The 54403-nt window shown below is 44.9% G+C and overlaps 1 protein-coding gene across 1 annotated transcript; it reads left to right on the top strand.

Moving 5' to 3' along the window:
- Positions 1 to 902: 902 nt before the first annotated feature.
- Positions 903 to 31671, top strand: LOC119378336 (uncharacterized; the record flags this gene model as incomplete). The annotated part of the gene is made up of 3 exons (XM_037647503.1): positions 903 to 1187; positions 30339 to 30583; positions 31247 to 31671. Coding segments are annotated over 3 exons (955 nt in total), but the record flags the coding sequence as incomplete, so codon positions are not given.
- Positions 31672 to 54403: the final 22732 nt, after the last annotated feature.

Below are 54403 nucleotides of genomic sequence, written 5' to 3' on the forward strand. Positions count from 1 at the left end.
GCGCCTCATTCTCTCCTGCGCAACGCCACGATGAGCGCTAGCGCATGCTCGTCCCCTCCCCCTCTCTCTCCTCTTCCACGCTCCCCCTCTCGCGCGCCTGTTGACCGCTTCCCTGCTCGCCCTGTGGAAATTAATGGCCAGGCTAGAGGGAAGACACGACGCGCGTAGCGTTCCTCCGCGTTCCACTACGCGAGGTCGAAAGCATGCCCGAGGTCGGTATCAGCTCAACGAACGCCGACGGAACGCGATCGTGTAAGCGCTCCAGCTTCGCACCGCCTCATGGTCCCCTTTGCGGAGATTGTGTAATTTTTCACTGTATCCTCATATTGCTATAATGCTCAAAGGGCCTATTCGCCCACATCTTGCTGTGTTAGAGCAAAATGTATTTCGTAGCAAAACTATGCTTTTTAGCAAAAGCAAGAATTTACTTTTTTGCATACCTACCCAGCCCTATCGCCATTTAATCTCTTTTTTGTATCTTAGCTGTGTTTTATTTCTTTGTTCGCACTAGCAATATACCCACACCTGATGAATCGCTTCGTTCAACAGTTAGGTGGACATATTTCATTTTAATCTCTTTGTACAATCTTCGCCCTGTTCCTTCATTTTTTGTACTAACATAGATACACACCCCTTATAGTCTGGAATTCGAGGCAGCAGTGTTTGTAAATAATAATAAAAATAGTTCTATATTTTTACCCATTTTTGACTAATTCCCCAGGGTCGTCTTCAGCCAACAATACCAGATGCGTCTACATCACCGGTAGCTTCGTTGGAAAGTGTAAGATGAAATACAACGCCATCAACCTTCTAGTTAGGCTTGCTAGATCGTGTGTAAATTGCTGTGATCAGTCGTCTGGCGACTGTGTTAGTCGTGTGGTGGGGTTGCGGGTGCACAACAGGCCCGACGGAGGACGGCTCTTCACCTGCGACATGGTCTATTGCCACAGCCGAGGTCAGACGAGCAAGGAAAGGAATGTCTGCGTTGTCAAGCTGTTCGTGGCCAACCAGGATACGTCGCTGTTAGTCGGCATCGCCTTGCTCAACGGTGCATCCGGAATGGTTTTTTCTCACGATGAGACCATGGCGATCGTACTAGACGGAGGCGCACACCTTTTCCGCAAGCACAACGTACTTTACACAGAGCCAGTAATCACCATGATCAGCCTGACTGCGCTCACCGCAGGGCAAAAGCCTCTTCCAAGTACCGCCAATTATACTGCTCGTGCGCTTGCTGCGGCCACGCTATCATCGTAAACTTCTCAATCTGATGTAGCCTCCTTACTTTCTTCCTGTTCGTCGCTCACTTGGCTTGTATTGAAATATATTCTGTTACATTCATTGAGCAGTGGGTATATTTCTCTGCCCATGCTCCTTTCTTCTCTTGCTTTCGACTACGATATCCTTAACGCAATCTTGTTCCCTGACCCAATCTGCGATCTTGTCGTTTTAGGTTACACCTACGATTCGCCTTCTCATGGATGGCTCGCTGCGCCATACTCAATTTATGTTGCACACTTTTCGGAAGCCTCCATTGTTCTGCCGCTTGGGTAAATACCGGTGAGCTGCAGCCGTTATGTACCTTTCTCTTTAGCCGTACTGACAAACAACCATGCATATTCTGAGAATGCGTACTAAGAGGGCTCCACCCCATTCTTATTGTTCTAATTAGTTCCGAAGGTAACCACCTGCCTCAAGAAGACGAATCCCTTTTCAACTTTCACTGATTCGCTACTGCATCATACCATTGTCCTATCAATTTCGAGACTGTTTAACATCACCTTAGCGTCTGCATATCCTGGAATGGCTTCGTTTTGCCCGCAGAATAGTGGGCATAAACACCCGCACGGAAGTTCCTTGGAAAGGGAAGTTCTCTATGGGATGAGTAAGCGCATACTTTTACGGTATGTTGTTTTCCACCCTACAACGTTGTCTTCGGGCAGCATCGGCACGGCGTCTTCATCACCTTTCAGCGCTCGTCAGCGTCTCGAACTACCGAAAAGCCTCTTTCGCATGAGATTTTTGAAAAGGTTGAATTTTCCTGTTGTGCCCACTTCTGCATGTCGGTATTTCATCTTGTCCTGCAGAGGAATTTTATTCCACTACCACGAAATCAACGCAGCCGTCTAATAGAAAGCGTTATCTTTGCAAATATGTTTCTCACCGAGGGTACAACACATCCATAGGTTTCAGATATATTCACTTCCAGCAAGCATGGGTGTATACCCGGGGGGTTAAAACACTCGCCTTCGGCGCGTGGAGGTTTGGGCTGAATCCAGCACCGTAAAAAAAAATTACTTTGTTTTGTCATTCGTAAATTTCATGGCAATTATCGTCTTGCAAGACAAAGAGGCAAAGACAGAGTGACGGATATTATTCTCGTTGAGTTGGCGTAGAAGTGATGGCGCATTTAAAACTCATCCATGAATTGACGTCAACGCAGGAAGCTTTGGAAGTCCTATATCACCTTCTGAATCAATCACATGTGCAGACGTTGACGTCTAGAACTCGGAACTGCTGTTTTCATGCATGATTATGTTAAAATGCATTCGCCAAGTACGATGTGTCATAGCTTTCCACGCAGAAAACTTCAGGCGTTTGTAATTTTCACGACCCTATAGAAACTGACACACGTGTGCAGTCCGTGCCCTAATAGAGGTTGCTTGATAAGGAATCAAAAATCGAATTATTTGAAAATCTCGAAACATTGATGCTTGAAGTGACTAACAGCTATTTCTTGGCAATGGTACAGAATATACGCTCTCACATACTATAGTACATAGTACGGTAAGTTATCCACAGTTTATTCGCCATACTGGACTGCATGGCTCTATAAATCATTATTTTGCCGTAAACGCAACCGTTTAAAGGACAGCGTACGGCTTCCTATACTTGAGCACTCAATACATGTTTGGTGGACACAAAGACTTAGGAGCAGCTGCACACGTCTCCTGGATTCATCGACAGAACCGCCAAAAAAGACTATCGCAGAAATTGAAACGAAAAGTGGCTTTCGTAGTGCGGGAAACGCATGCAGCAAACGCCACATACGTGTCTCCTTGCTACTGCGCAATCATGACGCACGGGAGTATTTTTTCGGCAAAGATGAGCACAGAACAAGGGTTACACCCACTGAGCAGATGGGAAGGTGCGTTTGAACGATATTGCCACACGCACTCATACCTTTCTGTGTTTTGCGTACCGCTTCCTTACACGTGTTACTACTGCCCTGCGCAAGCCGCACTAGAATGTCTGGGAACGTTCCAGATTGTAGTAGATCATTCTGTTATGGTTGCGCATATGACGCGAAGAGTCTAGATTACTCCAGAGCTCGCGCGACCACTAGTGATAAGACTGGAAAGTTCGATGCGTGATGTACAAAGGCGGCGCGTGCCAGTCATGGGCAGTTTACCGACGGCCGACGCTATGTTCGCCGCTATCAGGACACAGTGTGTATTGCTGTAGTTTGACTTTTCGTTTCCCGGCCACAAGTTCGGCCAAATGAAACGTTCCATCTTGGACACGCTGACTGCTACTTTCGTTGACGCCCCGACCACGTGACAGTATGTGCAGATAGGGTTCGACGCATGCACTTCCCGGTGAAGAATTACGATTGGATGACCTGTAGTTTTTGGGAAGTGGCAACTCCAGCAAGGAAAAAACGGAGTGACATCAGTACACTTTGTTATGGTAAATACGCACCTGCCCATCAAGCGATTTAATTTTTATTTTTATAGCGCTTTGGGAAGGCCACACATAGGCGCAGTAGTCCGAAATATCAGCCTGAAAACTATTGCGCACGATATTGCATTACTTTGTTGTCAATGCTTTGATGTATTGCGTTGCTAATTACTTCAAGGCTGCCTCACGTAACCTAAGATCGGACAAGGCGACACCACAGCTTTTCTGACCCACCGCCAGCACAGCGAGAAGTGGAGCCTTTGTTTTATTCGCAAGAAGTGGATAACATTGGGAAGCTCAAGGGCGCGAATAAACATTACGTCTTTCGTGAAATGAAATCCACTTGCCCATGGAGATTCAAATGAGGCTCACAAGAGCACTCCCAGAATTAGTATTCGGTACCGAAGTCATGCTGGTATCTATCCAAGCGTGCCTCCGCTAAATATTCCATAGTGCAGCCTTCTTGTATGTTCGTTTTTGAATGGAATATTTTTATGAGGTTTCAAACAAAAAAAAAACAATACAGCGTGATTCGTGCGTTAAATTTTTTTTGTGGTATAAAGTTTCGCGTGTTTTCACGTACAGAGCCGTTAACAGCAAAGGCTCATGCCTAGTAGTTTTGAAAAGGAAAACAAATATGCCAATGCAGCCTGTCACCAAGACGTTCTTTCTTAACCTGCACAAAAGTATGTTAGGAACTTTTATGGAAGTATAAGGTTTCCACATCACATGGGAAACTCGCTACCTAATTGACTGCTTTGCCAGAACTTCTAATTGCGATTGATGTCGCACGTTCGCGTAATACCTTGTCTTGAACAACGCTATTGTCTCTTGTGTTCACCAGCAGTTTCGTCGCCCGTATTCTGCTGTTCGTAAGTGAGCTGAGCTGCCTAGCGATCAGTGATTTCGTTGTCATCGATGACATTCAAAAAACGCGAATGAGCAGCCCCGTGCATAACCATTGCACATTTATAAATAAGAATTCAGCAACGACTGCTCAATATCGAAAGTACCAAGAACTCTGAATCACATCTTGCCGATGAAGTTTCGACAATAGGTCGGGTCATGGAGTACCTATCCTTAATTCATTAAAACTAGCTGTTTTTGTTGCGGTCGTTTTCTTCCCAACACGTCGGAACGTACATCACTCGTTGTTTTAGGTGGTCTCGGGGGCTCACTTTTCCAATGCTACTATAGGGTGACTTGGCACTACTTCGTAATGCACCACAACGGCAAGCCTTGATGTACATCAAATAATATTAGCAGGAACATTTTTATCTTCTTCGTCATGCGAAATCCGAGCATAAGATTCATGGACCATGGAAATTCATAGGCGGAGCCCGGATCTCCTATATTCGAGGAGATCAGTTCCATCAACGCGGGCCTCACTCAGCGATATAATAATGATAAGCTTCTCGCACTCGAGCGCCTTTGTATAATGGTAACGGTAAGGGGTGTTCGATTAGGAGCGCCATTACACCGGGCACTCTGTGGTTCTCGCCTCGTTTCTAAACGTGTAACTTATCTATTCATAGAAGCGACTATTAAACACAGACGTGTTGTCACTAAACGAACATCGTTGACAAATCTGCATGTCGGAAAATGCAGGACGACCTAATGCGAGATTTTATGCATACTATAGCTCAATCAATGAACAAATACATGTCTAGTTATTAATTACAGCAGAGCGTGTCCCAATATTCTGTAATATTTTCTGTCGTACCGCTTTCTACTTTTCACGACGATGGTTTTCTTCTAACGGGAGAAATTGTCTCAGAGGCACGAAAGTACGCTATAGGTGACCGCATTAATGCAACCATTATTGAGCCAAAGCAAATCGTGCGTGTTATCTATGATGGCGCTGCGCTGCGATAAACGCAGAAGAAAATATAAGAAAGTTTGAATGGACGCAAAACGACTTGTGAGAACGCGCTCATAATGGTGGTGGTCCGTGCAATTCATTACCAAATAATATAGAATATACGTAATTTTATATTTATACGTAATAATCACGAGTTGGGAAAAATCAGACGAAAAAAAATGTCCGCAGCTACGATCGGCACCCGCAATGCCTGCTTAATGTTAGTCTACCTGAATTTAACGCACTTGGATAACGGCTCGCATGCATTCTCAGCTCACGATTATATTTTGAGAGGGCGAAAGAGAGAAAAGCTGCCGGTGGCCGAAAAGCTTTAATGTGGACCTCGGGAGTTTCCCGAAAGCAAAACAGAACCACAGATAAACACTGAACACGTTAAGTCAAATGAACGCGAGCAAAATCAACGAGGTGGAATGGATGTTTTCTAAATGCTGCTGAAAACCACTATTACGTGATGTGTAATGGCGGCGCGAACCCACAAGAACGCCAGACATTGCAAAAGCCAGGCATCATGATACACGGTCAGAAAGCCATCAGCGAGCAGCGGCGCGAGAAGAGCATTGGTGATGCGATTAGCCGGAGGTGCTTCGTTTTACTCGCAAGCGCAATGTATTTTCCAGCGCACATGTATACACTCTTACCACAGTAACGTATAAATATACCGATAAAAGTGAGTAACGGATAAAATACAAGTTACATCGTTCGTATTTTTGATGTTTTCATTATTTCGTCTCGTTTTATGCACCTAATGTGGTTTTGGACTGCCTCGAGGACGGGATACATTGCAAGCTTTCTGCACATTCCCTGGTTCTGCACCGCCTCCATGATCGGCTCACTTTTTACTAAGCGATGACGTAATGACGTCATCACGTACCGTGATGTTGTGTGACGTGGTGAGGACGTTATAGTGACGCAAGGGATGTTCATTGGCATCCCTGCCGAACGTGGTCTCCATCCTACAAGGACGCTTCGAAGGGAACGTGTGCCTCGCAGCCCAAACAACGCAACCCTATTCACTTCGATCGCATCGCAGTTTTCATTGACGTCACTTTGTTAGCCATCTTGGAGTGCAACCTGGTTGAGATGCCGTGTAAAACGCATGGTGTGAGAAACCGTGACATTACATTAATGCCGGAGCCCTCTAGCGTTCATTTGTGTTTCCCTTGACGGAGCTGGCGAACAGAAGAAAGAGGGAGAGCACAAAATAACACAGGGGCAGAACGACTGTGCGTCGTCCCCTACACTGATAGTCTCTAATGAGATAAAAGTCATGGTGGTAGCCATCTAGAGGTACATAGCGCAGAGAACCTATATGTGGCGTCACATGAAAACTATGTATAGGATTTCCACACCGCCTCACCCCCAAGCAAGCCCGGAACCGGTTGTTCGGCCCACTCAAATCGAGTAACTGTATATACAGTAACTCTGTACTCAAAATGCTTCTATTACACTCAAGCGGGGCTGAGCGTAAGCGACACTCGGCTAAAAAATATCTATTATTTGAACAAACTCGGATAAGGCGCGAGCAAGCGTCTGAACAAACTGGAATGACATAAAATGTACAGAAAAAAACATCTGCAATGCGTTATTCGTTGCTATATTGTATATTGACACGGGTGGCCCAACGCGCCAATTCTCGCCAGCGCGGTCTTGGTACACCGAAAAGCCACATACTGCCGGTACATTGCCGAGGAGACTTGTGGATTGATGAAATAGACAGTGGTCTGAAGCAACAATGATCTCTTTCGCCACGCTTCAATAAAAAATGATAGTTTTCAATGCAGCAAAACCCCTGCTAAGAGCGAACTCTGGTCACAAACTTTCGTTTATTTTACTCACAATGGACGTGGTCTTGTTTAAGTGCGAGTAACCGGATCCGAAAGTTTGAATCATGCTTCGGGGCAGAAGCAGCGGCCACGTTTCTATGGCATCTCTACATGTATTCTTGTTGCAGCGCTGCGTGTCGGGAAGCGGTTACAGATGGCGTCGTGATCGGTGCATGGTATTGGCCGTGAGTGTTACCTCGCGTCGCCGGCTTCACGCCAAATTTATACCATTATTCGCGTTGGACGCGCTTTCGAACATGTCAGCGTTGAACGTGGACTTAATTGGAATAGCGCGCGGAATAACGCTACACTGTGCTCGCTTCAGCTAACGTACAGTGTGACTACTGTGATCATTGGCCCGGATCGCATGGAAGATTAGACGAACTTGGTAAGTGTTTTTTTTTTTTCATTGTACTGTTTTCTCTGTTTTCGGTACAGATAAATGTTTTTGTGCGAAATTGTTCTCACCCGCACCTGTCGAGATTTAGCGGCTGTCAGGAAAGAAAAAGAGGCTTCAGCTGTGCTCAATGGGGGAATTCGTCGCGAACGATGTCTGGCCAGGCTTTCGCCGGCTCTTTGGCGCTTTATGAGTTTGCTTTGGCCACTCCGGCTTTGTGTTTGTCGTCAGCTTCGGCAGTGCCCTTGTCATGGCGTTTGTTGAGATTATAACCGCGCTTGGCATTGTTTGCAGGTATTCTCAATGCGTTCTGTTTTTCGAGCTTTTATGACGGCAACAGTGTAATAGCGTCAGCAACACGGGCTCCTTTGCAAGCACTTAGAGATGCCTACGGTGCACTGTTTGTCTATGACGTTTGTCTTCAACACTGTTTGTTCGTATGTTTGTTTGTTTGACTGTTTGTCTTCAACGGCGACGGCGGGCTGCCGGCCTAAGGAGCTTCGCTACCAATAATTTGAGTTTTTTACAGGGTCTATAGTAGCACCTGCGGCTGGAAATGCTGTCTCTAATGTGCTGGAGAACTCCGGACAGGCCGCTACCTTTAGTAATCGTGAATACGTAAAGCCAGCATTGTTTAAAATAAGTACCGCGGGTACTTATTTTTTGTCTTTTGGTGTATTATATTAAGAACTTAGAGTATCCATTTGCGTATTCCCAGATGCTTGCTCTTGTGCAGACAATTGCATTGCCAGGAGATAGGCCACGAAAAAGCGTGGTTTGTGGACGCCTGAAATGTTTTTTGGCCTTTCTAAAGCAGAAAAATGTAATTTAGGCTGCAGCACTTTTCTCTGCTGTGTTTATGTAGTAATGCAGCTGCATTACTTTATGTAGCTGTATTTGTGACATCTTTCGTGTCTTTCATAGCTGTAGGGATCTGACACTACTCGACGTGTCACCCTGTTTTAGATATTACATCTCGCAAAGAAGAGATGTTTAAATAAAGAATTTCGTACCTGACAGTGCTTTTTTGAGAAAATTAAAAAAATGTGTAAAGGAATACCTTGTTTGAAAAGTTCAGACAGAGTTAGGAAGTTCACTGATGGAATTGCCTTCAAGATCATTTGAAATGCCATTGATATTCGAGACACTGTTCGGAGAGCTTTGCAATGTGATTGAACTCACCTGTTCTAATACCAGCCAGCCTAAAATAAATACAAAATATAGCTGCCACAACCGCTTCTAGTCACTGCGTGTAGCCGTGCATGTTTGTGAATGTATGCGTACACGCAAAATTGCAAACTTTTGAGGTTTAGAACCACCAACGCTCCTCCCTCTACCAGCTACGCCAATGTCGAAGGAATACCCGAGTGAGCGGCAGTATATATGTGTGAAAAAACTGCAGCTGGTTTATGTGGGTGGGGAAGCCCAAACAGTATTCAAAAAAGTGTGTTGATTTTTCAGGATACTTTAGCTACTTATATGGACATTTTTTTGGTTTTGATAGCACTCTGTTTTACAGCCACTTTTCAACATTTAGACGATGCCTCACGTCAAGAAATCTTGCCCACAAATTTGGTTAGTAGTTTGATTTGTCGACTTGTCGTTTCTCATGAGAGAATCTGTGCAGAAGATTGAGTAATGGGACTGAAAGTGAACCCGTATACGGGTAAAGCAGCAGTGCGAGAAAACGTCATCCACTCTTCAATGACTTGTTCAAATGCATCGAAATATAGGCGAAGTGATTTTATCAGATTCCCAATTTTGGCATCACAATCTTCTGTGGGAAAAATTGCCAGACGTGACAGTACCATTGTAAACCTCATTACAGCGAACCTAAGGTTGGCTATACCGGGTGTTTCAAGAAATGTGCCGAAAATTCTCAAAAATCGCGAAAATGCGATATTTGCTGGCTGCCTTGAGAATTGCTTGCGCTGTAGTGGCAGGCGTCTTAAGGTTGTTAAGGACCATTTGGTGCTGCAATTAAAAAGTTAAATTAACGTTTTAATTAGTGAAGTCAGGTGATTCTGTCAAAGGGGTGAATTGAAGTTCTTTATGCAAAGAACCCATCCCAGCTTTGAAGTATAGAAAAATCTGCCTTTTCTTTTGTCGTAGTGACATTCAACCAAATTGCACGCCTTTCAAAGGTGACATCCACTGAATTTGGTTGAATTTCACTACTACACAATAATTACGACAGGCTGCTTTTTCTATATATCAAAGCCATGACATGGGTTGTTCGCATGTAAAACCTCATTTCACCCCTTTGATACAACCACCTAGCTTCACCAGTTAAAGAGTTAATTAGTATAATTTTTAATTACATTCCTAAGTGGGGTCTTAAACAATCTTAAGATGACTGCCGCTACAGCACAAGCAATTCGCAAGGCAGCCAGCAAATGTCGCATTTTCGCGATTTTTGAGAATTTTCAGCAGATTTCTTTAAACACCCGGTGTAAATAGAGTGTAATCAAAACTAAAAGATATCAATAGCTCACGTAACCCTTAAAAACACCTTTTTATAAGTTACATTCAATTTTAAAAAATACAAGGCTACAGCGTAACCAATATAATATCAACAATTATAAGGGTTACAATGTAACTGATATCTGTAACCGTTACAATGTACTTTATATATGTATGAGTTACAATGTATCTTGCTAAGTTATCCGTTACAAAGTATGAGATGAACATAATTTTGTGCACGGATAGTAAGAGTTACAAGTTAAGAGTGTAGAGAGGGACCTACATATATATAACTCGCGAAAAAACGGGAGTTAGTTCGACGTATTCGTTAAGTCGATATAGAACATTTCATGAAATTGTTGTACTTGCGGTGCGAATTTTTGTGCGAAAGCTCAATTCACTGCACTGCATCAGTGTCATAAATAATGCCCCTTCACGGCAATGCACATTTTTTTTTTAATTTGTATTCTTTCGCGGCTTGCATTTGGTGATTAGGGGTTATATGCAGGGGCTGGTTATACGCAATAAAATACGTTATTTTTGCAAATATCGTCGCAAAATTTATATATGCAGCTATGCGAACTCGTAGGGAACCTGAAGCGTCTAGTCCACCCTAATGCAGGCCTTTTAAACGCGTTACTAAGCATGCTTGTTGGCGTGCTGTACGTAGCAATGACGTAAGCTTCTTTTCCTTGACTTCAACTTAATTCAATATCGCCAACATTGCGGTGAGTAGCAGGTTCTTCCATTTTACGGCATCTACCGCGCTATAACCAACGAGTGGTGAAGCGAACTGTGACCCTAAACGACGAGTCGGTGTTGCAACCAGGTCTGGGCAGAGTTACTCGGGAAAGTGTTCCGGAATACAGATATCAAACTACGTTGACTGGAAGCCGGAAATACAGATTCTAAGATACATTTGCTGTTAACATAGCGGGATATTTCGCAGATACTTTTGCAATAAGACGAAAAATGTATTCCAGGATACGGATACAGCGATACAGGTACTGGAATAATTTTTTATTTATTTCAAGGATGCTCATACTCTGCAAAGACAATTATAAGGGCAGCATAATGTGGTAATCGTTGTTGCAGCGCATTGAAACTTTCAGTTCATTTATTTCTTTAGTACAGTACCCTCAGCGCCATTAAGACACAACAGAGGGGGGATGTTACAAAGTACACACTTAGTATTATTTACATAATTACACATATCAATTGCAGAAAAAAGTGCACTATTTCACAGGAAAATTACAAGCATTGGACACATAAATCGACATAATTGGTGACAACAAAACGAGCTATGCTAGAAATAGCATAGTTTAAGCGAATCACTCGAATAACCAATGAACGCCAGTGAATTGAGAAAAAAATATATATTTATTTTTCACATAAGATCAGCTTTGCTGAGAAGGTTGCTGTGTCAGCTTCCCAAATAGGCTCTTCTTGACAGCGTCGGTTTGTCCTCAGCCCAAGACTCGCGAAAGAAAAAAAAATTGGCCGCGTATCAGCGTGCTTCGCTGCAAATGTCGTCTAAAGACGTTAGAAGAGGCGCTGCGTGAGAAATGGAAGCCATCTGGCAATACGTCGGGAAACATGAGTGCTGTGTTGCGGGCTGGTAGTCCCGGCGCAGCGGCAGGCGAAGACCGGCGGTGACCAACGCGACCGATGGGGACGCCGGCCAGCCCGAACACGCCGTTTGGCGCGATGCGCCGAAGGAGAATAAACTTGCGCACTCAACGAGTACTCTCCACAAACTCTCTTATTTACACGTCGCCTGGGTAAAACAGGAATGCCCAGAGCGGCTTCCCTGTCATTCGTACAATGCAATACTGAACCGAAACCGAAACACAACATAAACTTGTGCAGAGGGCACGGAGGAAGACAAGTTTCAGCGCAGTCGTATTTTCAGCGCAGCTTAAGAAACTAGGGTCTTTGAAATTGCGTATCTATGTATTTTCTATTAAAGGAACACACCACCTATTACTTACCTAATGATGTTGCGCCTCAGATATACGTAATATTTACTTTTTGATCGACAGCGTTCACAAGTATGAACACCCGTACCAGTTCAAGATGGGTGGGCGGTAAGCAAGTGGTTCAACTTTGGCCGGGTGGCTGAATAGGGTGACGTGCCGACAAACAGAAAGACAGACCAAAATTTCTGCGTTTAAGTTCCCCAAGCAAGACTATCGTCTTTAAAAAGAGGTCTCCACCGCGAAGACGACGACAAATTCGTGTTATAGTACATAAATACCGCCTTCATAGCCGGATAGCCCAGCAGCGTGGCGATATCTCTTCTCGGGTCATATAGATACCGAAACACTTACGCCCTCACGTGGGTTCTTCTCACCGTAAGAAGCCGAAGTCGGTGCCCATATTCGGAATCTTGAGCCGTCGGGCCCGGTCGGCGCCGGGTCATATGGCTGAGGATCCCGCTGCCCATATAGGCCGGCCATAATTACCTAGGCGCAATGGAGCCCAACATGTCAAAACTGCACAGTTCAAACTTTGGCTTTCTAAAATCGCGTTCTCTGGGGTTGAGAGGGTTTAAGCCCTCACAAGTCGCTCCTGCCAGCTCTCTAAACAGACGTGGAAACAGGGACAGCTGCTCAGATCGCCCCATCAGAAACTACAGCAAGCACTGGTCGCCTGGGCCGAAAGGGTCACTCTTCAATGAAGCTGTCACCACCACCGACGCTACCAGGACCCATCTCACCAAGCCGCCACAGACAAAGTCGGCTCCGGTGGTGGGGGAGCCTGGCACCACAAAAGGCGGTTTCATGCTTGTAAATCAATTAGGAACACACCCTGACACGCTCAGCAAGTGGCTGAAAGCGCGAAAAACACAGTCAACTTATAGTCACTTCCGCCGCGACTAGGGAAACTGCTTTTGGAAGTGCCGCCACTTTCAGAACTGAATGCACGCGAAGCATTTCAAGGCCTCTGATCCAACGCGGTATCCGCGCAGTACGTCACGAAGTAATCGCCTTCCAGCCGAAAAAAATTAGGCGTGCTGCACTGGAATTGAGAGGCAGCGACTTTCGTCGGCAGAGGCTGACAACACTGGCTCTGCGGCGTCGCGCGCTTTACCACATGGGGCATTCTGTGCTTGAGTGGAAATCATCGCCGCCCTATCTGTCGGCGACCGGCGGCGCGCCTTTGCTTGTCTTGGCAGAAAAAAAAGAACGTCATTCATCCGTTGGAAAAACGCCTCAACTCATTTCCGACGAAAAAAAATGTAACGAGATACCAGTTTCCTTCATATTATCGCGATACAAACAATACATCGTAGAAGTATTTCACTACTGAGATACAAATAGATTTTTCAAATGTATCTCGATAAAAAAATACATATGCTCAAGTATCTCTGAATTACTATCACGATACTGCCCATCCCTGAACGACGCCGTCTCATGGAGGCTCATGGCACGTGATGGCAAGAGGTAGTTTCTAACAGTGTTGCGGAGTTACCACTCGGGAAATGGAATGACTCCGGAATCATTCCACATTTTGCGACTGCGGAATGGAATGGGGACAACGCTTGGAGGAATGGAATGGGAATGGAATTAAGCGCCTTTTGTATGGAATGAAATTACGTCGTTTTCCGAAAATAGAGCACGTTTTCGTCTACGCGCTGTTTTTCAAACTTCAAACATTAGTATGTCACAGCCTCCAGTTTAACAATAAAGCAGTATTTTTAAAATGGCTTGGCTGATTACAAGCACGGTACATTTATAAGCGAAGTGCCTACTGCAATTCTGTCCTCATATAGACTGTGTTGCTCAGAAGTTTGTCTATATTCTTCGGGTAACCGCGGCTCTATGTCGTTGGTATCAGTCGTGAGGAACTACGGTGGCGGCACATACCCGTGTTCGCTTAGCCAAGCAAGTAGGGCATTGGGGAGGAACGCACTTTGCTGCATTTTTAATTGCTACTACCGTAATATCATGCTCAAATGAGTCATGCAGGCCTGAGTACATGTTTTTTCGAAGTCGAAGTCCACAACGCACTGTTAGCTATGGCCAAGGCTAGGCGTGGTGTGAAAATGTGCACTATCTGCCAATTTGTAAACGAGAAGTGTGCAAACAAAGTTAGTGTGCAATAAGTTAGTGTGCAAATAAGTTAGTGTGCAAACAAATGCATTATCCCAGCGGATACTGAAGGGAAAGACAAACTATCCATGCGCGTTGGTTCCCATTGACACCCCCCCAAGAAAGTGGCGAATACTCTATGCCCAGCCTGATCTTTATCTCACGAGCAGTTTAGTACCTGACACACGTAAATAACCTTTGTGACAAGGAAGACATTGCATACCTACGCACAGGCGAACACAGAAAGTTCTCCTCACCCCATCCATGCTTGCGAGGCACGATTGACAAGCGTGAGTGCTGACGAGCAGTGCAGCCCAGTGTTCCCTATTAGTCTACAGGGCTGGGCAAAGATACTTTGAAATTGTACCGCGATACGATACAAGATACTCAGGCAAGAAGTATTGGAGATACAGATACAAGATACTACCGCAATAATTGTATCAGATACGGTACTTGCCAATGGTATCTTAAGATACTTCGATATATTCGCAAATTTATTTTAGACCCCATAATGTAGCAGCGAACGCCTGTGCACGAAAAAGTTTGCTTGAAAATTCCTTAAATGTGACAAATGTTGTTTCATTTCAATGAAATGTCTGTCAGTATCTCAAAAGTTTCGTCCTTCTTGCTCAAAGCGCATTAGTTTACTTCCGATAGAACTTACTGGGCTTTGTTTTGGCTGCTTAACAGGACAGCTCTTCACTGACAGCGGCTCTTGATTGTCATTTTTGTAATTGATAGGAGTCGCTGCTCAGGTTGCCTGCCAGCTAGCGGGTCGTCATGTAATCACAAGAACTTCAATAAGAAGCCTTCGCACGATGCCGCAAATACCGGTGTGGAGTTTTACCTTCTCCGTAAAACACCGTTTACGCAATACCGAAGCACCGGTGTACAGCAGCAACAACGTTGCTAGCGACATTTTTCGTGACGCATTGTGTATACGTAGAGCTGATATAACTGCAATTACTTTTCATGTTCTACTTATCAGCTGGCGTAAAGCATTCGCTATCAATATACGCAGTAACGTGCAATCTTTCAACAATTTTTCTTCAACGAGAGAACAGGTGCACCCCAGAAATGCCTACTACCTATTGTATTATCACGTGGTGGTGACGATGAAGAAGGCGGCAGTCACTCTAGTAGAGACGAAACCGCTCATTGGGCAAACTTGTGCCCAGAAAACTAAGTAACTCAAAGTACAAGCGAAGCACGCTGTACATTGCTTCCGCGTCTGTTGTTGCTGTGCGCGCGATCTACCTTCGTGTTCTTCCTGACCCCGTTAAGCTTCGCGCGGTCGCAGAGTTCCCAAAGCCCACTACTCTTAAGGCACTCCGCAGCTTCATAGAGCTCTGCTCTTATTTTCGGCGTTTTGTGCGCAATTTTGCAAGCATTATCGCGCCACAGACCACTTTGCTTACCGCAAGCCACGGCATCTCCGCGTGGTCAACCTCGTGTGACAAACCCTTCGAGCAACTACGTCGCCTACTAATTTCACCACCGATACTTCGTCATTACGACCCACAGCGCCTACAGAAACACATGCGGACGCCAGCGGCATCGGACTTGGTGCAATCCTAGCGCAACGGAAAGACGGTTACGACGAGTACGTTGTGGCATATGCTAGTCGCACTTTAACGAAGGCAGAAAGAAACTACTCCGTCACAGAGAAGGAATGTTTAGCCATAATTTGGGCTCTCGTCAAATTCCATCCATACCTCTATGGTCGCCCTTTCGATGTTGTTACCGACCACCACGCCCTTTGCTGGCTGTTCTCGTTAAAAGATCCGTCAGGACGGCTTGGGCGTTGGGCGCTTTGCTTACAAGAACATGACATCCGCGCTTTCTACCGATCGTGCAGGAAGCACTCTGACGCCGATGCGCTTTCCCGATCGCCGATGCCTGCCGATGTGGCCTCCGCATCAATGTCCTTTGCATCCGTGTCTCCCATCAACGTCGCTAACATGCCGGCCGAGCAGCGAAAGGATCCATCCCTTTCAGCTAAAATACACTTCCTCGACGACCCAAACACCACACTCTCTTCTCGAACGCTTCGTCGCCAAGCCGCTCACTTTGCTGTGCATCACAGCATCCTTTACCGGCAAAACTATTTACCCGACGGTCGCAAGTGGCTACTCGTGATTCCCCGGCACATTCGTTCTGAAATATGCGAATATTTTCATGCTGCTCCTCATAACGGTCACGCCGGTGAGCTGAAGACGTATACTCGGCTACGACAACGTTTCTACTGGGCCGGAATGTATCGCTTCGTCCGCCAGTACGTTCGAGCTTGTACAGCACGTCAACGACGAAAAGTTCACCAGCGGCCTACTGGCGAGTTACAACCGCTGCCCTGTCCGGCTCGTCCCTTTGATCGCGTCGGCATGGACCTATATGGTCCTCTGCCCTTCAGCTCCTCGGGTAACCGATGGATAATTGTAGGAGTCGATCACCTCACGCGCTACACCGAGACCGCAGCACTTCCAACCGCTACTTCGCCCGAAGTCGCATTCTTCATTTTGCGGAACATCGTCCTTCGACGTGGAGCACCACGCAAACTGCTCAGTGACAGAGGGCGTGTGTTCCTTTCCGAAGTAATACAAGCTCTTCTTGCGGCATGCAACATCGTCCACCACAAGTCTACAGCCCACCATCCGCAAACGAACTGCTTGACGGAGAGGTTCAACCGTACTCTCGGCGACATGTTGACTATGTACGTCGCCTCGGATCATAGCAACTGGGCACAGTTTTGCCGTTCTTAACATATGCTGATAACACTGCTACACAAGCTACCACTGGCTTTTCTCCATTCTTTCTACTATATGGACGAGAGCCCTCTTGCACAATGGACACAATGCTTGCGTACCGACCCGACACTTCCGAGTTCACAACAGTGTGTGAAGCGGCCAAATACGCAGAGGACTGCAGGCAGCTTCCGCGTACACTTACGACCGCCGCTCAAGGTCGCGAAAAGCTGCGGCATGACAACGAATTGTCTACACAACAATTTGCGACTGGTTCACTCGTTTGGATGTCGGTCCCACCTCACAGCCCTGGACTTTCAATGAAGTTTCTTGCCCGTTATGATGGCCCTTACCGTGTAAGTGACCGCACATCATCTGTCAACTACGTCGTTGAACATGTGACGCCATCCCACGACCTCAGACACGCTGTCGTGACACGGTGCATATCAGCCGACTCAAGCCATATTACGACCCTTTGATACTACCTGCGCCTTAGTCACCAGGATGGCTCCTTTTCACTCCCGAGGCCATTGTATTGAGGAAGAAAAAGAGCTTCCGCGTCTGTTGTTGCTGTGCGCGCGATCTCCCTTCGTGTTCTGCCGGTGCTACCTCGGCTTTTTAAGACGTCGCTCTCTGATAATAAATCGTCGTACGACAGCGGCAACAAATGGCGTTGGCCTTCGGTATTCTGATCATCGGCGGAACGCGTGGTCACATCAGCGATCGAACCTTCCAGCGTTACCGCTGGTGCACGCGTATGTACTCGACTGCTCCACATCTTTGAGTTTCGTTTTATTCCTTTTTTGTGTATTCTGTCATGCGAGTGTTCGTTAGCCGCTTGAAGGGGCCTCCTGCTTGTTTATGGGCTGCTGAGATCGGCGAGCTTCTCGTCGCCACGGGACGCCGGAGCAGAATAAAGTAGGCAGCCCCACTTTACTGCGCTCTGCTGTTTCGAATGCAAGAGGATGAGCACGGCTTTGAATTGCTCGAGAAAACACCAGTGCCGCTGGCGCAGGAGCTGAAACACGACACTTTGCGCCTTTGTGCCCGATTCGGCGTTCGACACCAAGTTTCCCCGAATGCGTGGAATTGGGTCCTCGCCGGCTGCCCAGACCATCCGACATCTTGGAACTATTTGTCTGCGTGTGTGTGCGTGTATGCGTGTTTGTGTCACCGGGCGCGTTTGTGTGCTCGGACCAGTGGCCAGGAAACGAGAACAAAAGCGCGGGAAGGACGAGACAGATGGAGAAGCGCGAGTGACGAGAAGAGGACTGCGAAGTGCGAGCGATTTCAGCGGTTGTGCGTTTGAGTGGTGCGATTTGAGCGAATGTGCGTGTGATACTTTGTGACGTGAGTTTTGCGTTGTAAATAGGTTTTGGATAATTAAATGTAAACTTATTTTTCCCTTTTAACTGTGCGTCGTGCGTTCCGTTTTCTATTGCATTTAAGTTTACGGCTTTACGGCCATCTTTGACGCTAACACGTAAGCTCCCGAATGAACTACATAGTTCGCATCCTGCGCATAATTTTAATAATAATTGTTGCAGTTTTACATTCCAAAACCGCGATATAATTATGATGGACGCTGTAGTGGAGGGCTCCGAAAATTTCGACCACCTGGGGTTCTTTAACGTGCACCTAAATCTAAGTAAACGAGCCTCGAACATTTTGCCGCCATCGAAATGGGGCCGCCGCGGCTGGGATTCGCGCGTAATCTTAACAGAGCAATCTGAAACAATTGCGAAGATTCCGAGACATCGCGGCGCGGCTGAGCCGAGCGCTGCTAATAATTTTTTTTTGCGGTTTTAACGAGATCACCCCAAAATAAAGAAATTAGAGCGCGTGGCAGTATGGTCGCACAAATCGAAGCAGCACACAGCTGCTATTCACGCTATTGCCACCTACAGCTCCGATTACCTGGCGATTAGTAATAGTAGGAGGCCTAAAAAAGGAAAACAAATATATGTAAATAAAATAAAAAGCCGTTCTGTATCAAAATTTATCGGGATAAGTATTGAAACAAGATACAGGCGGCACCCCTAATAGCTATGACAATTAAGCATGAATTATCGTTAACTTACCTGTTAATGTAAGACAATAAAAATATTTAGTGCCTATGAAAAATTGACTGAAGCGGCTCGTTGGGACGCTCATGAGAAAAACGGATCATTTAGTGTAGCAATGTTTCTCGTATCCCGTTCCTAACAACATTAAGATGGCTCCCAAATATTTCCTAATTAAAATGCAAATAAAATAAAAAAGCTGTTCTGTATCAAAAATTAATCGTGGATAAGTATTGAAACACGATACAGGCGGCACCCCTAATAGCTATGACAATTAAGCATGAATTATCGTTAACTTACCTGTTAATCTAAGACAATAAAAATATTTAGTGCCTATGAAAAATTGACTGAACCGGCTCGTTGGGACGCTCATGAGAGAAACGGATCATTTAGTGTAGCAATGTTTCTCGTATCCCGTTCCTAACAACATTAAGATGGCTCCTAAATATTTCCTCATTATAATGCAAACTCAATTTCGCTGTTTTACTAAGCAGTAAGCAGGATATTTGGTACTGTATACTAAGTAGGTGCCCACATATTTACATATTTGTTTCAAAAACGCCTTCGCAGAACAGGAAGCCAAAGCGAAATATAAATGTGTAAATATAAACAGTAGCAGAAATAAAGCAGACAGTTCAAACTAAGAATAAAGCAGAGAGCTTATTTTGGCAGCACGTTACAAGAGACATTGCTGTGACGAGACCGGAAAAAAACAGTTCAGAGCCCTAATGATGTACGGGATTCAAAAGGACAACTAAGAAAGCACTTGTGCTAACAATCAAGCTATGATTTCAAAAACTCTTTGAATAAAGATAGCAGGAATACAATATTAACGCAATAATTGTTAGGGTTTAACGTCCCAAAACTACGATGCGATTATGAGAGACACCGCAGTGGAGGGCTCCGGAAATTTCGACGACTTGGAGTTCTTTAACGGGCACCTAATGGAAGTACACGGGACTCAAGTATTATCGCCTCCGTCGAAAATGTGACCGCCGCGGCCGCGATTTGATCGAAAGCAGGAAGAAAAAGATACGGTACACGAGCATATCTCCTGTTAGATAAGTGCTTCATCTATTAAATCTAGCATCGGTACTAGTGGTGCTATAGTTAGGGTCTTATTTGCACATAAGCCAATCACATGAAAGTCGAACTAACATCCACAAGATCCTTCAAATCACTTATGTGTTAAAGCCACGAGACGCAAAGCAACCCTATACTTCAGATTCGTAACGAAGCACTACGCAGGAAAGCGGAATCGGAATTTGCGCGATAATCGCCGCACGCATTGTGGTACGCGGCGCTGGACAGTGCATAAGGGTAAGTGTTATGGCACTGGCACAAGTAAAAAGAAAAACAAAAGCGAGGAAAACGAAAGGCATGTGAGCTAAGCATAGACGTTCGCGCGCTAATTCTGTCCAGACTACGCGAGCACTGTCATGTTCCTCTGCTCCACCAAAACGGACGGGCACACCTCATCGCCTGCCCTCACTGGTGGACTGGCGGAAAAATAAAATTGTCGCTGCGCTTAGTTTTTATTCACGCGGTTTAGTGGCAACAGTACCAGCTGAGAAGCGGAGTTGAGCCAGCGATTATTCTTTCCTGTAGAAGTATCTTGTATCTTAAGATACTCGATACATTATTGAATGTATCGGAAATAACATACAGATGCTCGTCTTCCGAGACCGTAACGCGATACAGATACAAGATACCCAAAGAGTATTTGAGTATCTAAGATACATGTATCTTCGACACTGCCACGCACTGGATTAGATGCAGATGCCCAAGGTGCCCGAGCAGTACACTGTTCCAACTAATACCAGCTGACCTAGGGGGTGTTTTGTTCCACATTAACTAAATCTTGATTTTCTCCATATTCACGACCACTCCAGAGGCGTGGCAAAACTGCTTAGTCTTCTTGAATACTACTTTTGTAAGCATAAAAATATGCTATATCATCATTTTAGCATTAACACAATTATGCTTACGCAATTAAAACATCACTATTCCTTCAAACATGCTGACCATGCAAATACTATAGGTAGCAGGAGAACTGCGCTATGGAATTAGTACGGTGGTTTTACTGCACGGGAATATGTCACCATGCTACTATCTCTCGATCTTGGTAACGTAATTTGCATACTTTTGCAGTTCTTAATGCATCTGATGACATCAGCTTTACGGAGCGTTCATTCTGAATTCGATAAAACTATTTCCTACGTTCAGGAATTACACGAATGGAATTGAACTGCCCTGCCATTCCCAGAGTGGGAATGGGCTAGTTTTTTCATTGCGAGGAATGGAAAGGAATGGAAATGTGGCAAGTTCTAATTCCCTGGAATGGAACTGGAATGGAATGGAGCCGCCCATTCAGCAACACTGGTTTGCACTCCATCCGCGCGGCGTCCTTTTATTCACACCACTCGGTCTCCCAAATGCATGCGGGAAGTCGCCCATCAGTGAGGAAACCAAAGCGAAATAAAGCCAACTTTATCGGGTCTTTCCCGCCGTTCCATAAATCACAGTGTATCGGCTGTTCTGTTCGATGTACCGTAGGTCTTCCTATGCATTGACGTTCAAGCACTGTCGGATGTGAAGTAGTTCTTCGTAATAGGATAAATAATTTATGCCACTTCGATATAGTAGGCTTTGGCAGTATGACCGTAGCCTGGATTTGTTCGTCGCCTCGATGGGACAGTCGACATAAAATGATTGGACTAATTGCATACGCATTGATTATTTTAGGGACGAAGCTCCTTAAGGCGGCACCCGTTCGTCCCTCGTAGTCGTCGTAGTCGTAGTAGTCCGTAACCAGTCTTACGCTTTGACCTCCAAGGTGGTGCGGTGGGAGATTTCTCCTGTGCGTTGTTGAACAATAAAAAATTCGCAGCGTGCGCGTTAACTAAAAGCCGAATTCTTCTGTCTCTCATTCCCCATTAGCAGCCATTGGCATGTTCCAGTAGGAAACGTTAGTAGAAGTAGAAGGTAAGTGTTAGCTAAAAGCCGACTTCTTCTGTCTCATTCCCATTAGCAGCCATTGTTTACCTCCAAGGTAGTGCCCGGTGAGATTTCTCCTGTGCGTGATTAAACAATAAAAAATTTTGTTCAAAACGCCCGTTTATTGATGAAATAAACCAACGAAAGACGCCAGATGTTTTGTAAAAGCAGAACGAAAGAACGCCAGATGTTTCTAAAGCAAACGAAAACACGCCAGCTGCTTAACGAAAGACGCCAGATTTTTCTAAAGCAATGGTTTTCTAAACAATGAAAATCACAGCGTACATGTAAAATTAAAGTGAGCTGCAAGTCGTCATAAGTCATCGAACCTTTAGTATAAACGCGCCCGATCTCACGTCGGTGATGATGTAGTGGGCAGAATTCACGGAAGATTCACGGTTTACGATGAACTCCGCAGCTTCGCCCACTCATCATCATTCACTCCGTGGCTATGCTGTGATTTTTTATCTCTCTATGCATTGATGGCAATGCAGTAAAGTGGACGTTTCGAATCATCTGTCTAATCGCGGACTCTTACAAACGGTCGTCCATAAACTTCTGATTAATTTTTCCATAACCCTTTTAAAAGACTGATCCAGGTGCAATGTAAAACTACATCCTAACCAAAATTCTCAGCTCTATATGATTGAACCTACGTAAACAAAATGAACCGCGCATGAACTAGCACTCTTTTGGAGGCCCGTGCGTTAGGGGATAGGTGGTATAAGGTTACACTGATGGCTCCATCGGAAGTCCTGGACACGAACCGTTCATCGACGACCACTATGTGCGCTCGCTAGGAAAGAGACCATGTGACCGCTTTTCAGACATTGTGGTTAGCCCACTGAGGATGAAGCATTAGAACTGCCCAACTCCGCTACTTGAGGCGTAACGTCACATAGCCGGAGAGCCACTTCATGCTGACGGCGTCTAGCTGCACGCAAGGGAAATGACGCTGTTTCGATTCGTTGGTTTCTTGCTCAACATTTTCCCTGCAAGACTTACGCCGGCTTTGAAGGTTTCAACAAAATACCTGCGTCCCAACTCAGGCTAGCAAATACCGAAGAAAAGCAGCAGCGTTATTACAGCCACGGTCGCTACATAAAAAAATCACAGCATATCCACGGAGTTAATGATGATGAGTGGGCGAAGCTGCGGAGGTTCATCGGTAAACCGTGAATCTTCCGTGAATTCTGCCCAATACATCATCACCGACGTGAGTTCGGGCGCGTTTATACTAAAGGTTCGATGAGAGTTATGACGACTTGCAGCTCACTTTAATTTTGCATGTACGCTGTGAATTTTCATTGTTTAGAAAACCATTGCTTTAGAAAACATCTGGCGTCTTTCGTTAAGCAGCTGACGTCTTTTCGTTTTGCTTTAGAACATCTGGCGTCTTTTCGTTTTGCTTTTAGAAAACATCTGGCGTCTTTCGTTGGTTTATTTCATCATCACGGCGTCTTGAACAAACTTTTATTGTTTAATCACGCACAGGAGAAATCTCACCAGGCACTACCTTGAAGGTAAACAATGGCTGCTAATGGGAATGAGAGACAGAAGAAGTCGGCTTTTAGCTAACGCTTACACTTCTACTTCTACTAACGTTTCCTACTGGAACATACCAATGGCTGCTAATGCGGAATGAGAGACAGAAGAATTCGGCTTTTAGTTAACGCGCACGCTGCGAATTTTTTATTGTTCAACAACGCACAGGAGAAATCTCCCACCGGCATCACCTTGGAGGTCAAGATCTGGTACTAGCGTTAAGACTGGTTACGCACTACGACGGGGACGAACGGGTGCCGCTTTAAGGAGCTTCGCTCCTAAAAAGAAAGGTTACTGAGAAGGCAATGCACAAAGAAAATGTGCGTGCCAGCTGAAGCAAACACCGCTGTCGTCTGCTCACGAACGCTGCTAAAGAGAACGCGCTCGGGCGTGCTCACCCGGCCAGTAGCGCTTCTTTTTTCTTTTTTGGCGGTTGCGGCTTCGCGCCGCAAGGTGCCGCCAATTGAAGTGCCTCCGTCGGCGCATGTTATTTGTGTATTTTTTGTGACGTTATCAAGACGCCCACCGACGCCCGTTCTAATAGGAGTTTCGCCTGCTAGATATTTCTTCCTACGTGGTTTAGCCGCGCTTGCGCTACGGCGGTGCAAGACAAATTACGTGAAGTGCGCTTGTTTACGAGAATCATGTGAACGCATTTGATGGCAGCTTCGGCTGAGCCGCACTGACACCATGGCGGTGGAAGAGAAACTACGTCGTACTAAGAGTTTTAGATTGTTTCACCGTTAGGCTTATTCCGCCAAGTGCCGCATAAGTTTTGTCAAATTCAGTGAGCGTAGGCTTCCTTTGTTGGTCCGTGCTACAAACAGACAGGTGACAGTATTTCTCTTGCATGAACCTTCGCCCATTTGTACAGCTACCGATGACTCCGTATGCCACCTACAGCGTCCCTAAGATTTAAGTTGTGGATTACTTCACCCTGGCGCCTTGACCTGCTCACCTACCGGTTATCATGATATGTTTAGAGCGACGGCCACGGAAAGCCGTTGGTGCTGGGTTTGAGTCGCCGACGGAACTTGATATATCTTAATTCACATGCGAAGATATCTGTCTTGAAAAACCGAAGTGTGTTCGTCGTAGTGCAGCATAGTGGCACTAACGGGGGGGGGGGGGCGAAGTTTTGCTATCAAGATGCCTAATCACGTTATTGGTGTATCTGCGATAAGTGTAAGCAACTTATGGCAAACCATTGTCAGTTGCAAGCAGATATGCTACCAAAATTGGTGTTGCTGTCGTTGTTTGTTCTTCGAGCTCGAATATTGAGTTTAGTGATTCTTATCAAAGTTGAACGCCTTTCACCTGCTTAGTGTGCAGCATCATGACGACCTCTGACTGCATCGGCTGGCGCATAAGAAAGTACAGTATGGTCCACTGTTCAAGGGAACACTCCAATGAGCACATTTATTTTGCAGGCCCTCTAACAGCAAGCGCACAGGGAAACATTGCGTATGCGCTGCACTAGTCTCTCAAGAAGAGGCAGAACTGTCAACCACCTGTAGTCTTATGCAAATCTAAGCCACGATGTATTTGCAAGAGAGCGAAATCCAAACATTCCCTGCACGCAAATGTTCCCTTTAACAGTGGACTCGTCTGTACATTCAGTAGGGCCTGTTAAATACACGTTAATAATGCAGCTTTGCACTGTATACAGAAGTGTCAGTCAAGGTTTGTATAATTCGCGAAAGACAGCGCAATCATGAACGCGAGGGCTACGAAGTAAGGGTCTTAAGAACCCGAGAAGGGGTCACTCTTTACTTTAGTCATCGTTAGGAGCTAGCACTGGTCGTTGCAATCGTGATTTTCCACCAACCCACCCAAATATCGTACTCTCACTGTGCTCAGTGTCTTCCGAATAATGCATAGACAGAGAGGCACGCATTAAAATGCATAATTTCCTAGGGAAATGAAGGGATAAAAAGAGCCGACAGCAAATCTTTTTGTTCTTCCCAAGTTCTCGTACTGTAGTTCGACTAAAAATGTAAATATACAATTCTGAGGAGTTCACACACGTCTGTATTCCTCCGCAATGAGGAGACGCTGCCCCTCAATAGTCAACTGGGCAAAACACCAGATTCACTGCCAGCGATGTCATACTTGCTCAGAGAAAGAAAACTTTTAAGAGCTCGTTTTTCTTTGTTCGACACAATATTAATGAGAACTAACAGACAATAATGCCAAGAAAAATATGGGGAATTTTATTTGTAGTAATTGTGATATAAATGTGAAGAAAGTAAACTGGACGAAAATATATCTTGCCGCCGGCAGGGACCGGACCTGTGACCTTCAAATAACGCGTCCAATGAGCCACCACTGAAATACGGCGGCGGTCATCCTCCCGTCCACTCTATGGGGTATGTATGTGCATTTAAACCTAGGAGTGTTAATCAGCGCTGACTTTTATATCCTAATTACTACAAATAACATCCTCTATACTTTTCATGGCGTTATTGTCTGTAGAAGTGCTTTTATGCATCGTTCTACAGGCCCGTAGGACTTCCCCGAGGACGTGCGAAATGAAGGCTTTGCCCCGGTCACTCAGATGAACGCGAGGAGCTCCATGGCGCAAGACGATGGACTGCAAGAAAAAGTCGGCGACTTCTGTAGCAGTACCGGACCGAAGAGACGCAGTCTCGGCGTATCTTGTCAAATGATCGACTGCAGTGACGATCCAACGGTGACCGTTAGACGTCAACGGCAAGGGACCATACAAGTCAATTCCGACAAATTCAAAAGGTGTTGTCGGGCAGGGAAGAGGCTGCAGGAGACCGGCTTGTGGGGACGTGGACCGCTTACGGTGCTGACATGACGCGCACGAGCCCACGTATTTGGCTACCGACGTGGACAAGCCGGGCCAGAAACAGCGGGTCCTGATGCGGTCGTAGGTCTTGCGAAAACCTAGATGACCAGCAGCAATGTCATCGTGAAATGCTTCTAAAACGGGAAGACGAAGGCAGCGGGGAAGGACCGGCACCCACTTGTTACCCGTGGGATGATAAATATTGGCCTCGAGGCCCACCACTGGAAACGCCGGCGCCACCGTCGGCGTGACGTGCTTGGCAGGATCACGTGGTCACCGCGGCCGCGTCGGCTGCTTGTGGCGCACTGCCGCGTGCTTTGAAGACGAGTTTCAAGTGCCACATGCGCTGCGGTCTGTTCAAATTCGGAAGTTTTCTCTCATTTTCTACTCAATTAAAACCATTGTAATAGAGTGACTGCCTCCGAAGGCGACGAACATGGGGCTCTACCGCTCGGTGCCGCAGCGCCGCGCTTACGCAAAGGAGCCCAGTGTCAGCCTGCACTGGTAACCGCGGGATAACAAACAGCGTGAAGCATGGGTTGTAACGCTAAGAACCGGCAAGTTGCCATCCGCTACGAGTCTTGTGTGCAACAAGCACTTCTGCGACGAAGACTTTTGTTACTGCGTCGGGCCTGCGATGTTCGGTGAGTAGCAGACAGCGCGCACTGAGACGATGGCTCGCGCGCGATTCCCGCCGGCGAATGATGCTTATCTGCCACAGGATGGTAAAAGCGCTACATTTTGCCACGTGCGATGCCATCTCAGAACCCTCCAATGCGACCTCTTGATCGTCGGCCCGTGCTCAGCGTCCACAAAATCGGCTGCAGATGCGCAAGTCATTGTTTAGATACGTTGAATTAAAAAACGCACAGGATTCCTTATGCATTCGTTGAAGATGACTAGAAGGCGAAAGCCATCTTCTTGTCAATCGATGTACTGATTCTCCCGCGTTACTGTATTTTCTTTCTTTTCCTATAGGCGTCGCATGCTACTACATGCTCGGTCTCGTAGACTGATTCTCCTTCCACCAGCAATCTCGAAGTGGTGAAGCTTTGGTCTATGAATTTGTTGATGACAGAGAGCGGCAAGTTCACTGGAATGCAAACGGAACGATAATTAAGGAGCATTAAAAAAAAGGCGTCGCATTTGCTCATGTTTTGTGTGAGCACCAAACGAAACGAATGCGATGAATTAAGAGATAGAAGCAGCGGCATTTGCCCGCTGAGAAGACCGATCAATACGCAGTGCGAGACAACTTGTCAAATGACATTGAAACGTACCCGAATTTAGACCGAAAAAGAAAAAAAAACACTGAATCGTCGGGACGGCAGATCACAAAGTTGTCATGCGCACCGAAGCCGCAGTTGTAAGGAAATTGTTTTTGAACTGCTCTGATAGCGTCCGCGCAACAGTAGTTGTTTGTTTACTCAGAAATTCTCTTGTTTTGCGGCCTAAAGTTCACGGCGCGGTGCCAAAACGCGCTCGTAGCAAAAGCGAAACCATCAGTACGAACATACATGCAGACGCTCATACATGTAGAGACACCGTCAGTTGTCGCTAACCCGTGCGATCGCTGGCTTGAGGCTTCTTTCTGTTATGCTCCGTTTGGTTATACAGGCAGTCTACTCTAACGAGATATTTCACATAGTTTGCACTCAGCAAGTCACTACCTTTCACGCAAGAAGGCGGTTCAGGGGTCTCCAACGCGGTGACTGCGTGAAGCGGGTGCTCGGTTTTCTGCCAAGAGACAGCGACTGTAGACTATTTTGTGCTTTCAGTTCGTCGAAAATGATTATTTTGACATTAAAGAACACAGTTCATTTCGAAAGTACTTACACAAATGCCCTGGAGGGCTTCCGCGAGGTGTTTTTGTAGAGCGCCGACAGCAAAACCTATGGGGAGCGCGCCGGCGGCATCCTGCCTAGCACGCAATCGAGGCGCGTCCGATAGAGGGCGACTCCGTAACTCCTCGAGGCCAATAACGTTCGAGCACACCGTCGTCGAGGCGGAATTGTCTAAGCTTGCGTCCCAAGCGGCTGTTAGGTGGTTTAGTGATGCCGCGAAGGTAGTCAAGGAAAGTTCGACAGTAGGAGTCGGCCCGCTGAAGTGAACGGAAACCGGCTTGCGAAGAAGGTTGAATTTGCAGCAGTGAGGTGATAGACAGGTGTCGTGAGGCAAGCGGGATGTCGGAGCACTCAGGAGGCGATGCGGAGGACGTATGTGAAGAGAGAGCGAAAGTGGGCATCGTGACAGCGCGTCGGCATCATGATGACATTTGCCAGACTTATATGTGATGGTAAAGTCATACTCTTGCAAGCGCAGGACCCAGCGCCCTAGACGTCCTGACATAATGCCACGCCCACTTCTTGTCTTGTTTTGATGTATTCGGGTTTGACCGGCAGGGACGGTTATCAACGCTCGACGCTTTCCGCGAAGTAGTGTTCTAGAAGCGTCGCGATTGTAGTAGATCGGTTTGTTAAGATTGCGCCCCGCACGCGAATGTTCCAGCTTTGTCTAGAGATTACGCCGCCACCAGCGATATTGCTGGAAAGTTCGATAGGGCCTGTATAAAAGCCAAAGCGTGTGACCGCTTGTCAGTTGATCGACGGTCGACGCTCTGTTCGACGCTATCAGTGAATTGCTGTAGTTTGACCTTCAGTTTCCCGGCCACAAGTTCGGCCGGGAAACTGAAGTTTCATCTCGGACGTGCTGACTGCTGTCTTCGTCGACGTCACGACCACGTGACATCTGGTGGAGGTGCTATTCCTTCATGATCCGGAAGCCCCCGTCAAGCCGTGAGCCGAGCCCACACCGTCAAGAAGACACCGACCAGCGGGCCAGCCGCAGGCAGCAAGGTCTCCCACCGGAGTACGGGCCTTTACCCGACAAGACCAGGAAGACCCCGACCATGCCCACCACATCAGCGACGGCGACAGCACCCATGGTGCCTGCACCTGTGCTGCTACATCAGCCGAGGGAGCCACCTACTTTCCGTGGGTCACCGCTCGAAGACCCGGAAAGTTGGCTTGAAAGGTATGACCGCGTCGCCCTTTACAACAACTGGACTGATAACGACAAGCTACGGAGCGTGTACTTCGCCTTGGAAGACACCGCTCGAACATGGTTCGAGAACCGAGAGGCCACGCTCACAACCTGGGACCTTTTTCGCGCCGCTTTCCTGGACACGTTCACAAGCGTCGTCCGGAAGGAAAGAGCCGAAACTCTGCTAGAGACTCGTGTACAGCTGCCAAACGAGAACATCGGCATGTACATTGAAGAAATGGTCCGCGTTTTTCGCCATGCTGACCCCGCTATGTCCGAGGAGAAGAAGATCCGCTCTTAACCCATTAGGTACCAGCGTTACCATATGGTCACGCATATACCCACGAAGCGTTTCAATTTACGCGGGTTTGAAAAACCGCGCCAGAATCAACGCAACGTGTCTTTCGTGAGCTTAAGGTACCCCTTACCGACACCAGGTGGCAGAAGTTGTTGATGTTTATTTGAGAGCTGCCAAAAGGCGCGAAACAGTGGTTCTGCATTTCGGCGCGTCGACATGCAACGCTCCCGCGGGTAAGTGGATTTCTTTATAATATTCTTTTCTGATATAACATGATATACATGTCCATGTAGAGTACTTGTAGTAAGGGGCCTACGGTGACAATTTGAGAGAGATAAATTGATGTGTTCATTGTGAAAAAGAGTGTTATTTTACGCGTTGCCATATGGTCACGCTGGGCCTTCAGGTTCCGTATTTTGCTTAATTTCGTTACTTCGTTTTACGCTCCTTGTAGGGTAATTCCGCGGCACTAATGCGTCAATCTATTGTCTGCCCAGGTTGACTTTAGAAGAAATAACCAGAATACTCGAAGAGGACGATCAAGATGTGTCGGCTATCTACATTGAGCCACCGGAGGCTACCATCTACTCAGACGAAGATTCCGCTGATGAAGATTCTGGTGGCCTCATAGACAACCTCAGTAGTAGGCATCTTAGAGCAGGTGCTGAAACCGTCCTCGCAGACGGCCGTCGTATTGGTGGATGCGATTCTGATGAAGATGAAGGAGAGGATGAACAACAAGGTGATAAACCACCAAATATTTCTTCAGGAGCAGGAGACAAAAGCGCTGGCGCGAATTTGGCTTCAAGTATCAAGTGGAAGAATGGTGACCTTGTGAAAAGTTCCGCAATATTTCCAGACCCAAATTTCGCCGCTTACAGGAACCTTTCGCCTGTAGAATTGTTTGAGCTCTTTTTTGATGATAGTGTCATAGATCTTTTGGTAGAACAAACAAGAAGCTATGCTTTATTTTTGAATATGCCGGACCCTGAGGTCACAAAAGAGGAGATCAAGTGTTTTCTTGGCCTGCTGGTTCTTTCCGGTTACAACCGCTTGCCGGGAAAGAAGTGCTACTGGGATAGTGGAACCGACATGCGTAATCAAATGGTATACAACGCCAGGCGAAGAAACCGTTTCGTGCAAATTATGCGGTTTCTCCACTGTGCCGACAATACGAGCCTCACCCTGAGCGACAGACTGACAAAGTTGCGCCCCCTGATGAAACTTCTGAAGGCAAAGTTCCTGCAGCACTTTCAGCCTGTGCGTCAATTGAGTTATGACGAAAGCATGATAGAATATTATGGTCGTCATGGCTGCAAGCAATTCATACGCGGAAAACCAATTCGCTTCGGTTACAAAGTGTGGTGCCTGAATGCAAAAAATGGCTACCTTGCAAACTTTGAAGTATATCAAGGAAAGCAGAAAGACACCGCAACAAGCACGCAGTATGAAAAGGTCGTCGGAAAAGCAGCAGCACCTCTCCTTGAAATGGCGGATGAACTTCCGGTCGATGTTCGTCATCTGCCATTTCACTTTTATTTCGACAATCTCTTCACCAGCCTGCACCTACTCAGGCACCTGAAAGAAAAGAACTATGAAGCCACGGGCACAGTGAGGCAAAACCGTGTGCCGAAGGAATGCCCCATCGCTCGGCCTGATTTCATCAAACGCAAGACCCGTGGGTACGAAGAGCACGCGCTTTCGGATGACGGGATAATCATCCTGCGCTGGATGGATAACTCTGTTGTAACAATCGCAAGCACCGTGCACGGCGTAGAGCCCATGTCATCTGCAGACAGGTATTCCCGTGCACAGAAGAAGAGGATCAAGGTACCTCGCCCTAATGCCGTTACCCAATATAACTGCTTTATGGAGGCACTGACCAAATGGACGCGAACGTAGGTGCCTACCGAATTGCAATTCGCGGCAAGAAATGGTGGTGGCCGATATTCACTTGGCTTTGCGACGTAGCCATAAGCAATGGTTGGGCACTTATTCGCAGCACAGGATCCAACATTACTCAACTTGAATTCAGGAGACAAATCGCTCAAAGCTACCTCACACGATGGGAAAACAAGCCAAAAGGACCTGGCCGCAGAAGAACGTCGACGCTTGGTGACAGTGCGCTTTGTGGCCCACGATATGACAAAACAGCCCACTTCGTTGGAACCGTGCCTAACGGCAAAAGGCGCAGGTGCGCTGGAGACAGCTGCAACAGTTCGCTGCGCACACAGTGCACAAAATGTGATGTCGGCATGTGCATTCCGTGTTTCATACCATATCACAATAATTGAGTGACTGACAAATCACTAATTACATTTTTCGCAATGTATCATGGCCTGAAATAAAATTTCTCACTTTGTGATTTTTGCTGCAGCCTAAGGGCCCAGCGTGACCATATGGTCACGGGCCGTATTTTGTAAACTGCGAGCCCGTTCGCAATGAAACTTTCAGTGTGACTTATTTAGATGCTTATACGATAAAAAATGACATCTGTTTTGACAAATCTCATAAAAAAAGAAACCGGTCCCTAATGGGTTAAAACTATTTTGTAACAACAAATACAGGAATTTCAATCTGTGCACTTTCGCTCGGTTAAACAAAGTAGCGAGGCCAGCCAGCCGAAGAAGTTCTGTTGGGGAATCACTACGCCTGTAACGATTGAAAATAAAGCGGACAGCTTTCTTTTGTACCCGCTCAAGCGCAGCGATGTTGTGTTTAGTATGCGGAAACCACGCAATACTGGCGTATTCCAATGTCGGCCGGATGAGACTGGTGTAGGCAAGAAAACGTGTTTCAAAGGTAGATCCGGCAAGCGATCGTTTGAGGAAGAACAATTTATTCATTGCTTTTTTAGAAATTTGCTGCACATGCGCATTCCAGCTTAGGTCACTGCTTATCGTTACACCCAGATATTTGTACTGTGAAACGTTTCGTAGTGGGGTACCGTTGATACTGTAAGGAAAGGTAAGTGTTGATTTCTTGTTTGTAATGTTCATGTAGACCGTCTTTTCTGCATTTAACACCATTTGCCAGTCTGAACACCACTGAGCCACTTCGTACAAAGAATTGCTAAGTTTTGTTTGGTCATCTTCAGTTTTGATTGTGTGGTACAGTACGCAGTCATCTGCAAATAGCCTAATGTTTGATCGAAACGGTTTGAAAACACCGCAGGCTGCCGGGTTCTTAGCTGAGTCCCTGCACAGAAACAGTCAGACAACTTAAACTAAATGTCTAACCCCCGCAGTTGGCAACTGTTCGTAATCTGAGGTGAAGCATCACGGCTTTCACAGGGGCAAATGACTGATAAGTCGTGACATCAATAACATGACATGCTCAATAGTTGCGTCACGACTAACGATGCGGGTATACGGCTATGAGCCAGAGATGTGCGGGTTTGAGCGAGTAGAAGAAAGACGCAAAGGAAAACGTAAACGAAATCTGAAAAACGAACACGAATAAAAAATTATAAAGTAACAGAACAAGTAAAACAGCATTTAAGAAATAAAAAAGATGAAGACAAAGGAATATTAAAGATATTTAAGTGTCTTTTGCAACTCGACCTGCACAGGACACTTAAGTCAAACATGTGGGTCGCTTCTAAGTTTTCACATATTTCTTTCCTCGTTTGCTTCTCCCATGCTTTGCAACAGCGAACTCCGATTTCACGCATCAAACGTCTATCTTGTTTTTGTTCACCTTTAACTGTGTCTCACACCCACTCTGGGGGATTGGCCAAGTATCTCAATCTCCAATGGCCCCCTCCTGCATTTCTTTTCCTTCCTCCTCTATGTGCACGTGCTTCCTCTGCTTCTCCTCTACTTTTGATATTGGTGGACTCAGCAGACCATATATTCCAACGACTCTGTAGCAACTTTTCATTACTTTAGTTAGGTAATCGTAGAATGATGGTCGCAGTTATACGAATTTAATCGGACTGCTTTATTCCAACATGCTTTCAACATGCGGACTCTCGTCGTTTTTGGGTGACCACGTGGATGAAGCGAGTTCGTGTTGCTGAAGGACATATAGCCGAGATGCTAATTTTATCACAACAGAAAGTGCTGCAAACGAATACTTTATGTATATATATATATATATATATAGCTCTAGATGAACATTTTTTTGTGTTGCACCTGTTGTGTTGTACTCGAGGCACGTTTTATTGTGTTGCACCAATGTACCTGTTGATCTGGATACACATCTTTGCACCTGTTGCTCTCGGTGAACGTTTTTTTTGTGTTGCACCTGTTGTGTTGCACTCGATACACGTTTTAGTGTTGCACATGTTTCTTTCGATGCACGTTTTTGATTGTGTTGCACCTGTTGCTCTTGTGTTGCACCTAAGCACGTTTGATTGTGCTACACACTTATAAATAGTGTCTGTCACAGGCAATACACTCATTCTGACGAAGGCTGGCCCACCAGCCGAAACGTTAATAACACTACATTTCGTACCTGAGTCCTTCTTACTCATCTATCGCACCGGACCTATCGATCTTCATACCCAAAGTATAATATATATATATATATATATATATATATATATATATATATATATATATATATATATATGTAGATATATATCAAGTATGCGTTTGCAGCACTTTCTGTTGTGATCAAATTAGCATCTCGGCTATATGTGGCGGTTATATATGTGTGCGTAACTGCCACAATACTCGAATCCGGTTTTAAATCGCGCTACGAAAGGAGGTTCGTGAACCTTTTTTGATTCATAAATTTAATGCCATAGCATCTGGGATCAACGAGAATCCGGGCAAGTTAACATATTTGCCAGTAAAACAGATAAATTAATCATCGTGGACCACGTACATGGTTGCTTGCTGCCGTGATCGAATTTTCGGTGACATCAGCCCAATCAATCAGGTGACCAGAATGCGCATGTAAACTTGCTATCATAATGTGACGTCGATGCTGATACTTTGCTCGTGTACACTTCGTTGCACACAAATGTGGCTTATCAACATTGTATAGATTTTATTTTTTATCTTCATCTTTTTCATTGTGTCACAAGTGCAGTGATACTTCAACCGCCCTACATACTATCTCTATTTTATGTTTGATTTTACTTCGCTTCGCTTTGTCACATTTTCAATATGTACTGCTGCACCGCTATCTATGCTTTCACCATACAAAATACTGCCCATGTCTGAATATCTGTCTGTTAGCAGTGAATGCCTGTATGTAAAAGTCTGTTTGCAGTGAATATGCACAATGCCCCCCACTGCCCCCCTGCCATGTCTTTATTTAAGACGTACGCGTTACAGTCATATGCATGTGTGCCCTGACGAAGGCCGGTCCCCGGCCGCAACATTTGCAATGAAGCATCGTTGTTCGTGCGTTCGTCCACTTCACTTGAGCATCTATATATATATATATATATATGTGTGTGTGTGTGTGTGTGTGTGTGTGTGTGTGTGTGTGTGTATATAGATATACTCTGTCAGCAACTATGCCGTAATATATACACGACGTCTGTCGTTTCTGCAGCATTGTGCCAACGAGGATGTGACATAAATTTCACGTCTACACGCTGTCCAAAACAGGAGACGCCTTTCAGCAAAGATGTTCCCGCCTTGTGTACAACGTAAGTCGTCCCTTTATTAATGAATCCATATGTTGTCACCTATTCAGGGAGCTCACGCGGCCTCGCCGCTCTTCTGCGGCTTCTGGAGTTTGTTCGCCCAATGTCTGAGCCTTCACTGGTGACAAAACGGCACTGTAGAATACGCTCATAATGAAGATAAATTCGCGGACACCATTGCCAATAAACTTTCGCTAAATACTGCTGCTCAAACTCGAGTGATTTTGCCGTGTTCGGTTGGGCGAAGAATAAAAAGGCTGGAGGACGCTTGAGCTTCGCCTTCAAGAGTAGAACGCCATAGGTTAATCTGGCCCCTTCCCCTTCGGGCCCCCTGCCGAAACGTGCACTCACTTAGCTGCTGGAAGTACACTTTCAAAAAGGTTATTCTATAGACGTATGGCACGTGGAAGCGCCGACGCGGTAAAGAAGTCAGTATATCACCCTAAATGAGCGTGAAGCTTAAGTTATTGTGTAATCTGATGCCGTGTGCAGTTACGTTTCTATGTATTTGCTACTAGCTGGCGGCTCTCCGGGCCATATATGAAACCAAATAACTGATATCCCTTTCAGCGGCTTTGTTTAAAATTTTGCACATCAAATTTCGAGGCACGTCACGCACCGCGTGTTCCTTAAAATGGCTTGAAACGCAGTGTGGATATTTGTGCAGGCTTCCTGAGTGGTCAACTAGCGGTCATTTAACTTCACTGTGCTGCGCATTGCTGCAGAGGATCACTTTGCTGGACACAATATGTTGTTCGACGATCGTTTGACGTGCCGCATTGCAGACAACGTCGAGAGTATTTTTACTTTCTTCGAAATAATAGGATACAACCAAAAATTACACCATTTCCCGCTAAAGGGGACCATGAGGCGATGCGAAGCCGGAGCACTTGCACGATCGCGTTCCGTTGGCGTTCTTTCGGCATGCTACCGACCTCGCGTCGTGGAACGCGAAGAGGAACGCTACGCGCGTCTTGTCTTCCCTCTAGCCTGGCCGTTAATTCTCACAGGGCGAGCGGGAACGCAGTCGGCAGGCGTGCGAGAGGGGGGCAGCGTAGGAGTGGAGAGATAGGAGGAGGGGACGCGCAAGCGCTGGTGTTCATCGCGGCGTTGCGCAGGAGAGAATTTCGGCATGTCTAGCCCGCCTTTCAGAGGAAGAGTGGAGGGGAGGAGGGGTGAGGGAAAGTGGTGAGGGGGAAAGGGGAGAGGGGAAGTGGAGAAGGGGTGGGAGATGAGAAGTGGAGAGGGGATGTGGAGAGGGGGAGGGGAGAGGGGGAGTGGAAAGGGTATGCGCATGCGCAGTAAGGGTGGTCATGCCGCACACCACCACCACCACCACCACCGGATTGAACTCCGCCATAAGATACTTCGCATCTAAAAACAAACTGTGCACGCATTTTCGGCCTAATATGGTGATTTATAGCTAGGGCTCCGTGTTCCGGAGTTCATTTCTTTTGAAATTCGGAGGGTATTTTTCGGAGTTTATTTCTTCGGTAGAAATTCGGTGTTTATCCGAGGTTATTTTTCGTAAAGCTCAAATTCTCCGAAATTCGGAGTATAATTTTGCACTCTCCTCAATACTCCACCATGTTACATCAAATGATATCAGAACAAGAAAACATCAAAACACACGAAGCGTATTTTAGATGTCTGGACGGTTTCAACGCACAAACAGATATACACAAAAACATAAATTCTTTAATACAAAAGATCTACGTTTGCGCGTATTACAACCTCAAAACTTATCCGTAATAGACGTAAGCATACTTTACGGGGTCCGTGTATTTGATGTCGTCTAGCGCGCCCTGGCCACTGCCACCAGTGCACCGCATATCAAGATGTCTCGCGCTGCCAGGGGCCTTACGCACGTTGACATCTCTCGCGCAGTGCGCGACAAGCCATTTGTTAAATGGGCGATAGATCCGGTCTACGAGATAACGTTGACGTGAAGTAAAGTTAATATCGGCCAAACCGGCCGATATATCAATGGCCGCTTAGAATATGGCCTTTCGATAAGGAACGGAACAGGGTTGCAAATTGGTTCTGTGGAATCCCAAAAGGTGGCGAAGGATTAGGAAAGGAAAATTGACAACCACCCATTTGAAGCACAAAGCTATAGGCAAATCCTTGCGATTTAAACGGTCATATTGGGCGTTAAAATAGGAGTTTATTGGGAAAATCCGAATTGTCAATCATTTTACGGGTGAGTGTTTATCGGATTTCTTTGAATTTACCCGAAAACAAGGGGCCCTATATATAACGTAGTGGGTACCTCGCAAATGTACTTGTATTAGATGCCAAGGAGGCCCATAAGGCCCCCATGAGCGATTTCCCAAAGGCCTCAAGAAATTTCTTTGTCCCCCCCCCCCCCGTCCTCTCTTTCTCGGGTTAACATATGTAATATAGCGTGGTAGGATAGTAAAATAACAACCGGGCGTCACACAATGCGAATTGAGTAACTACTGGGTCGTTTAGAGCATCCAACCTACTTCAAAGAGATCAGCCATAATTTTTCATTGTCATCAGCCACCGCATCAAGGAATTGCACATAATATCTTACAGATCTGTAAATAGTACCTCGCTTCTCCGCAGAATGAAGAGTAACGGCGTAGTGGGTGCTTCCCAACTTCACAAAAATGATAATTTATGGCGTAGTGGGTACCTTGCAAGTATACATGTATTAGAAGTCCCAAGAGAGTTTACAATGGGCCACTAGAAATGGCAGTCTTCCAGCTTTCGCTCCGAGTCTGTTGTGCTTTCCGCGCCGGCCTGGCGCTTTTTGTATCGTGACACTGAATATTTCAGCCCCGTGATGGTTTTCTGCGCAATAGGCTATGATGTCGTACAATATTTAAAAAAAAAAGTAGAAAAAAATAACTGTCGCAACACAGCATTCGTGTGAATTCTCAGTCGATCACGTCAGCTCATTATTGTTAGCTCACTTTCTTGACGTCATGTACGTTAACGTGATTGGCATCACTTGACCTCTAATACTCTAATACATCATAGCTGATTCAACCATGCGATACACGTTTGTGTCAATCGTATAAGGTCACATCTCGAACCACCTTTTAAACTTTGTCAGAGATTCTGGCATCATTACTTAGCCAAACAGAAATATATTCTACAGACACGACAAGTGTACATTTGCCGGTATACCTAGTATTAAGGTCAATAGAGAGACAATACTTGCGCCTTCAAACCAAAAGCCAGACGGCAATGATTAGTAGTGCAGCTGAAGGGCCGGTGCGATGCTGTTCTGTCAGTGGAGCTTGTTTCAGAAATGGCGCTTTGGTGGGAAACACGGAGAAAGCCGCATCAGCTGCTTATAGTAAGAAGAGTGACTTTCCACGTGAGGAGCAAGCTATGCGGTGGCTCTTAGTTGCAAATCAAATTACGCGAATTAAGTCAAATTCTTTATGTTTGTCCTTGCAAAAGTAGACACAGGCAGAGGCGCAGAAGTTTGATGGACATAGCTTCACAGAGCGGCGGCTTCATCTTGCTTGGCACCGGCTTCAAAAGGTATTGCACAGTGTAAGAAATAATGTACACTTATGAACAACTAGAAAATGAAAAATGACTAATACAAGATTTATCTAATATTCACATTGAATACACAGAAATAGTTCTAAAAAAGTACGAAGTGGGAAAAAACAGAACTTGCATGTCGACATACGTAAGATACATCGCACAAACTGAAGAGGTGGAATTATTATATACATACGCATTTAAAAAACAAGGAAGAGTGAAACGCAGGCGCTATCTACTTGAATTTCTTCGAGGGGTCGGCACTTCTCGAGTTGGCGCGTACCTTGGCATTTATGTTGCTTCTCGAGCATGGAATTCAGTAAGACAACGCCTGCTATTTACTTTTATGCATGTTTCAACTTTGAACGGGACACTCAGGTGATATTTTAGGGACTTGGGGATACTTAGCACACGACCCTGCACAAAGAGATCCGGCGGCGGTGAACACCAGGGAACCTTGTGAACATGGCGAGGGAACTTGTGTAGACTATTGAGAGGCTGAACCCAGCTAACTGTGGCAGTGTCGAGCATTAAGTGGCAACTGTTTAAAGGGGAGTAGAATGGGATGTAGTTATACAGGAGTAATTTTACCGGCCTTGGAAGAACATATCGTAGACGACGTACGAGCACAATTTCGGTTATTCAAGCAATTTTGTTGTTATAGCCAATTTCGTTGCGATTTGGCCCTTGCGGTGTTCCCAAGACACACGGGATAAAAATGTTAGTCCAAGGTATAAATTGCTCAGCTGCATCAATACGTCGTGAGTTTGTTCATTCTTAAAGTTCTGAGGAATTGGCTTATTTTTGGGGTGGAATATGACAGCTTGTGTTTTCTTCTCATTTATATGCATGCACATAGTTTCTTGCCATTTTCAACTCGCTTATTGTGTCATTGCAATTGTGAATACGGAGATCACATTTTTTTGCGAGTAAGAATGAGTCTGGTGTCATCAGCGTAGCTCATAAATTTCGATGTGAAGTTAATGTTGCTATTATCATAAGGGTATATGTAAAAAAAAACGAATGTCCCCAATATACTACCCTGTAAAACGCAAGAAGAACCAGATATTAGTTCATAATTCATATTGCCAGAACAAACAGCCTGTTTCCTGTGCGACTGATATGCCTCAGGAACCTTTGGAAACTAGTCGACGAAAATATAGCACTCCAAGTTTTAGACCGACATTAGCGCAAATGATATTTGAAACTGGGCAAGCACTCGCACGTAATTTCTTACGTAAAAGCGTGATAAGAAAAGTCGCTAATGAAGGTAATGCAGAATTGGTTTCGCCGTATTCGTATTGTCTATAAATGGCTCCTTTAAAACTTGACCCATAGCTTGCAGTCAGCACCAAATGGGTAGCACCCGCAGCAGTGCTGTTGAAGCCTAAAAAAAAAATGTATGTTCTCTTTTATTATGACACAGGTCATTTTTTCTATTGCTGGTGTTGGTTGCTGGCGCGGCCACGGTATACGACTACGCACGACGGTTACAGAAAAAGGCGGAGCTTCGGCGTACTTCAGTTGACAAGACGCATCTAAACGGCGAAGAAGGTTCGTACTGTGGATATTTTTGCTATGACGGTAGTTCTTCTGTGAAAAGGAAAGTGTTGTCCCCTGGAAAGTGACATAGCATATTCAGCAGATTATATTGAAATTGTGCTAACCTATAACGGGAGAATTATTGTGGCCATAGCGATCAGCTCTAGCCGCGATAGTTTATATTTATTTGCTGAAAGGTGTAGAGATACTGGTTTGACTAATAGGTAAAGCCATGTTTTTCTGTAGCTAGGTGACCGCCATAATGTTTCTCTCATATGTTCATTTTGTAGACGGCTTTCAAAGACTTGCAAAAAAGGTTTAGGGTGGATAACGGCTGCTTCACACATGCATTGTGATGGATTCCCTATAACTGATTGAAATTGACATTATTTGTTGTTAATATTTTTGTTACTCTATTTAAAACGAGTGGAAATGTTAGAATATATTAACCAGTATTGTACAGCAGTTATTAGAATCAAAACATAATTAGTAATCTAAATATTGCACAAAAAGTCATCCCAAATTTCGCCATAAAACTATTTGCACCACCAACTCAATTTACGTGCCGTAGTTATCGGTTGACGAGAAGGATTCCTAGAAACACAAAAAAATTACATTTAGCCGCAAGGGCGAATCAATGAATTGGAATGGTATACTACTTAAAACTAGCAGCCAACTACTTTAAAGAGACCCTAAACTGCTCCGAGTTTAAAGAAGAGAGGTGGCTACTTTCTCACCTTCACTACGCTTTCTACAGGCGCTATCTCCTCCTCGCCACTTCATAAAATACGCGGACAATGTCGCCACTTTGCGTTCAGCCTATCAGGATTACGCGCTTTCCAGCAATACACTGTTATCTCTTCTTGCGCAGTTGAAAACGCATAAAACAAAGTGAAATCAGTTGATCGCGCTCATTATAAGAATAATTTATGTTGTCTTCCATCTAATCGTACCCTTGTAGTTAATTTGCAATGAAGGGTTTTCGTCAATTTTGTGGTATTGCGTGACGAACAAGCGCGTTGGACATAGCTCAGAAAATGTCGTTCAAACGTCGAGAGCTACTCACGAATACGCAATAGTTCTCCTTTATTGTGCCCATATTGCATATGTTTTAATTGGCAGCAAGCAGTGCGTCATCGCTCGCTTTTCGAATGTATTTTTATATAACGTAATCTAGCTTGGCTGTGTGATTCGGCATAAACAGACAGAACAAAATGGCTACGCGTCCACGTAGAGGTACAGCAATAAAACTTGCACTGTTTGAGACTCGCTTGGCGACGGCGGTTGTACTCGAAAAACACAACAATCCCTCTTATGAAAGGTGTGTTGTGTACTCCCTCTATATGGCCGCCGCAGAGCGGCGTGGTCAAACTACGAAAAAATTCGGCAGATGCCACGCCCTGTGAGAATCGGTTGCATGCCAAGCAGTCAGCAAGTAGTTCTATGCTGCATTTTTTGCTCTGAGCCAAACGTTACGAGGCGGAAACGGGTTTTTGTAGATGGAGGAGTTGTGTGCACATATTGGACTTACCAGGCACGCCGACTATGCTGACGCTTTAAGGGTAACATATGACATCACGTAGTATCAGTACTCACGCTAGTGTGCAGAAGTCTGCATTATCGAAATAAATTGCACGCTACGATGCGATGATGCAAATATCAAAATCAACTTTCGTTCCCTGTTCCTCCGGGCTCAAGCAACACTTCAATATAGAGTGCTGAATCGTACGAATGAAAATGTAATGCTCATTAAACTGCTATACAAGCGGAGCCAACACTGGAGCCAGAATTTGGCGTTAACCCGACATTAGGCCAGTATCATAGGAGTACTTAAGAAGTTTTTATGGCTTTCATATAAAATTAGATAGCCAGCACCACAACGGCAATTGACGTTCCACCCAGAGAACGCCAGCATAGGGTATTTTTCCAAAGCAGTTTCTAGGCCTGGCTGGCTCTGTGGTAGAATAGCTGTCTGCCATGCAGAGTGTTTGGGTTCGGTTCCTGCTGGGATCCTGGTTTCTATCCTTTGCATTCTTCGGGTCTACACAGCCGGTGTCGGTTTTAGGGGCGAAGCACTTTAGTGTCTGGGCTTGTCCGTTGTGTGGTGTCCGTGCTCTCGACACAGCACCGTGTAAAATCCCTCAAAAAGGTTCAACAATAGACTAATATCAATTATAATTGCGATAGAACAATATAAACAACTAGAAGCACAAACCTTTTATACTTGTCAGCCACTTCAACGTGCACATTATGGGGCTTAGGACCGAGCTTTGTGGTCGACTCTTTATGTAACTTTGTCAGTCGATTTAAATCATATCAGGCAACGTTCGGGTAAGGTATTTGAGACACAAAAAAGGTTGAACAGTACACTAATATGAGTCATATTTGTGACAGAACAATATAAAACTCCTACAAGCACGAACCCTTCATACTAGTCGGCGGCTACAACGTAGATATTATGGACCTTAGGACCCTAGCTTCTCCCACTCGTCATCATTCACTTCCTGGAGATGCGTTCTATTTTAAATGTGAAGCATTTCTTAGCGAACCTTTGACACTTTGAACGTTTCTATCTATCTATCTATCTATCTATCTATCTATCTATCTATCTATCTATCTATCTATCTATCTATCTATCTATCTATCTATCTATCTATCTATCTATCTATCTATCTATCTATCTATCTATCTATCTATCTATCTATCTATCTATCTATCTATCTATCTATCTATCTATCTAGCCGTCTACGTCCGGGTGCTGTCATGAGCGCCTCCTTAACTCTGTGTAGACCAAAGTTGGCATGGGAGGGTAAGAGGATTTGACGAATATGACTGTCGGGTCAGGACATGAATAACGTGAAAATCATGTCACGTACGTCGTCAAATCTTTTCCTCCAGACACGTGTGGCACATACCTGTTTACGAAGTTATCGAAGTGTCAAATCAATCATTCAAAACATTGCTCATTTCACACAATATTGAGTTTGTCTGACAAAGCTGCTGTGTGTATTATCCATTTACTAATCTAAATTGCAAATTGTAGTTTTTGACTGGGGCAAAAAGGACCTATCAGTGTATTATGTAGATTTTTTGTTTTATTTTCTTCTCGCGACTCTAGTATTTTCTACTTTTTTTGAAGACATGTCGTCTTCATTTCGTGACTATTCAGTTGAATCTGTATGTAGTACAGTACATTTTGTATTGACTTGTGTGCTACTCACGGCCTGCGTGCCGAACTGTCGTAGGAGCAGAAGCCTTTCTCGGGCCACATGGCCTTTAGCTTCTGCTTCCTTTCTGTTGTAAACAGAAGAAATAAAGTCAATTCAGTTACCACGGGCCGCGGTGTACGGGTATGCGCCACAGGTGATTGACAGTTTATCGAGAACCGACACTGGTAGTTAAATTGAGAGAGCGTTAAGAAAAACCGACATCGGCAGCGTTGACCCGACGAATGGAAAGAATAAGAATTAGGATTCCAGCAGGAATCGAACCCAAGCGTTCTGCGTGGCAATCAGGTATTCTACCACAGAGCCACGCATGGTTCCTAAACTGGTTGGAAAAAGTCTATGCAGGCGTAATCACGGTGCAACGTCATGTGTGTTTGTGGTGCTGGCTATTTATTTTACAAGAAAGCAGTAAACACCACATATGTACATCTACGATACAGACGTCATATCAGATTAACGTCTATGGTTTCACTGTTGGCTACGCTTTTATAGCAGTCTAATAAACATTACATTTGTATTCGTATGATTCAGCAAGCTATGTTGAAGCATTGCTCGATCCATGTAGAATACATTAACGAAAGTTACGTGTGATATTCACATGATTGCACCATAAAGTGCACTTAGTTTCGATAATACTGACGTATATACTTTAACGTGAGGGCTGACGTTACGTAGCACCACAAGTTACCCTAAACACCAGTGCTGTAGACGTATCTGGTAAGCCCACGATGTGCGCACAACTACTACTCTTAAAAACACGTCGATACACATCGTAACGCTTGTTCAACGCCATAAATAACAGCATAGAAGTACTCGATGACTACTTCGCATGAAAGTGATTCCCACACGCGTGGGATCTGCCGATTTTTTTTCTTAACGCTCTCGCATTAAAATAACGAATGACTGTTCTCGCCGTTCCTGGGTAGATATAAACTGTCAATCGCGTGTGGGGCATACCCGTATACACGGCCTGTAATATTCTGGTATGTGCCACAGGTGTCTGGATTAAAGGGTTTGACGACGAACGCGACAGGATTTCACGCTATTCATTTCATGACCAGACAGTCAGATTCGTCAAACTTTCTTACTTGCCCGTGGCAATTTTGGTCTACACCATGTTAAAGAGACGATTACGAGAGCACCCAGACATAGGCGGATAGATAGATAGATAGATAGATAGATAGATAGATAGATAGATAGATAGATAGATAGATAGATAGATAGATAGATAGATAGATAGATAGATAGATAGATAGATAGATAGATAGATAGATAGATAGAAACGCTCAAAGTGCCTTGGGTTCGCTAAGATACGCTTCGCATTTAAAAGGATTGGCCCCCATAGACCCTCAGACAATTCCATCACCTCTGATTCGCCGGCGTCGATATTGTAATTAGTACTTTTCACACAAAGAAAATGTGCTAGTCATTTCACATAAAAAAGCACGCCAATGTTCGCGTTTGCATAGGCTGCGCTGCAAGCATGACGGAAACCGTTCGTGACGCAGTGCACATGAAATAGACTTCTGCCCAAAACCCTGTGGCTTCTAGGGGCCAGACAGTAGCCGGTTTTGTTCAATAATATGTACAATTTATGCATTCCTCTATTACAGGAGCAGCTCTTTTGACAGGAGAAGAAGGTGTAGTTGATATTCGTGTAACCAGCGTCGTCGATGCACAGGAGCCGACCGACAAGATGATCTGCCGGTCCTGTTTTCGCCCTGCCTATCGGTCGTACTGACAGTGGCTCCGACAGAGCCGTGGCCGACTTTGGAAGCCTTTCAGCCAACAGAGCATCTAGGAACCTGAAGGTCGATGCACTGTTGCAACACGTCTCGAGTAGGGGCCTGGCTGCCACGGTAGCTAGAGCTGGTAGCCCAAAGAGCAGAGTCGAAACAGGAAGTGAAAATATGCTTGAAAGAACAAAACAAAGTTGGCTGAGGTTCAACTCTTGCACACCTAGTTACCACGACCGAAATGTGTTTGGCTTGGTTTTGCGAAGCCACTGCACACACGCGGCGGCTGCTGTAGCTTCATTCTTCGCACGCTTCCGGGCTTGGTAAGCTTCCCTAGAACTTTCTAATCAGGCCTCCATTTGCTCCAGTGTTTCGGCAGGTAATCTCGCTTTATATTTTCGCAGCCGGGCGTGTAGCTATAACTACTAGATTAATGAATTACGCCTTCCACTTGCGCTGAAGCGCACGCACAATAGGAACACACAAAAGGGTTTTGCACATCCTGCGTGATCGGGCCATCTCTGGCTAAGCAACGATATCGTGTGATGACGCCATCATGTGACGTCCCGTTCTGAGACGCCATGAACTTCGGCGGTCCGCGGCGTCATGATGACGTCTTATGGTGACGTCATCGCGTAATGATTTTTTTGCATCACTCGCGTTGACGACGAGGGTGCCGATGCCGACGGTCAACTTTCGCATTTGATGGGGCATCTAAAGTGTTTGCCTTAAGGAAACCCAAATCGAATTGAAAGGTGCGAAGCAGAAGAAGAAAAGAGCGGCAGTCCTGTTCCAATAATTCGACACATGCAGCTCTTCTATTGCGGCATTATTGTAAAAAAATTTTGCAGCTGCATGATTGTTGCACATAGCTGTCAGACAGTGATGATATATCATATAATTTCTACATAGCATTTGCCTTAAAGCACCTTTAAGGAAAAATATGAATGCTATTCGTTAAAATATAGCGTTCATGGAAATTAAATATATGTCACATAAACATCGCCTTACACATGTTACACTTAGCCGAAGAAATAATTGATACAAATAAGTAGTGAAGAGAAGCCGGAATTAATAAAGTGTAATCGGCGGAAAAAAATTGTCCGACGCGCCGATGCATACTTTTGCATCGTAACACAAAAGCAAATGAAAATTATTGTTCAATTGTTTCTTTGGGAGAATATACACATGCACAGATATATAGAATCTGCATGACGCTGTGGCACCAAAATAGCATCTATTCGCGCATAAAACCAGAAGCATTTCGAATGAATGAAAACAAAAGTGAATTCAACTTCGCAGTAGCGGTACCAAGCCTGAAAAAGTGTGATCTGGGCAACCTTCTTTGTTTCGTTTTATTTTTCTCTTTCTTCCTTAACCTCTTTCTCTTTGCTGCCTCCTCTATACTTTTTCTGTCTTCTTTCTGTTTATTTCCATTTCTCTCGTTGTCTCTCTATTTCTTTGTATTTCTTGCTCTTTCAACATTTCTTTCTCACTCTCTCTGTTTCTCGCTTCCTCTTTCTTTCTATCTTTTCTCTCTCTATTGTTTTCTCTATTTGATTCTTTCTCTTTCTTTCTCTTAATAGAATCTTTTGCTTTGCTGGGCGAATTGGTGAATTTTCTTAGTTGGTGCATTGTTTCGTTTTTACCACTCTAGCCGCGATAGTTTATATTTATTTGCTTAAAGGTGTAGAGATACTGGGTGGACTAATAGGTAACGCCATGTTTTTCTGTAGCTAGGTGACCGCCATAATGTTTCTCTCATATTTTCATTTTGTAGACGGCTTTCAAAGACTTGCAAAAAAGGTTTAGGGTGGATAACGGCTGCTTCACACATGCATTGTGATGGATTCCCTATAACTGATTAAAATTGACATTATTTGTTGCTAATATTTTCGTTACTCTATTTAAAACGAGTGGAAATGTTAGAATATATTAACCAGTATTGTACAGCAGTTATTTGAATCGAAACATAATTAGTAATCTAAATATTGCACAAAAAGTCATCCCAAATTTCGCCATAAATCTATTTGCACCACCTACTCAATTTAAGTGCAGTAGTTATCGGTTGACGAGAAGGATTCCTAGAAACACAAAAAAATCACGTTTAGCCGCAAGGGCGGAGCAATGAATTGGAATCGTATACTACTTAAAACTAGCAGCTAACTACTTTACAGATACCCCAAACTGCTCCGAGTTTAAAGAAGAGAGGTGGCTACTTTCTCACCTTCACTACGCTTTCTACAGGCGCTATCTCCTCCTCGCCACTTCATAAAATACGCGGACAATATCGCCACTAAGCGTTAAGCCTATCAGGATTACGCGCTTTCCAGCAATACACTGTTATCTCCTTTTGCGCAGTTGAAAACGCATGAAACAAAGTGAAATCAGTTGATCGCGCGCATTATAAGAATAATTTATGTTGTCTTCCATCTAATCGTACCCTTGTAGTTAATTTGCAATGAAGGGTTTTCGTCAATTTTGTGGTATCGCGTGACGAACAAGCGCGTTGGACATAGATCAGAAAATGTCGTTCAAACGTCGAGAGCTACTCACGAATACGCAATAGTTCTCCTTTATAGTGCCCATATTGCATACGTTTTAAATGGCAACATGCAGTGCGTCATCGCTCGCTTTTCGAATGTATTTTTATATAACGTAATCTAGCTTGGCTGTGTGATTCGGCATAAACAGACAGAACAAAATGGCTACGCGTCCACGTAGAGGTACAGCAGTAAAACTTGCACTGTTTGAGACTCGCTTGGCGACGGCGGCTGTACTCGTAAAAGACAACAATCCCTCTTATGAAAGGTGTGTTGTGTACTCCCTCTATATGGCCGCCGCAGAGCGGCGTGATCAAACTACGAAAAAATTCGGCAGATGCCACGCCCTGTGAGAATCGGTTGCATGCCAAGTAGTCAGCAAGTTGCTCTATGCTGCATTTTTTGCTCTGGGCCAAACGTTACGAGGCGGAAACGGGTTTTTGTAGATGGAGGAGTTGTGCGCACATATTGGACTTACCAGGCACACCAACTGTGCTGACGTTTTAAAATTGCACGCTACGATGCGATGATGCGAATATCATAATCCACGTTCGTTCCGTGTTCCTCCGGGCTCAAGCAATACTTCAATATAGAGTGCTCAATCGTATGAATGCAAATGTAATGCTCATTAAACTGCTATACAAGCGGAGCCAACACTGGAGCCAGAATTTGGCGTTAACCCGACATGAGGCCAGTATCATAGGAGTACTTAAGAAGTCTTTATGGCTTTCATATAAAATTAGATAGCCAGCACCACAAAGGCAATTGACGTTGCACCGAGAGAACGCCCGCATAGGGTATTTTTCCAAAACAGTTTCTAGACTTGGCGTGGCTCTGTGGTAGAATAGCTGTCTGCCATGCAGAATGTTTGGGTTCGATTCCTGCTGGGATCCTGGTTTCTATTCTTTGCATTCTTCGGGTCTACACAGCCGGTGTCGGTTTTAGAGGCGAAGCACTTTAGGGTCTGGGCTTGTCCGTTGTGTGTTGTCCGTGCTCTCGACACAGCACCGTGTAAAATCCCTGCAAAAAGGTTCAACAATAGACTAATATCAATTGTAATTGCGACAGAACAATATAAACAACAAGAAGCACAAACCTTTTATACTTGTCAGCCACTTCAGCGTGCACATTATGGGGCTTAGGACCGAGCTTTGTGGTCGACTCTTTATGTAACTTTGTCAGTCGATTTATATTATATCAGGCGACGTTCGGGTAAGGTATTTGAGACACAAAAAAGGTTGAACAGTACACTAATATCAGTCATATTTGTGACAGAACAATATAAAACTCCTACAAGCACGAACCCTTCATACTAGTCGGCGACTACAACTTAGATATTATGGACCTTAGGACCCAGCTTCTCCCACTCGTCATCATTCACTTCCTGGAGATGCGTTCTATTTTACATGTGAAGCATTTCTTAGCGAACCTTTGACACTTTGAACGTTTCTATCTATCTATCTATCTATCTATCTATCTATCTATCTATCTATCTATCTATCTATCTATCTATCTATCTATCTATCTATCTATCTATCTATCTATCTATCTATCTATCTATCTATCTATCTATCTATCTATCTATCTAGCCGTCTACGTCCGGGTGCTGTCATGAGCGCCTCCTTAACTCTGTGTAGACCAAAGTTGGCATGGGAGGGTAAGAGGATTTGACGAATATGACTGTCGGGTCAGGACATGAATAACGTGAAAATCATGTCACGTACGTCGTCAAATCTTTTCCTCCAGACACGTGTGGCACATACCTGTTTACGAAGTTATCGAAGTGTCAAATCAATCATTCAAAACATTGCTCATTTCACACAATATTGAGTTTGTCTGACAAAGCTGCTGTGTGTATTATCCATTTACTTGTCTAAATTGCAAATTGTAGTTTTTGACTGGGGCAAAAACGACCTATCAGTGCATTATGTAGTTTTTTTGTTTTATTTTCTTCTCGCGACTCCAGTATTTTCTACTTTTTTTGAAGACATGTCGTCTTCATTTCGTGACTATTCAGTTGAATCTGTATGTAGTACAGTACATTTTGTATTGACTTGTGTGCTACTTACGGCCTGCGTGCCGAACTGTCGTAGGAGCAGAAGCCTTTCTCGGGCCACATGGCCTTTAGCTTCTGCTTCCTTTCTGTTGTAAACAGAAGAAATAAAGTCAATTCAGTTACCACGGGCCGCGGTGTACGGGTATGCGCCACAGGTGATTGACAGTTTATCGAGAACCGACACTGGTAGTTAAATTGAGAGAGCGTTAAGAAAAACCGACATCGGCAGCGTTGACCCGACGAATGGAAAGAATAAGAATTAGGATTCCAGCAGGAATCGAACCCAAGCGTTCTGCGTGGCAATCAGGTATTCTACCACAGAGCCACGCATGGTTCCTAAACTGGTTGGAAAAAGTCTATGCAGGCGTAATCACGGTGCAACGTCATGTGTGTTTGTGGTGCTGGCTATTTATTTTACAAGAAAGCAGTAAACACCACATATGTACATCTACGATACAGACGTCATATCAGATTAACGTCTATGGTTTCACTGTTGGCTACGCTTTTATAGCAGTCTAATAAACATTACATTTGTATTCGTATGATTCAGCAAGCTATGTTGAAGCATTGCTCGATCCATGTAGAATACATTAACGAAAGTTACGTGTGATATTCACATGATTGCACCATAAAGTGCACTTAGTTTCGATAATACTGACGTATATACTTTAACGTGAGGGCTGACGTTACGTAGCACCACAAGTTACCCTAAACACCAGTGCTGTAGACGTATCTGGTAAGCCCAGGATGTGCGCACAACTACTACTCTTAAAAACACGTCGATACACATCGTAACGCTTGTTCAACGCCATAAATAACAGCATAGAAGTACTCGATGACTACTTCGCATGAAAGTGATTCCCACACGCGTGGGATCTGCCGATTTTTTTCTTAACGCTCTCGCATTAAAATAACGAATGACTGTTCTCGCCGTTCCTGGGTAGATATAAACTGTCAATCGCGTGTGGGGCATACCCGTATACACGGCCTGTAATATTCTGGTATGTGCCACAGGTGTCTGGATTAAAGGGTTTGACGACGAACGCGACAGGATTTTCACGCTATTCATTTCATGACCAGACAGTCAGATTCGTCAAACTTTCTTACTTGCCCGTGGCAATTTTGGTCTACACCATGTTAAAGAGACGATTACGAGAGCACCCAGACATCAGACATAGGCGGATAGATAGATAGATAGATAGATAGATAGATAGATAGATAGATAGATAGATAGATAGATAGATAGATAGATAGATAGATAGATAGATAGATAGATAGATAGAAACGCTCAAAGTGCCTTGGGTTCGCTAAGATACGCTTCGCATTTAAAAGGATTGGCCCCCATAGACCCTCAGACAATTCCATCACCTCTGATTCGCCGGCGTCGATATTGTAATTAGTACTTTTCACACAAAGAAAATGTGCTAGTCATTTCACATAAAAAAGCACGCCAATGTTCGCGTTTGCATAGGCTGCGCTGCAAGCATGACGGAAACCGTTCGTGACGCAGTGCACATGAAATAGACTTCTGCCCAAAACCCTGTGGCTTCTAGGGGCCAGACAGTAGCCGGTTTTGTTCAATAATATGTACAATTTATGCATTCCTCTATTACAGAGCAGCTCTTTTGACAGGAGAAGAAGGTGTAGTTGATATTCGTGTAACCAGCGTCGTCGATGCACAGGAGCCGACCGACAAGATGATCTGCCGGTCCTGTTTTCGCCCTGCCTATCGGTCGTACTGACAGTGGCTCCGACAGAGCCGTGGCCGACTTTGGAAGCCTTTCAGCCAACAGAGCATCTAGGAACCTGAAGGTCGATGCACTGTTGCAACACGTCTCGAGTAGGGGCCTGGCTGCCACGGTAGCTAGAGCTGGTAGCCCAAAGAGCAGAGTCGAAACAGGAAGTGAAAATATGTTTGAAAGAACAAAACAAAGTTGGCTGAGGTTCAACTCTTGCACACCTAGTTACCACGACCGAAATGTGTTTGGCTTGGTTTTGCGAAGCCACTGCACACACGCGGCGGCTGCTGTAGCTTCATTCTTCGCACGCTTCCGGGCTTGGTAAGCTTCCCTATAACTTTCTAATCAGGCCTCCATTTGCTCCAGTGTTTCGGCAGGTAATCTCGCTTTATTTTCGTAGCCGGGCGTGTAGCTATAACTACTAGATTAATGAATTACGCCTTCCACTTGCGCTGAAGCGCACGCACAATAGGAACACACAAAAGGGTTTTGCACATCCTGCGTGATCGGGCCATCTCTGGCTAAGCAACGATATCGTGTGATGACGGCCATCATGTGACGTCCCGTCTGAGACGCCATGAACTTCGGCGGTCCGCGGCGTCATGATGACGTCTTATGGTGACGTCATCGCGTAATGATTTTTTGCATCACTCGCGTTGACGACGAGGGTGCCGATGCCGACGGTCAACTTTCGCATTTGATGGGGCATCTAAAGTGTTTGCCTTAAGGAAACCCAAATCGAATTGAAAGGTGCGAAGCAGAAGAAGAAAAGAGCGGCAGTCCTGTTCCAATAATTCGACACATGCAGCTCTTGCTATTGCGGCATTATTGTAAAAAAAATTTTGCAGCTGCATGATTGTTGCACATAGCTGTCAACAGTGATGATATATCATATAATTTCTACATAGCATTGCCTTAAAGCACCTTTAAGGAAAAATATGAATGCTATTCGTTAAAATATAGCGTTCATGGAAATTAAATATATGTCACATAAACATCGCCTTACACATGTTACACTTAGCCGAAGAAATAATTGATACAAATAAGTACTGAAGAGAAGCCGGAATTAATAAAGTGTAATCGGCGGAAAAGAATTGTCCGACGCGCCGATACATACTTTGCATCGTAACACAAAAGCAAATGAAAATTATTGTTCAATTGTTTCTTTGGGAGAATATACACATGCACAGATATATAGAATCTGCATGACGCTGTGGCACCAAAATAGCATCTATTCGCGCATAAAACCAGAAGCATTTCGAATGAATGAAAACAAAAGTGAATTCAACTTCGCAGTAGCGGTACCAAGCCTGAAAAAGTGTGATCTGGGCAACCTTCTTTGTTTCGTTTATTTTTCTCTTTCTTCCTTAACCTCTTTCTCTTTGCTGCCTCCTCTATACTTTTTCTGTCTTCTTTCTGTTATTTTCCATTTCTCTCGTTGTCTCTCTATTTCTTTTGTATTTCTTGCTCTTCAACATTTCTTTCTCACTCTCTCTGTTTTCTCGCTTCCTCTTTCTTTTCTATCTTTCTCTCTCTATTGTTTTCTCTATTTGATTCTTTCTCTTTCTTTCTCTTAATAGAATCTTTTGCTTTGCTGGGCGAATTGGTGAATTTTCTTAGTTGGTGCATTGTTTCGTTTTTACCATGACAATGGAGGGCGCAGATTTCTTGAGCCGGACGCCAGTGTGCTTGCGGAAATGTGAAGTTCAGCCGCTTTGCCGCAATATGTAGCAGATCTTTGGATGGATTAGTTTGATGTGTGAGCAGGTACGATTGTGACGTAATGACTATATTTAGGGGAAAGCCATATGTGCCTCAACAAATACGAAATTTGACCACCAGCGTCTCGTGTCCTGTGACGTCGGGACATGAGACGCCGACGTCGCAGGACAAATCTTCATCACCTGATGACGTCACCATATGACGTCAACATAGCGTCACAGATCGCACAATTTTGTGACGTTATCATGACGCCACAAATTCTGGCGTGACGTCATGTGAAGTAATGCCACATAACGCGTTCGTAACATCTTCCGTTGGGCGGCCAACAAAACCGGAAAGCACGCGACCTCAAGTGAAGAAAATAAACATGGTGCTTCGCCTTGTTTATTTTCTTAGCTTGGTCAAATGTGGGCAGAGGCAGTGCGAAATCAAGTGAGGTGCCTCCGATCCTGCAGGCAGTGCGAAACCACGCTAGGTGCACAAAGCTTTCGGAGGGCGGCGGGGCCGGATAAATACATCTATATTGTGTTACACAGACGTTCTGTGAGGCCGTTGAAGTGTAAATAGAAGATAAATACTTTATTCTGTATTCATTTTTTGCTTATGTAATCGCTGTATGTTGCCTATGTACGGGTGGCAGGAGCTCTGTCAAGCTGCGACGAAGCAGCTTTTTCTCTTGCCACCTTTCTTTCGTTTTATCGTGTAAACGAAGGACGAAAAATAAAACACGATTGATTGATTGATTGATTGATTGATTGATTGATTGATTGATTGATTGATTGATTGATTGATTGATCTAGGGAGCCTACATAACCGGCCGTTCACGCAGGCTACTGATACATTGACTAAGACGAAAAAGAGATG

Source organism: Rhipicephalus sanguineus, unplaced genomic scaffold, assembly GCF_013339695.2.
Source record: "Rhipicephalus sanguineus isolate Rsan-2018 unplaced genomic scaffold, BIME_Rsan_1.4 Seq7855, whole genome shotgun sequence".
NCBI classification, from domain to species: Eukaryota; Metazoa; Arthropoda; class Arachnida; order Ixodida; family Ixodidae; genus Rhipicephalus; species Rhipicephalus sanguineus.